The following is a 60,948-nucleotide window of genomic DNA, read 5'->3' as shown; positions in this document are numbered from 1 at the left end:
ATCATAATATGTATTTTCATAGGTCATAAAACGAATTCTACTGTCTATAATGTCTGTTGTAATCTTTTTAGTAAAAATTTCGTTTTCTCTAGATATCGTAACTTGAAATAGTGTGTCGTCCTTGTCGCTGGTTGAGAGTAATTCTATGTAAATCTCGATGTTGTCAGTATCGTCCTCTTCATCAATATAATCTTGTACTGCCACCAATCTCCATTCGGTTCTGCTACTTGCACTATTAATTGCAATTGAAGGAGAATAATATTCATTTTGTGATTCATCCCGTGTATATTTACTAAAGTAACATGGCGATGTTCGGAATTGGAACTTATATTGATAATCTGATATTTTAGTTAAAGACATTTTCGTTTAATTTAAAGAAAACAATCGGCGCGTTCCAGTAGTTATGTGTCCAATAGTTAATTGGCAAAGCCACGAAATTGAAAATTGAAGCCGACGAAAAAAATTCAGTCGATCGATTTGAGTTCACAACGCCGATCGACTGCATTAGAGAACGTTGTCAGCCGTTCGAATTGTGACGGCGAAAGTTGAAAACTTTGCCGGGTATTAGAAAAAATAACAGGCGCATGCAATTGAATTAAACACTTTTGTCAAGAAAAAGAAATTGAACAAAGAATTATCTATAAAAATAAGTAGTAAACATAAACATATGCACTTATTTAATTTTTAATTAATTTTCTGTTCCAGAACTGCAAGAATCTACTAATTTTTACTAATTTCTTCGATAACATAAAGGGAAAATTGTTATCGTAGTAAAAATTAGTAGATTCTTGCAGGTTCTGGAACAGAGCAATATAGTATCGGTCTTAAAGCTGGTTTACATTAGCTTTGTTCCTTTACCTGCCTGAGGTTACCATTTCTTACCATTTTTAACCTGCAAAGCGTTTCTTTACTTTAACAAGCATACGATTTATATGAGACCAGTTCACCACTTTTACCATTTTTTGCCACTGTTACCATTTTTTAAAGTAAAGGAACAGACCAATTACGAAATAAAGTGGATTTCAACAGTAAATTCATTTTCGTATACGTCAAATGAAAACACATCTGAACGTCATACGTCAAATGAAAACTTCTATGAAATCCATTGGATTTCATTTGACGTTTATACAATGGAATTGACAGTTGAAATCGAGTGATTTCGTAAATGTAAACTTACTATAATTCAGTGGCATGGCGCAATAAAGGTAGAAACACAATAAAATACGCCACTAGTTTCATGAAACTGAGAGTGAAAAATGCGGCGTATTTCACTGTGTTTCTACCTTAAGTAATTTTTGTTCTTTCCCTCATAAAAAAATTAAAAAGTTGTTATCGATTTCCATGGAAAAAGTTGTAATCGACAACGATTTCCATTAAAAGAGTTGTTATCGACAACTATTTCAATGAGAAAATTTTATCGACAAATATCGGTAAAACTAAAACAGAAAATTATGAATGAAAAATATGTGGTCTGTACCTTTACTTTTCAAAATAGTAACAGTGGCGAAATATGGTAAAAGTGGTGAAATGCTATCATATAAATTGTATGCTTTTAAAAAGTAAGGGAGCGCGTTGCAGGCATGGTACAAATACACAGGTAGCCGCATCGGCAATTGTTGGCAACATAATATGTCAAAATTTGACATCAATTCAATGCAATTGACACATTAGCCCTGTTCCTTTACGTTCAAGAATCTTCAAGTTTTACAACTTTTTACTCGAAAAGCGTTCCTTTACTTCAGACACAATACAATTCATATGGGAGCAGTTTTCAACTTTTACTACTTTTGCCGGTTTTACCGTTTTCAGAAGTAAAGGAACAGACCAATTATGTTACCATCAGCTGGCATGATAATGCTACCTGTAATATTGTACCATGGCTGCAGGTTAATGCCAAGTTTACACTTGCGCTCTAAAATCCACTAGATTTCACGAAATCCTGAAATACAACCCGGTGTTTACACTTATTTTTTTGTTGATTTCATACATATCACAATGATCAAGGTAGATGCATACGCGCAGCTGATCGAACATGAATTTTCAAAACAAGTTGTTGCAAATTGAATTAGTCATCAAAAATATACGACAATATAGAACTTTACAACTTTATTTCGAAAATGATCGTAAAACTATCTATATATCGTATTCATTGTGTATAGAACCCGTTGCCGTACTCCGAAGTCTAGCAAGACTTACGCTTCTCTTTAAACAAAAATAGCGCCGAATAACACCCTATTCTCCTGTTTTCTGCCATACAATTTAGGCATAGTAGAAACTAGCAACATGTTCATTATCATCTAAATACGATACCTGATACGTTGATTTGCTGCAGTTTTTGCAATTTCCGTAATTTTTTCGTTCCCGTATTTTTTAAGAAATTTGTATGGGGAAGCAATTTTAGACATTTCGCACATTTTCACCAAACATAACAGTGGTAAAAACTGGTAACCTCAGACACATAAAAGAAACACGACTGTGAAAAAAGTCGGCAACACTGTCGCTATCGGTAGAACTTAGCGACAACTTTATTTTGTTTGCTAAATTACCGACAAATTTGGTTAATTATCGAAATCATAAGGATTTTAATGTTAAAGATTTTTGTCGGTAACCAAAAATTGCGTCTGTTTTGTGTGATAGACAGTCTGGGAGTCAAAATATTTTTTATATGGACGGTTGACCCAATACGATTTGGTTACAACATATCTAAATTATACCCCGCATAAAAAAGTTAACATAGCCTCAATAGTTATATTTGGTTTTGGTTGATTTTTATGAATCATGTAATATTTATTAATACAAAACAATAAATGAGAGTTTCTAAGGGAGAATTAATATTAATTTTTCATAGTCCATTACTTATTTTAATTTTTTAGACATATGTTATCAAAAATAGTTCACGAAACAGCTTATTAATAAAAAACAAACGAATTCAGAGGATTGATATTTTTGGTTCAAATGAATAAAGATACAAAATTCAGCTTAATGTGCGATAGAACATATGGGTGAGTGCTCAGCATTAATATGCACTATGCAACCGGCAATCAAATGGCAGCGGGTTCTGACTCAGTGCTGCTATTACTATCACTACTATAATACCGCATTCTTTTCACAGTTCTTTTGGTGTTTTCCAAAACTAGGCTAGACAAGTCATTATCAGTTTGACACAGCTTTTTCCAGCCTTCCGTTTCTGTGACCGTTTCAATATTATTTGCTATAAACTCAACTGCCTCCGTTTTGAGACGTCCATTAGTGTGACGATCCGCCAACAAAAGGATATCAGCCACGGTAGCAATTTCCATTGTATTAATTAAAGAACTTTCACACATTGTTTGCAAATCCAATAGCGAGTATTTGTTAGCAGCAATAAAGAGCTCTTCTACCCATCTTTCCGATATATCGCCACTGGTGTACAGAAATTTTAACATTTCTTCAATTACTTCGGCATCCATATCATCAATCTGTATACGATTCGTTTTACTTTCTTCGAAGTTATTTCGGAACATAGCAGCAAACACTTGACTGCGGGCACATAATATCGCTTTGTGGGCTTTCACTTCAGTACCATCTTGTGCAACAAGAGTTACATCGCTAAATTCTTTACTGGCAAAAATATTGGCAAAGTCCTTCCTAAGACTGAGGCATGAGGATATGGGTTTTATATCAACCATAATATTGTGGTCCGCAGCAGCTTTACATTTATTCTCATAATGTATAAAACATATTCTAGTGAATATAATATCTGTTGTTATCTTTTTTGTACAAATTTGGTTTTCTCTAGATATCGTAACTTGAAATAGTGTATCGTCCTTGTCGCTGGTCGACAGTAATTTTATGTAAATCCAGATCTCGTCAGTTTCGTACCATTTATCTATATATTTTTCTTCTGCCACCAATCTCCAGTTAGTTCTGCCACTTGCACTATTAATTACAATAACATCGGAATAGTAATCTCTTGACATGTTCTTACATATCATGTCGTAATACTCGTTATTATTTGGTAATGTTCGGAATTGGAAATTATATTGATTATCTGCTATTTTTGATATTTTAGTTTTACGTGAAGACATTTTCGTTGAATTTATAAGAAAGACACAATGGCGCGATATCGAATAATTGATCATCAAAGAGATATTTAGATTTCTGTGACTGCTCGCTTGCGATTTCGTCTCCTCTTTGTGTTTGTCATTCTTATTATGCAGGGTTGCAAACAATTTCAGGAGGGTAATAAAGACCGTGTTTATACATTCAAACTGGAAGTAATTTTCTTCTCAATTTCTTTTAAAATTTCCTTGCAGTTTAGACACGCAAATAATTGGTCTGTTCCTTTACCTTTGAAAATGGCAATAACGGCAAAAGTAGTAGAAGTTGTAAACTGCTCCCATATGAATGGTATGGTGTCCGAAGTAAAGGAACGCGTTTCGAGTAAAAAGTGGTAAAACTTGAAGATTCTTGCACGTAAAGGAACAGAGCTAATGCTTTTGTCATTTTTCTGATTCTTCTTCATACTCAACTTCTCGTTCGATCATGCAAAGGCGATATTGATTATAGAAATTAAATTAAAGTTAATTAAAAATTAAATAAATACATATGTACATATTTGTTTACTATTAATTTTTACAGATAATTTTCTGTTCAATTTATTTTTCATTACAAAAGTTTTTCATTCAAATGTGTGCGTTATTGTTTATTTACCGGCGAAGAAAATAAAATGAAAGAAAATGCAGAACAAAACTGCGAAGAATAAAGAAACAAAACAGAATTTGCGAGTACAGGGGTGTGTGTACCCCTCTTATTCCTCTCTACTCACTCGCCCATAAACTCAATTTTCTTTCCCAGTAACTTTGAACGTCTAAACATCGACATCGACAAAATTAACGAACGGACACTTTTACGACGAATTTGTTCACTACTGAAATTTCATAAGTCCCGGTCCTTCCTAGCGTGAATTTCATTAAAAAATTTCATGAAATTAGGTGTTCTTGAAACGAATTCCCCACTACAGCAATTTTATGATTTTACTTTACTATGGAGGTCGATCTAGAGACGCATAATTTCTTGCAATTTTTTCAATGAAATCACTCTAATGTGGACCGGGACTTAAATTACTCTAATATGAAACTCGATCTAAGAACTCCTAGTTCCATGCACGAATACAAAAGCTGTGTTCCTTTACTTACCTGAGGTTGCCGTTTTTAGCTGTGTTCCAGAACTAAAAAGTTTTTACAATTTTTACGACTTTTACACATTTTACACGAACACCCGTTCCCGTACACAAAAAAGTTGTAAAATGTTCACTTCTCTTTAAACAAAAATGGCGCTGAATGACACTCTCTTTAAAAACTTTTTACTCGACAAATTTGAGCGTGTAACAAGTAAAAAAGAGTCAGTCGGCTTTGCCGACAGATATATACCCTCAGCCAATGTGAAGTGAAACTTTCACCTACGGACAGATCGAATGTATTTAAGGTCTCTTCAGAATTTTGTGACCTTTTTGCGACATTTGAACTTGCCGACAAAAATGTGGATTAGTAGTTAACTGCACTAAGACACAAATGTTGAACCTTTGTGGGGGAGGTACCTTTATGGAGGACCGATATGGGCCATTTTAGAAGTTAAATTAAATTTTGACAAAATATTAGGAGATCCAAATTTTAGACCAAATTGCCCCATTCAAGTGATATCGTCCTAGAAGTTGTGGACCCCATGAAACTAAGTTTGGATATAATATGACGAAGACCAAATGTTGGACCAAATCGGTTGAACAGTTCGAGAGTTATAGGGATTTTTGTAACCGTTCGGGCTGTTTTTCTAAGAAATATGGACATGCCCCTGAAAAAACGTTTACCGTCGTAATCGAGGAAGCGAATGCAAATCGCTTCAACAAAAATGAAAGTGAACTTATCCGAAATTGTGTGTGAGGCGTACCAGAAGGAGTAGACAAATATGGTCCATATTCGAACCTAATCTATATCTGGAAGATATATTAGGATGTGCAAAGTATGGATCACATCGGTCACTCCCTTTAAGAGTAATCGTGCGCACAATTTTTCCGAACATTTTTGAACTTTTGTGGGGGAGGTACCTGAAGGAGTGGACCGATATGGCTTATCTTCGAACTTCAACTATGTTTGGACACAATATTACGGAGGCCAAAATTTGGACCGAATTGGCACATCCGTTCGAGAGTTATCTTGCGCTCCATCCACTACACACGGTGTTATAGGGGCTTTTTGCATCTTTCAGGCTATTTTCTCAAGAAGAATGGACTTGCCCCTGATGAAACTTGTACCGCCGTATGGTGGGCAACGAATACAAGTTGTTGCAACAAAAATCAAAGCGATTCGAGAGCAGGTCCTAATCTGAACTTATCTGACATTTTGTGTGGTAGGTACCCGAAGGAGTGGACCGATTGAGTCCATTTTGGAATTTCATCTAAGTTTAGTAGAAATTTCACGATGTGCAAAGTATGGATCAAATCGGTTTCTTCCTTCAAGAGTTATCGTGCGCTCAAATTTTCCGAACATTTTCGAACTTTTGTGGGGGAGGTACCGGAAGGAGTGGACCGATATAGCCCATCTTCGAACTTAAACTAAGTTTGGACAAAATATTACGAAAGCCAAATTTTGGACCAAATCGGCAGATCCGTTCGAGAGTTATCTTGCGCTCCAACCACTAACATGGTGTCATAGGGTTTTTTGTAACTTTCAGGCCCATTTTCTCAGGAAGTATGGACTTGCCCCTAATGAAACTTACAGCGTCGTATGTTATGTTAACCTTGTATAACAACGGCGTAAGCCGCTGCGTATACGACGTCGTGATTGTGTGCAACACCACACAAACTTATCGTATGTTCCCCTTCACACATTTTCGTTCCTTTTTCTTGACAATGTGGCATCACTGTAAATAGAAATGTCAAACTTCGGGCATGACAAGAACGCCGAATACGAATGCATTCATTTCAATTTTACCCGCAAACCGGCCAGTCGTCCAATAAGGAAAAATTTGCAAATTAAGAATTTGCTGTACAAATCCGCCATTTTGAATAGCTCCCGTTCGAGAATATCATAATTCTAATCTTCGGGAATAATTATTAAATACTTTCCGTACGGAACATTAAAATAAATGCGGAATTAAAAACCAACAATAAAAGGGTGAGTTTAGTGTGGAATTTTTAGTTTTGCCAAACCGGCATACTAACATTGGCGTGTGCAATTTTTTTTTGCGTTTACCCAACAGGTTGACCAAAGGCACATAGCGGTTGGCATTAACAATTCGGTACAGCACTCCCCGCCAAATTCCACCACATTAGGCATGAGTGCAGTGCAAATAATTTCAACACCGATTTAAGGCTTTTCTCTTTGTAAAAGCCACCCGTGTTCACAAACGAATTTATTGGGGAAATTTTTTTGCCCGGCCATAACACCTGCCCACACATACATTCCCTCTCAAATATTGGACAACAGCCGTAGCCACCGTCATTGCCTAAAATTTTCCGGAAATCATTACATTTTTGTGTGACACCTTAGCCTTGCCTATCGAATCTTTGTGCAGTTCGGAAGCTAAAATCATTATCAAGAACAACAGTTACCAGCAATTTTGGCCTACAACTACAACAACTTGGGCTATAACACGACAAGTAGCCGGCCAGGATAGTACAGATAAGTACAAAAGTGAAGAGTCTGAATATGTGTGTATCCTGAACATCGTGTTGTTTTTTTTAGCATTGCATATTTTTCTGCCACAGGCAGGGAAATATGAAATCTAAATTTTGTCTTCAATCATTCGACGGTCAGCCGAACTAATTTGTTATTTTTTTTTATATAACCTTATGTATTTCCTATATACATAAGGGTATATAATATTATATATGTACATGTGTGTATCCCTATATACAAGTAGTGGATTTTGTAACGGGTCAACATCACGTGCCGTAACGGTACCCAACGAAACTTGTACAGTCATCATATTCCTTACTTGTGATCCTTTTGGAATAAGAATTTATTCAGGACATTTTTGCCCATTTTTGCAAACCATAAAAAAAAAAGGAAAAATATATGAAATGTTTTGCGGATTTAAATTCATAGAAATATTTTCGCATCAATTTTTGTTTGTCCCGTATGAAATGGGTTCATGAATAATGGCGCGTTAATGATAAATTAATTATTGTAGAAACCTTAGGTGGGACCAGACGTCTATAACCCCAAAATAAAGCCTTTATTTCGGCACAATAATATCAAAGTTATTCTTTGAATTCATTTACCATAATTTTGAAGTGTAATTTTAACAAATACATTTTAAGAACGCCGAGGACCTAAAGACAAACAGATTTGATTTTTTTCTACGAAATTATCTGGAATTTAAATCCATATTATTTTTGGTATTCCGACCCAGTAATTATACACACGTTTACAACACAATTTAGTTGAGGGTTGCTGCACGTGATTTGTCCAGTTTTGTGTACATTTTGTGTAATTATTATGAATTTTTTTTTGTGTAATTTATTTATACAAATATTTTAACCTTGTATGACCTTTAAAGTCAATTATAAATTATCTTGAAATTTCTTTATATAAAAATAATTGAACTAAAGTCAATTCCTTGTACTTAAACCTTTTGCAAATTGAAATAATTTATCTGAAATTAGCAGCGCAACACATTGTTAATGTGTATCCCATGTTTTTTATTAACCTTTTCAAAATTTTAAATCATTCTTTTAAGGAATGAATATGATCCTAATCAATTGAGCTCGATAGAATAGGACTTTTGATAGTTATAATCGAAGTGTGATTTAGCACTATTATATGTGGGATATACATCTTTTGAGTATAGCTATCTATATTCTTAGCCGTATACCTGTATGAACATTGATATACTTCTATACAACGTATATTTATATGATTTCTTAAATGAATTGGCTTCCATTTTGGAAGTAATAATTGTAATTCGATTTCCGAAACCATACCTTATCGAACCACCCTATCTTATAATTCGAATGTGCTATGAATAAATTAATGAATTCTGAATCTGAATAGTGTTGACCATTAGTCATTATGTGCTAGTTACTTGTATAAGGTAATGTAGGGGGTAATAAGGCAGCCGGTGGTTGATTTTTGGGAGTCATCATCATCGATGAGACTCATTGGGGATTTTGTAGAAAAATCCATTGGGAGGGCATGGTATCCCAACAAACACCTTGGGTACCCATATCAACAACAGCAACATCATATCATTTTTTCTTCTTTAAATAAAGCATCCTGTTTGTGATTGCGAATTAATAATGAATCAATTTTGTTTATGGCTAGTCAGGAGTGGCCACTGAGCTAGGCCGAATTTCTTCAATGGCAAGTGTATACCAGCGACATCTTGGTATGCCTCATTCCCCCTTTACACTCCCGACATAGTTACATAACACGTATAGAGGACAGCGAATCCAACTTGCGTAAACAAAAATCAAAGCGATTCGAGACCAGGTCCTAAACTGAACTTTTCCGAAATTTTGTGTGGGAGGTACCCGAAGGAGTGGACCGATTGAGTCCATATTGGAACCTCATCTAAGTTTGGTAGAAATTACACGATGTGCAAAGTATGGACCAAATCGGTTATTCCCTACAAGAGTTATCGTGCGCACAAGTTTTGCGACAATTTTTGAACATTTGTGGGGGAGGTACCTGAAGGAGTGGACCTATATGGCCCATCTTCGAACTTAAATCGAATCTGGACAAAATATTTCGATACCCAAAATTTGAACCGAATCGATTGATCCGTTCGAGAGTTATCGTGCGCACCAGCCAGCCAGACAGACAGACAGACGGACGGACATTGTAGATCTACTCAAAATTGTCTGAAACGGATATCGTACAAACATACTTGGGGTCTAAAACCATTATTTCGATGAGGCACATTTTTGTTCGTATCAAAGTGTAAATACCCTCTTTAGCCTAAAGGCTGAGGGTATAAAAAATAGTAACATGAATGCCGGCGTCTGATTGGCTGGTAAGCCGACTTTGACATTTGTTCCAGCTTTTTTTGACGTTTCTTCCATTTTTGCGTTCCCGAACTTTTTGAAAAAACGTTTGTGTGACAGCAATTTTGCTCTCTTTCTCTCTTTGACGAGTTTTACTATTAAAAAGTACGGGAACAAAGTTATTATAGCCTTATGGGCTTTTAATTCGGTACCATCCTGGGCAACAACAGTTATATCGCTAAATTCTTTACTGGTCAAAAGATTGGCAAGATTCTTTGTAAGATTAGAGCATACTATATTCTGGGGTAGGGGTTTGATATCAACCTTGACTTGGTGGTTCGTTACATTATCATAATCTATAAAAATGTTTTATGTCTGGTATTGTGTACCGGTACTTTCTGACTGAAAATTTCTTCTTCTGCAGATATCGTAATTTTGAAATGCTGTGCTGCTGTCCTTGACTCTGGCTGACACCAATTCTATGTAAATCTCTACCAAGTCATAACCTCTACCCTTACGATTCACTGCCTCCAGCTGCCATTCAGGTGTTTCACTTTCGCTATCAATTGTAAATTTGCGAGAACTATATATTCCTAAAGCTTTGTTTCTCAACCTGGGGTATTGATTATCATAAATTTTAGTCACAGACATTTTCGTTGAATTTAAAAAACACAAAATAGCCGGGCCTGGTAACAGTTTGCTGTAATTTCCAATTTCCCTATTTTACTGCTATGCCTAAATACGACCGTATTCCCAGGGCGTATGTGGTGAAAAAAGTAGAACACATGTAATCTTATCAGAACTACCGAAATACGTCGAGCGTATACTTTTTGTAAGTTGAACATTTTCAACTTTGACAGAACGTACGATATGTTATTGTATGTATGTGTTTTGTATTTTGAAAACAAAAGCCCAACAAAACATGAAATACATTTTATTGCAAAGGAAAAATTTTTGTTTTACGAATGAAAACATTTAATAAAGTCTCAGTCGCGGTTTTTGTATTTTAAATGGGATTTCGGATTCAACGTATTTGGGTAATACGGACGCTCAGTACAATACAAAAGAGCTCAATCGATTGCAAGATGTTACTGGACTTGTACAAATTATTGAGTAAACGAATACACCTAATAATTGAAAAGTGTTGAAAACAGAAGAACAGGAACAACAAAAAAAATATTTGAACGGAAAACAAAAATAAATCGATGATTTTCAATCATAATTTTACAAATGTTTTTGCATTTGTCGGGACGCCTACGTCACACAAGTTTTGGCTTTTTGACAATCAATACATGTACTCAAATGTCCTGTCATGTGTAAACGCAGGGCACCTTTGGTACTATACAAAAGTAAGTACTATGGAAATAAAGGCCTGCGTACATAAGCTGCCTTGCCTGCTTACCTTGCTTACTCTTATGTTACACGCTGAAACTTTTATACGAAACTTTCTCATTATTTTGGCGTTCTTAGGTCGAGTTCCCCATTACAGTAATTTCATAAAATTACCTTTGTGTGGAACTCGATCTATGAACGCCAAAATAATGGGAAAGTTTCGTATGAAAGTTTTAGCGTGTAACATAAGAGTTACTTCTGATAAAAGAACAAAAAAGAAAAGGGCAACCCAGTTCGAAATTTCCTCGGCCTTCTTTATTCTTTTTGTCTTATGCCAGACTATGAAAATTTTCATTGAAAACGTTTTGCGATTTTCTTCCAAATTTTCATTGACGTCTACACACATATATGAAATCATATGAAAATTTTGATATTATCATTGTTTTGCATTGGTTTGAGAGTTACGTATTTAAACACAAAGAATAAAGTTTCAACCCCTTCACACCTCTTGCCTATAAACTCATTTTCACGTACATGAAAATTTTTATTATGTCAAAAATGAAGAAGGAAAGCAAGGCAATCAGGCAGAGCAGCTTATGTACTTAACGTTAACCGATCGCCTTACAATTTCACATATAAGGTTTTTTGGTTCAAATTGGAGTTCCAAATTTTTTTTGAGTCGACCTAATGTATCCATATTAATCATATTGAAATGGATTAACTGTAACATGGTATTTCGGATTCTGGCATTCTGAATGCGTGGAAAACATCGATGTCTCATTGGTATTATAAAGCTGGGTATGACAGCTTTGTTGTTGCTTGCTAGTGTGGCCGTTCATTTTTAGGTCTGTACGATAACCTAAAAATTTGTACAAATTCGTACAAATTTTTACTGAATGCTGTTCGATAACAAAATCATCCAGCAAAAGAGAGCGAGTTTGGAGAGTTTTGTGACTGAGAACTTGCAAATTTTTGCTGGGAAAAGTTTGATCAGCTGACTTTTAATCACCTGTTCAATGTAAACAATTCGAAATGTTAACATTTTTACCAAGAAATTTTCACAATTGCACATTTTTTTAGATTCTAAAGCGTTGTGGATAGGATTAAAGCATTAAATAAATAAACTGCAATTTTAAAATTTATGTTTTTGTTCCATTTGGTTAAAAATAACAAAAACAAATTTCATACATTTTCGGAAACAGCTGATTCTATGGCAAGTTTTTGTAAAATGCTAGTCGATAATTTTCTGCAATTTTTTTTGCTTGAGAGTGTAAAATTCACTGAGAGAGGTTGCTGGAACTGACTGAGTAATTTTTGCTGGGGAAGTTATCGTACACACCTTTTGTCATTCATCATGCAACCACAAAATATTTTGTGGTTGCTGGATGGTTGGACAGTTATCGATAATTGCAAAAAATCGTCATTCAAAACTGGCATTTGCTCTGTTCCAGAACCTGCAAGAAGCTACTATTTTCTACTGCGATAACATTTTTTCCTTTATGTTATCGGAAAAAATAGGAAAAATTAGTAGATTCTTGCAGTTCTGGAACAGACCAAGAGTGTACTGTACTTAAAGCTGGGTACACATTGTCAGTTTTGAATGTCGATATTTCGCAATTATCGATAACTGTCAAACCGTCCTGCAACCACAAAATATTTTGTGGTTGCATGATGAATGACAAAAATGAACGGCCACACTGGCAAGCAACCGATTATTTGAGCAAAACTGACAGTCAAAACTGATCGTGTGTACCCCGCTTAAGGGTTTGCCTAACTTCAATACTTCGTCATTCCGAGCAAATTTGGTCAATTGCAGTGAAATAAAGTTTATTTGCTTCGAAATTGTACCTTGTTTAAAGGAAAGCATTATAACTAAGATGGCGCTGCGGAAGAGTCACGTTGTTATTGATTACATTTTTCATAGAAAAAAGTGTTATCGTTGACTTTTTGTATAGAAAATATTGCTACTCCAGAAAAAGTTGTTATGAATGACTTTCTCTACAGAAAAAAAAATTTTATCGATGACTTTTTCTGTAAAAAATATTTGTATCAATGACATTTGCTCTGTTCCAGAACCTGCAAGAAGCTACTACGTTTTACAACGACAAAATTTTTCCTTTATGTTATCGAAAGAAATAGTAAAGAGCAGTACACATTTGGTTTGTTCCTTTACTTTTGAAAATTGTAAAACCGGCAAAAGTAGCAAAAGTTATAAACTGCTCCCATATGAATTGTATGGTGTTAAAAGAAAAGGAACGCTTTTCGAGTAAAATATGGTAAAACTTGAGGATTCTTGCACGTAAAGGAACAGTATCGATAACTGTCCAACCATCCAGCAACCACAAAACATTTTGCGGTTGCATGATGAATGATAAAAATGAACGGTCACACTAGCAAGCAACAACAAAGCTGTCATTCAGAACTGACAATGTGTACCCAGCTTAAAATTAGGAGATTCTTGCAGTACTGGAACAGACCAATTTTCAAGAATAAATGTAGTTATCGATTAATTTTCTACAAAAAAAGTTGTTGTCGATGATCTTGTGTATAGAAAAATGTGTTATCGATGGCTTCTATAGAAAAATATGTTATCCTAAATAACATTATTTTCTTGTATAGTTCTTGGGAATCTACATTTCTTTACAATCTCCATACGATTTAGATGGAAACATTGTTATCGTAGTAAAAATTTGTAGCTTCTTGCAGGTACTGGAACAGACCAACATTTATCTTTCTTATTACTTCTGTGCAAAAGGAATATAGAATAAAATTTGAAATCTTCATAGAGAACGAGAAGAGTGTTTTAATAGACGATCAGCATTGTGATTCTGTAACTAGTTAACGGCAGAATTGCCGGCAAGTGGACATTTTTAAATGTCAATAAATTGTTACTTTCTGTAAGTTAGCGACAATAATAGCAACAGTGATGCAGCTTTGTTTTAAAATGTCATTCATATTTGGTCTGTTCCAGAACTGCAAGAATCTACTAATTTCTACTATTTTTTTTCGATAACATAAAGGAAAAAATGTTATCGTAGTAAAAAATTGTAGCTTCTTGCAGGTTCTGGAACAGAGCAGTTTTGTATTAATTTAGTTGGTAGCTGACAAATGAGACAAATGAGTTAGCGAATCCCACTACAGCATATCTAAATTATACACTGCATAAAAAAGTCGACAAAGCCACATATTTGGATTCGGTTAATTTTTATAATTCATGTGATATTTATTTATACAAAACAATAACACAGAGTTTTTAAGGGAAAATTAATTTTTTCTAGTCCATTACTTATTTTATTTTTTTAGACATATGCGTTGTCTATAATATTTTGTGAAACAGATAATAAAATAAAACATAAAAAAGAATTCAGAGATTGATATTTTTGTTGGTTGAAATAAATAAAGAGAAAAAATTCAGCTTAATGTGCGATAAAACATATGCGTGAGTGCTCAGCATTAATATGCACTATACAACCGGCAATCAAATGGCTGCGGGTTCTTATGTACCGGATTGACCCGATTCAATGCTGCTATTACTATCACTACTATAACGCCAATACCGCATTCTTTTCACAGTTCTTTTGGTTTTTTCCAAAACTAGCCTAGACAAGTCATGATTAGTTTCACATAGCTTTTTCCAACCTTCCGTTTCTCTGACGGTTTTAATATGGTATACTATAAACTCAACTGCCTTCGTTTTGAGACGTTCATTAGTGTGACGATCCGCCAACAAAAGGATATCAGCCACGGTAGCAATTTCCATTGTATTAATTAAAGAATTTTCACACATTGTTTGCAAATCCAATAGCGAGTATTTGTTAGCAGCAATAAAGAGCTCTTCTACCCATTTTTCCGATATATCGTTACCCGTGTACAGAAATTTTAACATTTCCTCAATTACTTCGGCATCCATATCATCAATCTGTATACGATTCGTTTTACTTTCTTCGAAGTTACTGCGAAACATAGCAGCAAATACTTCACTGTGGGCACATAATATTAATTTGTGGGCTTTCAATTCACTTCCATCTTGTGCAACAAGAGTTACATCGCTAAATTCCTTACTGGCAAAAACGTTGGTAAAATACTTCGTAAGGCTGAGGCATGGTAGAGTATTGTACAAGGGTTTTATATCAACCTCAATATCGTGGTCAGTATCGTCTTCATTATATCCATTTTCATCATCATAATTATATACAATATCATAAGCCATTAAACGTATTCTATTGTCTATAATGTCTGTTGTTATCTTTTTAGTAACAATTTTGTTTTCTCTGGATATCGTAACTTGAAATAGTTCGTCATTGTCGCTGGCCGATTCCAATTCTATGTAAATCTCGAATGCTTCAGTTCCTTCATATATATCAAAATAATCTTGTACTACCACCAATCTCCATTCGGTTCTGCTACTTGCACTATTAATTGCAATTGGAGGAGAATAATGTTTATCTAACGGTTCATTATCTCCATATTTATCAAAGTGATGTAGCGATGTTCGGAATTGGAACTTATATTGATTATCTGATATTTTAGTTAAAGACTTTTTAGACATTTTCGACGAATTTAAAAAAACAATGGGCGCGTTCTCCAATAGTTGATCAACAAAGCTACGAAATCGAAATTTGAAGCAGACGACAAACAAATCGGTCGGTCGATTTGATTTTACAACGCCGATCGACTTCATTATAAGCTCTGTTCCTTTACGTGCCTGAGGTTACCATTTCTTACCATTTTTAACCTGCAACGCGTTCCTTTACTTTAGAATGAATACAATTTATATGAGAGCAGTTCACCACTTTTACCATTTTTTGCCACTGTTACCATTTTTAAAAGTAAAGGAACAGACCAATAATCAACAAATAGAGCTGGCAAAAAATCGATGGCACTATCGATAATATCGATTATTTTTTAAAAATTAAATATTGATAGATAGTTTTTCCTATCGATATTTGGTCTGTTCCTTTACTTTTAAAAATGGTAACAGTGGCAGAAAATGGTAAAAGTGGTAAACTGCTACCATATAAATTGTATGCTATTAAAAGTAAGGGAACACTTCACAGGTTAAAAATGGTAACCTCAGGCACGTAAAGGAACAGAGCAATTATCGGAGCAAAAATCCCCAACCTAAAATTCATTGAAATAAATAGAAATTTCGCTGCTTTTCGGTTATGTGTGTGTAAGAAAGTAAGTCCGTAGTCACACGTACACATTTTTCGGTATAAATATAAAAAATAAAATATATTTTTTTACATTTTTTGTAAAATAAAAGCAATTGTTTATTTTCCTTCACATTTCTGTGAACTACCTAGAAATCATTGACATTTCCGCCATTTTCATCTCCAAATTAATGGCGATGACAACTTAACGATAATATCGATAGCAACCGATATTTTAAAACATTATATCGAAAATATCTAATGTTGGGAATATCGATGGTTTGCCAGCTCTAGTGTACACCGCTTAAGTGACATGGAGATTCTAAAGAAATGCCTAGCCATAATATAAAACTAATAAAAAATATACAACGGATGAATGTTTTCTACCACTGGAGACACATTATAGCCCTGTTCCTTTACGTTCAAGAATCTTCAAGTTTTACAACTTTTTACTCGAAAAGCGTTCCTTTACTTCAGACACAATACAATTCATATGGGAGCAGTTTTCAACTTTTACTACTTTTGCCGGTTTTACCATTTTCCGAAGTAAAGGAACAGACCATATAATAACAACTATGTACTTTGAAATACACATTTCGAGTCAAACAAATGTGAAAAGGAATTTTTAAAACTATTATGGGTACTTTACACGATATGTTATTTTACATATGTGTTGTCACTTTGCATATACATTTTGTATATAAAAAGAGACAACTCATATGTAAAGAACATATCGTGTAAAGTACCCATTACCAAGGGAATGTGTGTTTGTATTTCACTATTTTCGACCATCAGAGTTGTTTATGGCTATATTACACAATATGTTTTTTCACATGCCAAATTTTTAACGTATTATAGACAATTAAGGTCCACAGCTTTCATAAGGTCTTATTTACCCGGTATCAAAATCATAGTTCGACCAATTTTAGCGTTTTAAACTTAAAATAGCTTTTATTTGTTCCAATTTTATAGAATCGTAACAGAAGCATTCGAAATTTGCATATGTACCCAAGTTATTAAAGAATGTGCTATTCCGATGAAACACTTTAAACCGTACAAATTTTGGGATGTTTGAAAGAAATTTAAAAAAAATTATAACGGTACGTTATCGAAGCCAAACTTTTTGTTGAAAGATACTTCATAAGATTACAAACCATGATATATAAACATTCCCACGGATATCGACTAAAATAAAGTAACAAAAGGCAATTTGAAATGTGCTATAGACATGAAACGGAGTGTATATTTTTCAGACTTTCTAAGCACCTGTCCATAATATCTTTTTAACAAAATAGGAACATATTTGTGGATAAATTGCCTTTATTTAAGGTCAGACTTCACGTATACCTCGTTAAGGCGTACCCTTGCAGATTTCAGTCTGGTAGTTTATAAAACCCTAGATAATAAAGTGGGACCAATAATTTTGAGATCCTAGAGTGCATTGAAGTTGTTCTTGTGGATAATATATGCTCCTGAGCATCGCTAAATATATAAATTCCTGAGTTTTCTCATAAAGTTTGTAGTTCTCACAGCATTCCAAGGGGCAAAGTACATGCAGAAACCTTGGAATTACCTTGTAATAAGGTCTGATATAATTTTTGGACCTTAAATCAATCATTAACTTCTAAATTATTGGTCTGTTCCAGTACTGCACATTTCTACACATTTTTACTATTTTTTTCGATAACATAAAGGAAAAATCGGTTATCGGTGTAAAAATGTGTAGAAATGTGTAGTACGGGAACAGACCATATATTACAAACCAGCTCCTAAAGTTTCCAAAGCGCCGAAATAAAAGCACCACCAAAAAATGCATGAAATTTGCACTGTTAACTACTATCCTCTCGTATTATGATCGTTAGGGTCACTTAATGCGCTATAAATGTCGGATAATTTTACATTGCTGATTCAATGGATGCTCTAGGATTGTACCAGACATTATTACAAGGTCTGTTCGATAACTTCGCAAGTAAAAAGTATTTGCAAGTTCTTGCAATTACTTCTTATTTCTCTTTTATTGAGCAAGCTTGTTATCGAACAGCATTTTGTGAAAGTTTGTACAAATTTACGAAGTGCAATTTGCAAAGCGAGGTACACACGATGAGTTTTGACTGCCGATTTTTCGGAAATATCGATATGTGTCAAACTGTCCAGCAACCACAAAATATTTTGTGGTTGCCTGATGACTGACAAATATGAACGGCCACACTGGAAGCAGCCGATTATTTGAGCAAAACTAATCGTGTGTACACCACTTAATGTTAGAATCATAAAAAGTCAGGGATTTGTAAGGAATATAGAAGAGTATTTTCTCAATCAAAAACCAAGGTATTGGCAAATAAGGATACACCTATATTACCCTCCAACGTTTTTGCGACTTTTAAAAGAAGGCCCGATTGCAGGAAAACTATACGGTTTAGAGAAACAAGTTACTGTATTTTCTAGGGTTTTGTAAACTACCAGACTGAAATCTGCAAGGTTCCGCCTTAACGAGGTATACGTGAAGTCTGACCTTAAATAAAGGCAATTTATCCACAAATATGTTCCTATTTTGTTAAAAAGATATCATGGACAACCAAAGACGTTCGATAAAGCAATAAAATGTGAAATTTTTATTACTTATTCCATGGCAGAACTACCAGGTAGTATCACACCAGCTGATCGAATATGAAAAGACAAATCCCTTTATAAAAAATATTTTTGTTGTAATTTCCCCAACAACATAAAGTTTTGACATAACATATTCAAATTTTACGATGCTACTACCTGGGTAATACCCCGTTTGTATATAACCGGATTTAACAAACCGACTGGGTTTTAAATGTCAGTTCCATTGCTTATATTTCAAACAAATCCTCATAAAGAAGGTTAACCCTGCAAAAAGCTCTAATATAAACAGCATATAATTGTGCCATGGCTTATTCCATAAATTTTACGGTATTCTCAATATTTCATTGGGGTGTATGTACACTTTTCCCTATTAATTTTTATAGAATTTACCGTTATTCCTATTATGGAATATATTTTTGTTATTTAATTTTGTTCATTACGCATATGAAATAGAACTATGCACTTGGATTTTCATAAACATGTTTCCTTACCCTTAAAACTCGAGATTTATAGGGTGTATGTAGACTTTTTAGGTTGACTGTATGCCGATCGATTTATTCGTTTTCGAGATACAGTGGGCACCCCAAACTGCTTTAATAAAAACAGTGTTCATAGGCGTAACGAAAAAAAAACGAAAGTAGCTCAAGGTATGATCTTTCACATGGAACAAAAATCTCCTGAAAAAGTTTGGTAGATTTCTTTTTATGACCTCATTATGCAACCAAAAACCCTTAAGGGATCAAGAAAGATATCGTGTAATTAAATTTTTCTAATGGTTGAAAACAAATCATAGTGCAATAAATACACGCATTTCCCTGGATATAGTCGTCTTACGACACCACTTGTAGATAATCAGGAAATGTCTCCAACAATACTGAATCGAACCGCAGACCCTCTGACAACTGAATATTGGCGGCGTTAGGCGAGTCTTTATAGGCATAACGAAGGGGATATTTATAGAGGAAGAGAAGCAGCCCAGCAAAATTTATTTGAAGTTGTTCCTTGTGAAGTAGTGATTGAATAGCTTTTTTTGAAGCAGTCCACGCAGAGTCATGAAAAATGCAGTCCGTTCTTCACATTTTGACAATGTCCGATTTGAATCCATTTCATAAATTTTTCACATTTTAGAAATTTCAAAATTTTGCAAAAAAAAACTTAAAAAGACAAAGAACTTAATTTGTTTCTTGTTAATTATAATAACAGCAATATGTTTGCATCCATAAAAAGTAATTTGTATACAAAAAATAATAAAAGTGATTTCGAACTACATCTTTGTTTGTAGCCAAAGAAGTACTTGAATCATATGTTGTTGTGATTTATTCACTACAAAGAACTAATGCAAAATGTGTGCTTAAGAAGTAAATTAGACAGTATCCTCACTGCACCATGCCCTTGTAAAAATCATGACTTCTTTCACGTAAAAAGATGTAGTCCGAAATCACTTGCACTCATGATTTAACTACTTCTTTGGCTACAAACATTTTGCTGGGAGGCTATAATAGACGACCAAAAGAATGTTTTAATAGCCTACCAAAGGGGAGTAAAAAAGACAAGGAGGGATGAGTTGTTGTTTACACCATATCTAAATAATACCCTGCTTAAAAAAGTTGAAAGAGCCCCAAATGTTACTTCTCATATTTAATATTTATTTATACAAAATAATAACAGAGTTTTTAAGGGAAAATATTAATTTTTTGTAGTCCACTACTAATTTTAATACTTTTAGACATATGTATGTTTATGCTGTCTAGAATAGTTCACGAAACAGATTATTAACAGAAAGAACATAAAAAAGAATCCAGTAATTCATATTTTTGTTGGTTTAAACAAATAAAAAGAAAAAAATCAGCTTGATTGTGCGCTAGAACATATGCGTCCGTTGCTATAACCTCTTCAACTACAAACGTCTAGTTGCGGTTTTTTCCAAAACCTGACTACGCAAGTCATGATCTCTTTGACATAGCTTTTTCCAACCTTCAGTTTCTGTGACGGTTTTAATGTTGTTTACCATAAAATAAATTGCCATGGTTTTGAGACGTTTATTGGTGTGGCGATCGGCCAACAAAAGGATATCAGCAACTGTTTCAACCTCCATTGTTTCAAGTAAAATGTTTTCACACAATGTTTGCAAGTCCAATAGCGAGTATTTGTTAGCAGCAATAAAGAGCTCTTCGGCCAATTTCTTCGGTATATCACCACCTGTGTACATATATTTCAACATTTCCTCAACTACTTCGGCATCCATATCATCAATCCGTAAACGATTTGTTTTACTTTCCTCCATGTCAATGCGAAACATTACAGCAAACACTTCACTGCGGGCACATATTATAGCCTTATGGGCTTTAAATTCAGTACCATCCTGGGCAACAACAGTTACATCGCTAAATTCTTTACTGGTCAAAAGATTGGCAAGATCCTTTGTAAGATTAGAGCATACTATATTCTGGGGTAGGGGTTTGATATCAACCTTGACTTGGTGGTTCGTTACATTATCATAATCTATAAAAAGTGTTCTCTGTCCGGTATTGTGTACCGGTACCTTCTGACTGAAAATTTCATCTTCTGCAGATATCGTAACTTGAAATACTGTGCTGCTGTCCTTGACTCTGGCTGACACCAATTCTATGTAAATCTCTACCAAGTCATAACCTCTACCCTTACGATTCACTGCCTCCAGCTGCCATTCAGATGTTCCACTTTCACTATTAATTGTAAGAACGTTTTCACACGATAAGGTTTGCCTGCTCAAAAATGCGTTGTCCGTTTTGGTTCTCATTCGTAAATTGTGTCAGTGTTGAAACAAAATGTGGAAGTAAGTGAACGAAAACGTACATAAAGTACTTTTTTGATAAATTCGTTCAAGAAATACTTTTTATTTAATTTGTATTATACAAACATTACTTCAAGAAGATGTTATGATTTTTAATTAATTTCTTTTATAGTTTTCGTAATTGAGATTATTTTAAATGTTTTGAAAGAAAAATGTTCGAACAGAATTGTTTGTAGAAAAGGGGACGAAAAAATCCATCAAGAAAAATTGCCTAATGTAAATCTGATCATGGTATAGTAATTACTGTTTCCTCACATATTTTTATAAAATTAAGAATGTGTGTGTGCGAAATGTGTAAGAAAAAAAATGTAAACAAATACTCATTTTTGTGTTAAATGCTGTAAGAAGTGACAATACTCACATAAACCTTTTTGGTACATTTATGTAAAACCGTACTTCTTTTTGTTCAAAAAGTACGCTTGTATAAAATGACTTAAAAAACGCAACACTAGATGTGAAAATTACGAATGAGAGTCAAAACGGAAACCACGTTTTTGAGCAGGCAAACCTTATCGTGTGAAAACGTTCTAAATCTGCGAGAATTATATATTCCTAAGAACGTTTTCACACGATAAGGTTTGACTGCTCAAAAACGTGGTTTCCGTTTTGACTCTCATTCGTAATTTTCACATCTAGTGTTGCGCTTTTGAAGTCATTTTATGCAAGCGTACTTTTTGAACAAAAAGAAGTACGGTTTTACATAAATGTACCAAAAAGGTTTATGTGTGTATTGTATTTGAAAATTAAAAAAGTAATTCTTGTGAATCCCATAAAATTAGGTAAAATGTATGCGTTGTTAAAATTGTTGCCTCATGCGCGCATGCCATGTAAAAAATAATGTAATAATTCTTACCACCTGAAGGTAAGATGATACCTGCGTTACCAGCGTAAATTTTTCAAGAAAGATTTTTATGAAATAGGGAAATACCTTTGTTATTAACAGGTACATAGAAGAAGTTTTGAAGAACACCTTTATTTGTAAAAAATATGATGAAACAGGTAGATAATATATTACATGCTAGTGTTGTATGTATGGTACTTTATGTACGTTTTCGTTCACTTACTTCCACATTTTGTTTCAACACTGACACAATTTACGAATGAGAACCAAAACGGACAACGCATTTTTGAGCAGGCAAACCTTATCGTGTGAAAACGTTCTAAGAGTTTCTTTCCTAACTTGGGGAATTCCCAAAGGTATTGATTATCATAAATTTTAGTCACAGACATTTTCGTTGAATTTAAAAACACAAAATAGCCAAGCCGGGTAACAGTTTGCTGTAATTTCCAATTTCTTTACTTTACATGTTCCGTTTTGATTCTCATTCGCAAAGTTGGTCAGTGTTGGGAAAAAATGTAGAAGTGGGTGTACGAAAACGTAGCAAAGCCACTTGTAATGTCATGTTCACACGAGCGTTTTAATTAAGTTGTTCGCCTGTCGAACGACGTACACGAATTAACCCGTTTCCACTATACCATTCGTAATTAACAGAAACATAAACAAAATTTCCTTCATTTTTGTTCCCTGTTTTCACGAAAATTTGAACCGAAAACACATAAATGGTCTGTTCCTTTACTTTAAAAAATGGTAACAGTGGCAAAAAATGGTAAAAGTGGTGAACTGGTCTCATATAAATTGTATGCGGGCTAAAGTAAAGGAACGCTTTGCAGGTTAAAAATGGTAAGAAATGGTAACCTCAGGCAGGTAAAGGAACAGAGCTAAAATAAACAATAAATGAATAGGAAAAACGGTAGACTTTCCTTCAAATGTATCTACACACATTTCAAACATTTTTTTAATAAATTCTGAATAATTTTGTATTTTCAATATATTTTTATATGTTTTAAACACCTGCATGGATACAACTGAATATATCAGTTCCGACATTTTTCAACATTGAGTGAGTATGGATATGTAGAATGTAGTTTCAGTTACAAGTTGATACTGATACTTTTTCAAACAGGTATGATATGAGTTGGTATAGACAGAAAAAACGGAACATATTTGTTTATATCTGGTTTGTACAAACTGATATAAATGGATATTGGTGTGATACAATAAGTACTTATTGTATGTAGCACAAACAAAATAGGAATTGAAATAGAAAAATTCCCAAAGAGCTGAATTTTGGTGGAGATGTAGGAATTTTCATTAAAAATTAGGTCCTAAAAATCTCTGTCGATCCCATTCGTGCAAAGAAACTTATTCATGATCATAGATCATATTTTTGTTTTTTATACCCTCCACCATAGGATGGGGGTATATTAAGTTTGTCACTACGTTTGTAACTACTCGAAATAATCATAGTAGACCCCACAAAGTATATATATATTCTTGATCAGCGTGCAATTCTACATCGATATAGCCATGTCCGTCCGTCTGTGGAAATCACTCTAGCGTCCGAACGGATTGACGTAGGATGATGAAACTTTGAGAAAATATATTATATGTACGTAGGACTTTTGGTATCGAAAGCGGGATATGTAGGTCCACGCTTTCGTATAGCCCCCATACAAAATGACGCGTGACGCGTCGTCGTTTTAAGGAATTTTTAAGATATTTGTCCCATTTTACCACCGAATTGGTTGTAATTTGGGACTTTGTGTCTCCAGAGGCCAAAAAACATTCCTACCAAAGTTGGGTTATATAGGTCCACGTTTTGGTATAGACCCCATATAAGGCCCCATATAAAGTACGCGTCATTTTAATATACTTTGAATGTATTAGACCCATTTGACCACAGAATTGGTTGTAATTTGGTATTTTGTGTCTCCAGAGGCCAAAAAACATTCCTACCAAAGTTGGGTTATATAGGTCCAAGTTTTGGTATAGCCCCCATATCAGGCACCATATAAAGTACGCGTCATTTTAATATATTTTGAATGTATCAGACCCATTTGATCAAAGAATCAGTTGTAACTTTGTATTTGTGTTTCCAGAGGCTAAGAAACATTTCTACCATACAATATTTATATAGGTCCACGTGTTGATATAGCCCCCATAATACGACATCTCCCGATTTTCGATATTTTGAAGGTTTTACCCTCATTATCACACTGAGATGGCTGAAATTTGGTATTTAGTCTTCTTTAGGCTTATAAAACTTTCCCCCAGAAGTTTGTAGGTATAGGTCCACGCCATCATATAGCCCCCATAGAACGGTACCTTCCGAATTTCGGTTTTTTGAAGGTTGTGGTCACATTAATCCACCGAAGTGGCTGAAATTTGTGGTGGAGGGTATAAAAAGTTCGGCCCGGACGAACTTAACGCTTTTCTTACTTGTTTATATATATATATATATATATATATATATATATATATATATATATATCAAAAACTGTGAGCCTTACCAAAAAGTGACTAAAGCAAAAGACAACGAGCGTAAAATTCTCTATAAGATATCGCTTTCCTAAAAGTCACATAATAATGATATGCACATATAAAATACCTATAACTTACTTGACCCGAAAGTCAGGATACAAAATCTGGTTAGACCTGGTACTTCTCGAAATAATAACTTAATAGCTCATTTAGACTAGGCATAAATCCTCGACTGGATTTAATAAATCCAGTACAAATCTCAGTGCATTTAGATATACATTTTGGAGGATTTAAATGGCAGTCAGCTGATTTTTGTTAATAGCACAATTACCAAGGTAGATGCATCAGTCCATCTGAACGAATGTGAAACGTCAAAAGAATTTTTTTGTAAATTGAATTCGTCTTAAAAAACATGCGTCAAATTACAAATGTATTGTTTAATACTGAAAATGTTAGTACATTATGCTACTAATGCTAACTAAAGAGCAAATAAAGAATTATTTTATCGCAGTTTGCCCATCTAAAATAAATAAACGAATTATTTTATCGTTTAGACATCATAAATATCAGTCTTGGTTGATTAAAATCAACTTTGTACATCAAAACAAATTTAATTTTTCCGCCTTGCTTACAAATTTTTACATTTTAAATTATTTTAGTGTAGCAATTCACGGATGCATCTACCTTGTTTCTTGTGCCAGCTTGCAACTTTTTGTATTTTCTAGCAACATGTTGCAAAAAACAGAGTTGTATACGAGGATTTATTCCAGATTTAAAACAAATCCACTCAATAGGAGGATTTATTTTTGTATGGGAAATCTGGTAGATTTTGGCTGGATTTAGCAAATAAAACCTGATAATGCGCTAAATCCGGCTAATGGTGTCATATCTAAATGGCATATAAGATCATATAAAGTGTATATATTTTTGATCAGCGTGCTTCTACATCGATATAGCCATGTCTATCCTTCTGTGGAAATCACTTTAATGTCCGAAGTATATAGGTGTATAATACTTTGGTAAATGTATTTTAGGTCCATTCAACTTAACCAACCCCTACCTTACAAAGTGACGCGTCGTTTTAAAGGCCTGCGTACATAAGCTGCCTTGCCTGCTTACCTTGCTTACTTCTGATAAAAGAATAAAAAAGAAAAGGGCAACCCAGTTCGAAATTTCCTCGGCCTTCTTTATTCTTTTATTTTTATTATGTCAAAAATGAAGCAAAAATCAGGCAGAGCAGCTTATGTACGCAGGCCTTAAGGGCTTTTGAAGGTATTATTCTCCTAAGGTCAATCCCCGACCAGAACACCAACATTTTCGGCGGCCTGAGTATTTCAGCCATGAAAACTTATTTACATGGTACAATAATACAGGTAGCATTATCAAGCCAGCTGATGGTAACATAATGTGTCAATTGCATTGAATTGATGTCAAATTTTGACATCTTATGTTACCAACCATTGCCGATGCGGCTACCTGTGTATTTGTACCATGCTTATTTACTAGTTGTGTCGTAAGACACTCCGTTCGGACTCGGCGATAAAAGTAGGTCCCATATCATTTTGCCAATATGAATCATTGATATGGAAAAAGTATCCCATCTCCCTTCCGGGATGTTGTAGGCACATATAATATGTTTAAACAAACCATAGGAAAGCAAATATGTTACTCTCTCTATTTCCCTCTCTCTTTAATCACCACCACACCAATTTAAAAATGTAACAAGCTAACACTTCCCTGCGGGAAATAAATTGGTTTAAAGGTATTTTAAATCTAGTTCTGAAATAAACACAAAAACGCTTCAACAATTGGTTTATGCTCGTGAAAAAGTGTATAAATCAAGCTGGAGAAAGCTTTGGAATATAACAAAACTATTTGTGATAAATATTTGGAATATAATAAAACTATTTTTGATAAATTTTCGCGTTTTCATTATTAGGTCGGACATTTTTCTAGTAGCCCTCGTACACTCCACTCACTGAAACCAGAAAAACATTGAAATTGGTGCGTTCAGTTGTAACAGTTCATGTCTTTAATATTTATTTATCCCCTAAATAATAAAAATGTTGAAAAATTTTATTTTTTATGAAATTTTCCTTAGAAGTTATTCACATAAACCTGTTACACCTATACATAGTATCTGTTGGTATCTGTAGTATTTGAAAAATATCTGTTGTACAACAGATACTTGAGAACGAAAAAACAAATAAAGTTCTCACTCGTTCATATACAACCATGGCAGAACTACCAGGTAGTGGCATCGTAAAATTTTGAATATGTTATGTCAAAACTTTCTTTATGTTGTTGGGGAAATTACAACAAAAATTATTTTTTTATAAAGGGATTTGACTTTTCATATTCGATCAGCTGGTGTGATACCACTACCTGGTAGTTCTGCCATGTATACAACACAGAACTGTTTCTAACAATAACATAACTGTTACACTCATTCCCACATTTATATCATATTATATCTGTTATGTATATGATATATCTGTTTTGTTGATACAAACAGTTATACCATTGCACGTGTTTAATATGTTTCTATTTTCAAAATTAAAGAGAGCGAGACATGTCAAAACAATGTTTGTGTATACAGACTTTCAGTTATTTGTTTCCTTTTCGTTTCTGATTTTTTACGCGATTTTGAACTAATGGACAAGAAATGTGTGTGGAATTAAGAAGGAAAAAATTGCATGTAATTATGCGTCTCTAGATCGACCTCCATGGTAGAGTAAAATCATAAAATTGCTGTAGTGGGGAATTCGATTTAAGAACACTTAATTTCATGAAATTTTTTAATGAAATACATGTTAGTGTGGACCGGGACTTCTGCATCTATATAAAATGTTTAGTTCATTAAATTTCATTCATCTTTTTTCTACAAATTTCTTAATTTTGAATTTAGACATACATATAATTATTTTTTTCGATAAATTTTCTTATTTGTTAGGGATGGGACATACTTATTCGTCGTACGGAGAGGATTTCTAATCGAACAACGTAGAAAAATCGTCGTTCGTTCATAGAATTTTGTGTAGGATAATAAGCAATTTATTCGTAGTTATGGGTCGAACAACGAATAGAGAACGAACGACGTATCGTGAAACGGGCTATTATTGAAATTTTGCTCTGTTCCAGAACATACAAGAGTCTAATAAATCTGTAGTGGGATTCTCTAACTCATTTTTTTGAGTTACCGACAAAAATCGGTAAAATAAAAACGCAAAATTATGAATAAAAAATTCAAATAAAAGTCGACAACACTCTTTCTATCGCTAGAAGTGTACGACTACTTTTTATACATCGTTAACTTACCGAAAAATTTCGTTAATTATCGAAATTGTAAGCATTTTTATTCTACCGACAAATATCGATAACAGCAAAAATGAGTTACAGAATCCCACTACTGTAGTGGGATTCTGTAACTCATTTTTGCTGTTATCGATAATTGTCGGTAAAATTAAAATCCTTATAATTTCGATAATTAACGAAATTTTTCGGTAAGTTAACGATGAATAAAAAGTAGTCGCTAGCCTCTACCGACACAAACAGTGATACCAACTTTTCTTTATGTTTTTAGTCATAATTTTGCGATTTAATTTTACCGATTTTTGTCGGTAACAGCAAAAATGAGTTACAGAATCCCACTACAGGTCTATGAGCCGACACTGATTTGTAAACCGTTTAAGCTAGAAACACATACAACGTTTGGGTAAAGTTTTGTGTCGTTTTGGCCGTTTTTACACTGTTGGGCATGATGCCGAAAAATTCAAATTCATTTGAAATATATGCCGACAAACAGATAAACGCTGGACTTTGGTGTCGTCGTCGCCCTGTTGTTGTTGTTTTTTTCTCGACACCCAACGCAAAACTTTAATCAAACGTTGTATCTGTTTTCAGCTTTAAGGCCTCGACATATAAGAAGCATGGCATTCTTAAGCTGGAAACACATACAACGTTTGGGCCGTTTTTACACTGTTGGGCATGATGCCGAAAAATTCAAATTCATTTGAAATATATGCCGACAAACAGATAAACGCTGGACTTTGGTATCGTCGTCGCCCTGTTGCTGTTGTTTTTTTCTCGACGCCCAACGCAAAACTTTAATCAAACGTTGTATCTGGTTTCAGCTTTACTGAAGTCATATATTTTGTAACTTGTGCTACATTTACATTTCCGAAATCTACTCGATTTCAACTGTCAATTCCATTGCTCAAACGTCAAATGAAATCCAATCGATTTCAGATGAGTTTTCATTTGACGTATACGCAAAGGAATTGACAGATGAAATCGAGTGGATTTCGTAAATGTAAACAAAGTATAAATGACTGTTCCAGAACCTGCAAGAAGCTACTATTTTTTACTACGATAACAATTTTTCCTTTATGATATCGAAAAAATAGTAGTTCTTGCAGTACTGGAACAGTAGTGGAATTCTGTAACTTTTTTTCGAACCGAACCGACATTGTTAATTAACGAAAAAATTCGGTTGCAATAACGATTATGCTATTCTGTATTCCTACCTTACCGATTGTAAAAATCGGTAGGTATTAACGACAAATATTGGTAGAAATAGAAAATGTCAAAAAATAAATTGAGGAACATTTTGTCAAAAATTATAATGAGTTTGTAAATCAAGAAAATATCAAGAAAACCTTCTTGAATTCAAGGGAAATACGCTGTATTTTCAAGGATTTTCACAACAGATTATGCCCTTTAAATTGTGGGAATTCCCGTCATGACGATAATCATCTTTGACAGAATTAGTTAATTGCTGCAGAATGTGAGTTGCAAATCATTTATCTTATTATGTGTTTTTACTAAATTGTATTTTTTTATAGTTACGAAACAAAAAAGATTGCATATCGCCTGCACAAAAGTACGTCTTCGGGATTTCCAAAAATTAGGACTTTTTAATCCTAAAATGATGTACAACATTCTCAAAAGGGAATACAAGTTAGTGCACATACTTGTAATGATACTGCTCTTCAGTCGTAATAATGCACATTCATTGATTTTTTTCAGTCAAACTTTTGTCCGAAGGTTAATTTTTCTGGTTTGTCACGTATTTAATTAGATGGTAAACAGGTGGCCGGTTGTGTAATGTGTAACTCTTAGGATTATCCAACAATTTTGAAAACTGTGTACTGTGAAGATTAACGTTTAATACGAAATCTTGAAAATAAAATATGAATTTGTATTTTAATGCTGTGATTTATACAAAATTGGTGAAATAGGGGATGTCGTATACCAAGCGAAAATTCAGTTTAGCTTCGACATGTCAATATTCATCTAAAGTGACCTCATGTGACCCCTGTCATGTCAATAACATTAAACTTGTGCCAGCAATTTTATTGGCAGGATTAGAATGGGAAATATCTTTACTGGACAAGTTACGAGGGGTTAAACTAATATATTCCGGTAGCTCTTAGTCACTAATCGAATTTCTTATCCGAGGAGCAACCATCTTACTCCATTTCTGAGTTTGATGTCCCTGAAAACGTCAATTAAAATGACAGTGTCTAATACACGATGAAACGACCTCTCCACTCCGTCCTTATCGAGTGATCTTTGCAACTTTCGCAAGATGCTCATGTGACTGAAATTGGTGCAATATCAAGCAATGGTTAATATGTATTAGTCCGCTAATAGAGTTTTGCAACATCCTTTAGAAGATGTTTAAAAGAAGATTCATTAATACTGGTCGATACATGCTACTTTCGACAGAGAAATCTGTTCAGGGCTATCACTCATGGTGTCGATAGTGCACAGGCCATATTTTCATTATGGGCTTAAGTTAAATGTTTCGACTGGATTAGTATCAACCTTGTGATGCTGATTACGTCAATGTACATATATGTATATCATTGGGTCGAAATCCATACATCTCGAGGTATATGTAGGCCCCGAAAGTTTGGAAAAAACTTCAAGGTCTTGGCATAAATTTGGTTCGCTAGATTGCTCCAAACCACAGTCATAAATCCACCACAGTCATAAACTTATATTCAAAAAAAAATTTTTGGCGTAGCCAAGATTTGCTCATATCGATGTGAATCCAGCCCAAACATTTAGCATGCTCCAAAAAGTCAAATGGGAATAGCTATGTATCTATCATCTACTTCAGTAATTCAACACAATCCATTACATTTCGCCACATTCATATTTTCACGGTACGGAAGTTTGTGTCCATATCCTTTTTTTTTAACTATAAATGTAACATATTATTTTTCTTTCAAATATAATATTTGTTTACATTTTTTCGTTGGAAATATGAATATGTTTTCTGTCGGTAGACATAGCGACTACTTTTTTTTGGTTGTTAACTTAACGATAGTTTTCGGTAGTTAACGACATTACTTACCGAAAAAAATCGGTAAAATAAGTGTATAGAATAGCATTTACCGATAATTGTTGTTATCTATCGACATTCGTCGTTAATTCCGTCGTTAAGGAGTTACAGAATCGCACTACAGTAGTGCGATTCTGTAACTCCTTAACGACAGAATTAACGACGAATGTCGTTAGTTAACGATAATTTTCGGTAAGTGCTATTCTGTATACCAATTTTAACGATTTTTGTCGGTAAATTTTGTCGTTAATTACCGAAAATTATTGTTAAGTTAACAACCAAAAAAAGTTGTTGTTAAGTCTTAACGACAGTACATTATTGCAATATTTTGCTGATTTCTTTTAAAAACGGCGTTTTTATATGAGCATATGTTATGTTAATGAGGAGGGCACACAAGGTAAATTCTGCCTTATTGAGAAAAATCTTATTAAAGCGTTTGCAAAAGGGTTAACTATGTAAGATAACATGGGTCAGCTTCGACACTGTTGTGCTTTCGCCAGACCAGATTTTATTGAAGCTGCATAAAGACCACCAAAGAGAAAGTTGTAGAACTTCGATTAACTCATAACTTTCCCTGTCTTATTTATTATAGAGGTAAATCGTAAGCTAACGCTTCAAAAGAACACATGTGTGGTACTGTTATGTAAGATGTATATTATTTCCGTTAACACTATCTTTCTAAGATGCGTTTGTTGGCTTTAATGTCGTATTGAAGCCAAAATGCTACAAGTTCGGATTTCCGAACTATAGGCCATGAGAAGTTCCATTTAATATGGGCGTGAAATGAATAAATTACTCAAATGGCGGTAACGTGGATCCACGAACGTCACCGAAGGGGCTTAATTATGTGAAACCTCAAAGTTCATTTTTTTCCTTTTTTTGCGCTGTTCAGAATTTTCGCACAAAGCACCACAACCCAAAATATGGCCCTACCTTTGTAGTTAGAAAAAATAAAACAGCGGTTCACATACATATAGGAGGGATTTTACCAAATTTATAATTTTTAAATCATGCATGTATAAAATACAATTCACTATAATAGGAAGTGACCTTTTGACCAATGATCCTTACATAAATCTGTTAAATATTTTTTTGTCAGTAATACGTTTAATATATGAATGTGTGGTAGACATAAATAATGCAGCTTCTCTTGCTTCACCAAAGACGGTGTAGATGCACACGCATATTTTTTTGGTCTAAAAGACAATTTCTTGTCCACTTCAAAACCATAAATTGGGGATATTCTATAATTTGTCTCGCCGAACTATTACGGTGGAGGCTAATGATATATTTCTTCATATCCTGGAATAAAACCACCAAAATCTATGAGAATCATGCATTGTTCCTCCTAGAAGTACTCACATACAGACTTGACGTTTTTGAAGTTGAAGTTACTCCTGGGTTTCGCATTGTTGGGATACTTGTAGACACTTATTGTATGCACCTTCCTTCCAAAACAAGATATTTTTCCTCCTTTGCGCGTTTTATATTCTGCAGTTGCGAAGAAATAATGTTTTTAATTTAAAAATACATTAATAAATATTAAAATATATTATTTGACAATTTGTCTTTCCATCGATATTCGTCGGTATGTGCTAACGATTTCTACAATCGGTAACATAAAGTTACAGAATAGCACATTCGTTAACTCAACCGAATATTTTCGTTAACTACCGATGTCGGTTCGTTATTAAAAAAAGTTACAGAATCGCACTACAGATCATAAAAAAAATCTAATAAAAAACATTTCAGAATCACATGCTGCCATGTGATCGAGGTTATTCAAATGTGATTCTGAAATCTTTTTATTCGGTCCAACTTAGTCTTTATGCTATGTTTACATTTACGAAATCCACTCGATTTCAACTGTCAATTCCATTGCTCAAACGTCAAATGAAATCCAATCGATTTCAGATGAGTTTTCATTTGACGTATACGCAAAGGAATTGACAGTTGAAATCGAGTGGATTTCGTAAATGTAAACATAGTAGTAGTCTTTTATCAGATATGATTTCAGCAAGTATGCCATGCTTCTTATGTGTCGAGGCCTTTAAGTGCTGGGGACATAAGCTGCCTCGACTGATTGCCTTGCTTTCCTGCTTCTTTTCTGACATAATAAAAAAATAGAATAAAGACGAAATTTCGAACTGAAGACTAGACGATCTAGAGACGCACAATCTCATGTTAAAATTTCAGTGAAATTACGAGAGTATCTTGAACCCAAAATAGGAAGAGACAACATCGCAAACACAGAAAACCATGTGCAGCGGTTTCACTACCTCATACCCCTAGGTCCCGGTCCACACTAGAGTGATTTCAATGAAAAATTGCATGAAATTATGCGTCTCTAGATCGACTTCCATAGTAGAGTAAAATCGTATAATTGCTGTAGTGGGGAACTCGAGTTAAGAACGCCTAATTTCATGAAATTTTTTAATGAAATTCACGCTAGTGTGGACCGAGACTACCCTATAAAACTCGAAGTCGCCATGTTGAAACAGCTCCAGTGTGACCGTCGACAAATCGAGTGGATTTCCTGAATGTGAACCAGCTATAAGACGGCTTCCTTGTTCTCAATCATGGTACAAATACACAGGTAGTGGCATGGTAAAATTTTGTTATGTCAAAACTTTCTTTATGTTGTTGGGGAAATTACAACAGCTGGTGTGATACCACTACCTGTGTAGTTTAGTCCTTTTATTTTTATTACATTATTTTAAATCCATGATGTACATTAAATAATTGTAACATACTAAATGGTATTAATGAATTAAATGATGAGTCATGAAATTTTACAATTCATACATTTAGTAAATTTTCATTCCCTCCATCACTACTATTTTTTGCAACACCGCTAAAAAATGGTGATGCATACATCAAAAGTCGCAGGGTGTGTACTAACAGATATTTGTTTGTCTCTATTTTTACATATTTTACTGAAAAACATAAGCTCTGTTCCTTTACGTGCAAGAATCTTCAAGTTTTACCACTTTTTACTCGAAAAGCGTTCCTTTACTTCAGACACCATGCAATTCATATGGGAGCAGTTTACAACCTTTTCTACTTTTGCCGGTTTTACCACTTTCAAAACTAAAGGAACAGACCAATAATTGTACATTTGGTGCAAGAATAGTACCAACTTTAATAAAAATCTACGGGAAATGAAAACTGGAAAAAATTTCAAAAACAAAGTGGTGTTTTACATTTAAACGATTGCTCGTACGAGATTTTGTCTTCTCTTTGATCATATTCGTAAATTTCACACACAGGGTTGCATTTTTTTTGTAACATGGTACCAAGCGTACATTTTGTTAAAAATACTTAATGTAAAAAGAAGATGTTTTATACAAATTTTAAAATGCTTATAAAAAATAATCATTTTATGCGTTAAATAATTTTTTATGCCCAAATTCATTGCAAAACTACATTTTGTTTCAATTTCTCTTACTATTCATGGTATAATAAGAAAAGGTAGCAGCATTACACAGCTGACTGAACTGGGTTGTAACGTTAGTGTCAAATTTCATATGACATTTTATACATTTATTTCTATTTCGATGTACATTAGGGACATATATTTTTTGAGAAAAAAAAAATATATCATTCGGAAAAAACCATTTCCCAGAAAGACTTCTTCATATCAATGATATGTAACCTCCTCCAAATTCGAACGATAAGCCGCGCAGAAAATCCCCGCTTGTAGAGGCGATACAACGTTTGTTAATATGTGAGGTATTTTATTAAAATTTAAAAAAATAAAGCCCTAATAAACATGTGCTTCTTTGATTTCTAAAACAAAACATTGAAACAGCTTCTCCTTTTTCTATGAATTTCCAGCGACCCCAAACTTTTCTGCAAGAATTCTACTTTCTGCGAGAATTTATGCATTTAGTGGAATGATGTGGAAACATACAAATTGAAAATGTAACGAATTTTCATTTATGTTTTCCAAAATATTCAACCAAATGTGAAAAATTATTAGTTTTTTAAATTCCAATAATTTATAGACATTTCCTTGTTTTGTTTACAAATACAACTGGCAGTAACGTTACAAACAAAAACAAATTCCTTTGTGGTTGTTGTTCGAGTTGTATTTGTTGTAGTATTAACTTTACCTTGTATTTGTTCTACCATGCTTACTATTGCTCTGTTCCTTTACGTGTCTGAGGTTACCATTTCTTACCATTTTTAACCTGGAAAGTGTTCCCTTACTTTTAATAGCATACAATTTATATGATAGCCCATTGGTCTGTTCCTTTACTTTTAAAAATGGTAACAGCGGCAAAAAAAGCGGCAAATTGCGTGTTTTTTAAAGTAAAGGAACGCTTTGCAGGTTAAAAATGGTAACCTCAGGTACGTAAAGGAACAGAGCACAACTCTGCTTAACAAGTGGTATGTTCCAGTACTACACATTTCTACACATTTTTACTCCGATAACCGATTTTTCCTTTATGTTATCGAAAAAATAGTAAAAATGTGTAGAAATGTGCAGTACTGGAACAGACCAAAGAATAACCACCACAAAGAGGAGACAACATCTCGTACGAGCAATCGTCACAAAAATTCGTTTTTGTACCACGACTTTTTCCAACACTAACTTTGCGAATGAGAATCAAAGTGGAACATGTAAAATAGAGAAATTGACAATTACAGCAAACTGTGCTGTTGAGAGATACCCGGCTATTTTGTATTTTTTAAATTCAATAAATTCAACGAAAAATGTCGATCACTAAAATTTCTCATAATGAATACATTTGCAAATTCCAAATATTGGAAAATCGAATATCGAATCCAAATAATGCAATATCGAGCTATCGAATAGAATATAAATCTGATATATTTCAAATTGATACTGAAAGTGGAAAAACCGAATGGCAAATGGTCGCTGAGCATGTAGTCGGGGATGAATATGACAATGTCGAAATTAACATAGCATTGATGTCAGCCAGTGTCAACGACACAGTATTTCAAGTTGAGATATCTAGTGCAGAAGCCGAATTTAATACTACCAAAAAGATACGAACAGCCATTATAGAATATGAACATTTTTTAATCGGTTATGATAGAGATGATAAAACGGACCACGAAATCAAGGTTGTTATAAAACCTCTATATAACACTGTATTACGCTCCAGTCTTACTAAGGATCTTGCCAATATTTTAACCAGCAAGGAATTTAGCGACGTAACTCTTGTTGCACGAGATGGTACTGAATTTAAAGCCCACAAGGCACTGTTATCTGCCCGCAGTCAAGTGTTTGCTGCTATGTTTCGCATTGACATGGAAGAAAGTAAAACAAGTCGTATATCTATTGATGATATAAAACCCAAAGTAATTGAGGAGATGTTGAAATATATGTACACGGCTGCTGGTGATATACCCAAGAAATTGGCAGCAGAGCTCTTTATTGCCGCTAACAAATACTCGCTTTTGGATTTGCAAGCATTGTGTGAAGACATTTTAATTGAAACGATGGATGTTTTTACAGTCGCTGATATCCTTTTGTTGGCCGATCGTCACGCTAATGAACGTCTCAAAACCTCTGCAGTTCAATATATAACAAAGAATATTAAAGAGGTCACAACAACTAAATGTTGGAAAAAACTACGTCAAACTGATCATGAATTGTGTATGGATATTTTGAAAAAAACCATACAGGAACGTTCGTAGTTCTATAGTGTATGTTTGAATATTTTCTCTTTATTTATTTGAACCAAAAATATCAATCCCTGAATTATTTTTTATGTTTTTTTTTTTTTAATTAATAATACATTTTGTGAACTAATTTAGATAGTATAAACTAATGCTGAGCACGCATAGCGCACAAGCAAGCTGAATATTTTCTCTTTATTTATTTGAACCAAAAATATCAATCTCTGAATTATTTTTTATGTTTTTTTTTTAATTTAATAATATATTTTGTAAACTAATTTAGACAGCATTTAGATAGAATATACTAATGCGCAAGCTGAATATTATGTCTTTATTTATTTGAACCAAAAATATCAATATCTGAATTATTTTTTATGTTTTTTTTAATTAATAATCTGTTTCGTAAACTAGTTTAGACAGAGTTTGGTTTAAAAAATTAAAATAAGTAATGGACTATAAAAAATTAATATTAATTCTCCCTTAATAACAATGGTTTATTGTTTTGAATAAATAAATATTACATGATTCATAAAAATCAAACGAATCCAAATATGATCCAATATGAGAATATTTGGTGCTTTGTGAACTTTATAATTTAAATATGGGGGTTATAATTTAGATATGGTTAACTGGAATTGAGTCATCATGTCTATTCAGTATGCAACACTACATTTTATAGGTACTTTTGGTCTGTTCCAGTACTGCAAGAGTCTACTAATTTTTACTATATTTTCCGATAACATAAAGGAAAAAGTGTTATCGTAGTAGAAAGTAGTAGCTTCTTGCAGGTTCTGGAACAGAGCATTTATGTATGCCATATTTCAACTCGCACTTTAACCCAAGGCGAATTTAAGAAGGTGATGTAAAAGGCGAATCCAGGTTTCAGTCTTCAGTTCGAAATTTCGTCTTTATTCTATTATTTTTATTATGTCGGAAATGAAGCAGGAAAGCAAGACAATCAGGCGAGGCAGCTTATGTACCCAGGCCTTTATGGCCGCGTACGGAGCGTTGAGCGTTGCGTTACAACAGCCACATAAAAATTAAAAAACAAACTTCGCATCCCTTGCCCATTTTTCATGTGGTTGTTGTTTTCAACGCGTGACACGACTCAAAACGGACCGTATGTGCCGGGGCCATTGAAAACGATGTTACCGCCAGAAAGGCATATGATGACAAGCCATTTAACGGTGGAAAGACCAAGTTGAAGATGATATCACAAAGCATCGCATTCAATTTGCGAATCAAAGTAACAGATTGGTGCGTTTGGAAATACATACATATGTATGTATATTCTTATGGGTACTTTACACGATCTGTTATTTTACACATGTGCTGTCATTTTGCATATACATTTTGTATACAAAAAGTGACAACCCATTAAACGACGTTTGAATTAGAGATTTTTACCGGGAAAACAATGAAAGGTCGAGAACATGGCACAATTACCAGGTAGATGCATCAGACAACAACTACAACAAAAAACAGTTTAGTGCTGTAAAATGTCAAAAAATTTTTTCAAAAATAAATCGATTCAAGGCATATTCATATAAGGTAAATACACGAATTACCAAAACTAATGGGTACTTTACACGATATGTTATTTTACATATGTGTTGTCACTTTGCATATTCCTTTTGTATATAACAAGTGACAACCCATATGTATAAAACATATCGTGTAAAGTACCCATAACAAATTTACAAAAACAACATTGTTCTTATTGACAATTAATTGTCAAAGATAAATATTAAATAATAGGGTCCTTCCAACAATTTGTTCAGGAAAAACCATGGTAGAACAAGAAAAGGTAACAGCAATACCCAGCTGACTGAACTGGGCTGTAATGTTAGTGTCAAATTCCACACGACATTTTATATACATTGACTGTCACTAAAAATGATGAAACCTGAAATAAAAAATGTAAACGTTGATAACTTGGAAACGAGTTGAGATTTTTTTTTTGTCTTTAAGATACACAAATATTCCCTTCACAGTACCGTTATACTAAAAATGCATCGATAACAAGTTTTTCTATAGCAAAAGTAATCGTCACAACCTTTTCTATATAAGAAGTCATCGATTACATATTTTTTAGGTGGAGTACACACGACCAGTTTTGATTGTCGATTTTTCGGAAATATCGATTGTTTTTAAACTGTCCACCAACCACAAAACAGTTTATATTTGTTCCAGAACCTGCAAGGACCTATAAATTTTGACAACGATAACAATTTTTTCTTTATGACATGGGAAAAATGGTAACAATTAGTAGATTCTGGAACAGACCATATCCGATTGACTTGTGACTGGCAATACTCAACCGCAACCGATATATGAGCTAAAATTGACATTCAAAACTGATGGTGTAAACCAGCGTGGTTAAATCTTTTTTTTATAATTTGTGAGTGCCTTTTGACGGAGATCAGAAAAGTTGTCATTGATGACTATTTCTATCGAAAAAGTTGTTACCAACAACTATTTCTATAGAGAAAGTGGTTATCCACAACTATTTCCTTAGAAAAAACTATTTCTGCACAAAAAGTTGTTATCGACAATCATTCCCATGGTACAATAACTCATAGGTAGGCCAGGTATGAGAATCGCCAAAAAAATACAACCCTGTCGCTATGGCTTAAAACGTCAAAATTGTTTTGATGAATGATAACGGATGAGTATACAAAGAAGAAGAAGAACGAAATGTTGAAATGAAAACAAAACAGAGTTGAATTTTTTGATCAATAATAAATATCAACTCTGCATGTCAACACGGTTTTGACAGATTAAGCCATGACAAAAAAAAAAATTGTAATCAGCTGTGGCCTACCTAAGAATTATTGTACCATGATCATTCCCATGGAAAAAGTTGTTATCGACAATAATACCCATGGAAAAAGTTGTTATCGACAACTATTTCCATGGAAAAAGTTGTTATCGACAACTATTTCCATGGAAAAAGTTGTTATCGACAACTATTTCCATGGAAAAGTTGTTATCGACAAATACTTCCATGGAAAAGTTGTTATCGACAACTATTTCCATGGAAAAAGTTGTTATCGACAACTATTTCCATGGAAAAAGTTGTTATCGACAACTATTTCCATGGAAAAAGTTGTAATCGACAACAATTTCCATGGAAAAAGTTGTTATCGACGACAATTTCCATGGAAGAGATTGTTATCGACAACTATTTCCATGGAAAAAGTTGTTATCGACGACAATTTCCATGGAAAATATTGTTATCGACAACTATTTCCATGGAAAAAGTTGCTATTGACAACTATTTCCATGAAAAGAGTAGTTATCGACAACTATTTCCATGGAAAAAGTTGTTATTGATAACTATTTCCATGGAAAAAGTTGCTATTGACAACTATTTCTATGAAAAGAGTTGTAATCGACAGTTATTTCCATGGAAAAAGTTGTTATCGACAACTATTTCCATGGAAAATGTTGTTAACAACAACTATTTCCATGGAAAAAGTTGTTATCGACAAATATTTCCATGGAAAAAGTTGTTATCGAGAACTAATCACATGGAAAAAGTTGCTATTGACAACTATTTCCATGAAAAGAGGTGTTATCGACAACTATTTCCATGGAAAAAGTTGTTATCGACAACGATTTCCATGGAAAAAGTTGTTATCGACAACTATTTCCATGGAAAAAGTTGTTATCAACAGCTATTCCCATTGAGAAAGTTGTTATCGACAACTATTTCCATGGAAAAAGTTGTTATTGACAACTATTTCCATGGAAAAAGTTGTTATCGACAACTATTTTCCTAGAAAAAGTTGTTATCGAGATCTATTTCCATGGAAAAAGTTGTTATCGAAAACTATTTCCATGGAAAAAGTTGTTATCGACGACAATTTGCATGAAAAGTTTGTTATCGGCAATAGAAAAATTTGTTATCGAATATTATTGCTATAGCAGAATATATTATCGACCACTATTTCCATGTAAAAAGTTGTTATCGATAACTATTTTCATGGAAAAAATTGTTAACGACAACTTCTGCATTTGAAAAAGTTGTTAGCGACAACGATTTCCATGGCAAAAGTTGTTATCGACAACCATTTCCATGGAAAAAGCTGTTATCGACAAGCATTTCCATGGAAAAAGTTGTTATCAACAACTATTTCCATTGAGAAAGTTGTTATCGACAACTATTTCAATGGAAAAATTTGTTATAGACAACTATATGCATGGAAAAACTTGTTATCGACAACTATTTCCATGGAAAAAGTTGTTATCGACCACTATTTCAATGGAAAAAGTTGTTATCGACAACTATTTGCATGGAAAAATTGTTATCGACAACTGCTTCCATGGAAAATTGTTATCGACATATATTTTCATGGAAAAATTTGTTATCGACAAATATTTCTATAGAAAAAGTTGTTATCGACAACTATTTCTATAGTAAAAGTTGTTATCGACAAAAGAGTTGTTATCGACAGTTATTTCCATGGAAAAAGTTGCTATTGACAACTATTTCCATGAAAAGAGTTGTTATCGACAACTATTTCCATGGAAAAAGTTGTTATCGACAGTTATTTCCATGGAAAAAGTTGTTATCGACAACTATTTCCATGGAAAAAGTTGTTATCAACAACTATTTCCATTGAGAAAGTTGTTATCGACAACTATTTCCATGGAAAAGTTGTTATCAACAACAATTTCTGTACGAAAAGTTGTTATCGACAACTATTTCCATGGAAAAAGTTGTTATCGACAACTATTTCCATGCAAAACATTTTTATCGACAACTATCCACATGGAAAAATTTGTTATCGACAACTATTTCCATTAAAAACGTTGTTATCGACGATAATTACCATAGAAAAAAGTTGTTATCGAGGACTATTTCCATAGAAAAAGTTGTTATCGACGACAATTTCCATGGAAAAAGTTGTTATCGATAACTATTTCCATGAAAAGGTTGTTTTTGACAATAGAAACATTTGTTATCGAATATTATTGCTACACAAGAATATATTATCGACAACAATTCCCATGGAAAAAGTTGTTATCGACAACTATTTCTATGGAAAAGGTTGTTATTGACAAATATTTCCATGGAAAAAGTTGTATCGACAACTATTTCCATAGAAAAAGTTGTTATCGACAACTATTTCCATGGCAAAAGTTGTTATTGACAACTATTTCTCTGGAAAATGTAGTTATCGACAACTATTTCCATGCAAAAAGTTGTTATCGACAACTATTTCCATGGCAAAAGTTGTTATTGACAACTATTTCTCTGGAAAATGTAGTTATCGACAACTATTTCCATGCAAAATGTTGTTATTGACAACTATTTCCATGGAAAAAGTTGTAATCGAGATCTATTTCCATGGAAAAAGTTGTTATCGACAACTATTTCCATGGCAAAAGTTGTTATCGACAATTATTTCTCTGTAAAATGTAGTTATCGACAACTATTTCCATGGAAAAAGTTGTTATCGACAACTATTTCAATGGAAAAAGTTGTTATCAACAACTATGTCCGTGAAAAAGTTGTTATCGAAAACTATTACCATTGAAAATGTTGTTATCGACAACTATCTCCATGGAAAAAGTTTATATCGACAACTACTTCTATGGAAAAAGTTGTTATCGACAACTATTTAGATGAAAAAAATGTTGTTATCGATAATTTCCATAGAAAAAATTGTTATCGACAACAATTTCCATGGAAAAAGTTGTTATTGACAAATATTCCCATAGAAAAAGTTGTTATCGACAACTATTTCCATGGAAAAAGTTGTTATGGACAACTATTTCAATGGAAAAAGTTGTTATCGACAACCATTTCCACGGAAAAAGTTGTTATGGACATTTATTTTTCTAGAAAAATTTGCTATCGAAAGAAAAAATATTTTTTTGCAGATTTTTTCTTTAGAAAATGTTGTTATGGTCAATGTGATGAAATAAAACACATTCCTGTTTATATTCTGCTAACATTTTATTTTCGATTTTGTTCTTTATTGTTTGTATGTTCGTATGCATAATTATTGTTATAATATGATATATTATTTAATTTTTACAATAGAGTCGAATATTGTTTTTCTTTTGTCACAAAAAGATCAAGTGTGATGTGTTTTTTTTCTGTTTAACTTTGTTTTTCATAATTTTTCTCTATATTAGAAACATACACACTCACATACATAGAATAGTTGATAGTCTTAAAAACACTACTTATGTTCACTTTGTATTGTGACATATAATAAGAATTACAATAACAATTATAATAATAATAAAAAACTTAATCTATGCGAAAAAAGAAGTTCAAACAATATTTATTTTAGTAATAATAATTTAGTATAAAAAATAGTTGTTTTGTGTTATTATTTATTTTATAAATATTTATTTATTTTTTAATAAAAAAATAGACAACTTTCGATAAATGTTACAAGTTTATTTTTGTATTTGTTGTTCTTGTAGTTCTTGTGCTTATTTAAGCTTGCCTTCATTCATTCTTTGAGAGAGGTGGGTAGTATTTGGAGGTTAGTTAGTAGCTCAGAAAAGTTTTTTTTAAGAACAAAAAAATATTCTTTGAGGTATATCTTGAGAGAAAGTTTGTGTTAGAGGGGGGAGGTGGAGGATAAATTATAAAAATATGCATTCAAAACAACACTATAAAAAGTAAATTGAGAAATAATCTTAACACAATTGTAACTTAAAACGATAACATTTAACAATATTAAATTAACATATTTTTTTTTTGTTTCATCATTGCATTTTTTCTTGGTTTTGTGTTTCTTTTTCGTTTTTTTGCCTAATAAAATAACAAAATAACATTAACATTTAATTTTCCCTTAATAAGCAACATAAACAGTTAGGAGATACCTAAGGCGGTGGCTAATTGGGCAGGGTGGAAACAAAAGAGCCTCAGTAAACAATGAGCATTTTGGGCAATTTGACGTTGAAAACTTTCCTCGCCACTCTTCAAAAAGACAAGTGCCACACATTGGCGTTTGCATTTTGAATAATCCACTTAACTATCTGCCGTAATTATTAACAAAACTGCTGATATTTAAAAGTGGGTAACAAGAATTTTGCTGGAGAAATTAATCTTTAACGGAAAGTTTTTTTCTTGATATTTCTTGCTCTGTTCCAGAACATCAAGAATCTACTGTATTTTACTATTTTTTCGATATCATAAAGGAAAAATTTGGTCTGTTTCAGAACTGCAAGAATCTACTATTTTTTTTCTCCGATAACATAAAGGAAAAAATTTTATCGTAGTAATAAATAGTAGCTTCTTGCAGGTTCTGGAACAGAGCTATTGTTATTCGTAGTAAGAACAAAGACATAAAATATAACAAGATGGGACATTTACATTGCTACCATACATCGGCAGATGGTGCTGAAGGTCTAACATAATGTTATGTTCCAATATGGTGTCATAAAATTATATTATACTTGTTTTTGTTGCCGTCGTGTTCTGTTATTTGTATGTTATACACCAACACCCTCTATGCTTTAATAGCAAAATTGAACTGCATTATGCACTATGTCCAATCTTTACAGTTCTATGTCTTTGGTAAGAATGTGTATATTCTTGCAGTTTCTGGAAAAATGTATTTATATCGAAACAAATTTTAAGAGCAGTACACATTGTCAGTTTTGAATGTCGATATTTCGCAGTTATCGATAACTGTCCAACCGTCCAGCAACCACAAAACATTTTTTGGTTGCATGATGAATGACAAAAATGAACGGCCACACTAGCAAGCACCAACAAAGCTGTCATTCAAAACTGGCAATGTGTACTCAGCTTTAGGGATGATTTTTTTGGTCTGTTCCAGTACTGCAAGAATGCACTTTTTTTTTGGATAACATAAAGGAAAAAATGTTATCGTAGTAAAAAATAGTAGCTTCTTGCAGGATCTGGAACAGAGCAATTATATAGACTTTTCCATAAAAAATATGTAATCGAAGACTTTTTATATAAAGAAAAGGTTGTTATCGATTACTTTTGCTTATAGAAAAATTTGTTATCGATACCTTTTTATACAGAAAAAATTGTTATCATAAAATGTTGCTATAGTAAAATGTGTTATCGATAACTTTTTATTAGAAAAGTTAGTGGTGGTTATTCTGAATGAAATTCCCCATGAATTTTGTTTTTCCGCCGTTTAAACTTAAGGGAAAAAGTGAAAAAACTCACGGGGGAATTTTTGTTCAGAATAACCCCCATTATCGATGGCATTTTCTTCAGAAAATGCATTTCTATAGAAAAATTTGTTATCGATGAATGTATTTATAGAAAATGTTGCCATCTATGACTTGCTGTTATCGATTTTTTTCTATGGAAAAATTTGTTATCGATTGCTTTTTTCTTAAGAAAAAATTGCTATCGATTACTTTTTCTATAGAAAAGGGTGTTATCGAAAACTCTTTTTATAGAAAAAATGGTATCGATTATTTTTTCTATGGTAGCTGTCAATGATTTTTTTCTACATGCAAGTTTACTATCGATGACATTTCTTACAGAAAAAATTTTTATCGATAACTTTCTCTATAGAAAAAATTCTTATGGATAACTGTTTCTATAGAAAAAGTTGTTAGACTTTTTCTACAGAAAAAGTTCTTATCGATAACTTTTCTTATAAAAATTGTTATCGAAAACTATTTCTATAGAGAAGTTATTGTCGATGATTTTTTCTTCAGAAAAAATTGTTATTGATGATCGTTTCCCTATAGTCGCCGATAACTACTTTTTCTATAGGAAAAGTCATCGTTAATAGCTGTTTGTATAGAAAAAGTCATCATTAAAAGCTTTAATATAGGAAAAATCATCGATAAAAACTTTTTCTATAGAAAATGTCATCGATAAATTTTTTTTTCATATTTGTTATAGATTTTTCTATAGATGTTATCGACGAACTTTTATATGGAAAATGTTGTTACTAATGACCCTTTCAATAGGAAAATGTGTCTGCGACGATTATTTCTGTAAATAAAGTTGATATCGATGTCTTTTTTAAATTGGAAAAGATCTTATCGATAATATACTGTATAAAAAAGTTTGTTGTCGATTTTTTCTGTAGACAAATTGTTATCGATGACTTTTTCTGTAAGAAAATTTTAATCGATGATTTTTTGCTAGATAAGTTCTTAGAATTGAGATAATTATTATCGATGAAAAGTTGTTATCGGTGAATTTTTTGATACAAAAATATAGAAAAAGAATTAATCGATGACTTTTTTATAGCAAAATTTGTTATCGATGACGTTTTCTATAGAAAAAAGTTGTTATCTATGACTTTTTCTTTAGAAAAAAATGTTATCGATTATTTTTTTTAGAAAAACGTTTATCGATAACTCTTTCAGTAGGGAAAGTTGCTATCAATGACTCTTTCTATAAATAAATTTGTTATCGATGTCCTTTTCAATTGGTAAGCTTATTATTGATGACCTATGGTATGGAAAAAATTGTTATCGATTACTTTTTCTATAGAAGATTTAACTATGGATGAGTTTTTCTACAAATAATTTTATTATTGATGACTGTGCTCATAGAAAAAGTTATTATAGATTACTTTTGGAAAATGTGGTTATCGGTGAATTTTTCTATAGAAAAAGTTGTTATCGATGATTTTTTATATAGGAAAGTTGTTATTGGTGATTCTTTCTATAGATAAACATTTTATCGATGCCCTTTCAAAATTGAAAAAGTTATTATCGATTACGTGTTGTATGGAAAAGGTTGGAGAAAGTTGTTATCGATGACTTTTTCTATAGAAAAAGTTGTTACTCCATAGAAAAAGTTGTTATCGATGACTTTTGCTATATAAAAAGTTGTTACTTCATAGAAAAAATTGTTATCGATGACTTTTTTTATAAGAAGAGTAGCTGTCAATGAACTTTGCTATAGGAGAAGTTGTTATCAGTGACTTCTTCTAAAGAAAAATTTGTTATCGATGACTTTTTCTTTAGCAAATGTTGTTATCGACGACTTTTTCTTTAGAAAATGTTGTTATCGATTACTTTTTTATAGAAGATGATGTTATCTATGGATTTTCTATGAAAACGTTGTTTTCGATAAAGTTTTTTTTATCGAAAAAGTTGTTATCGATTACTTTTTCTATAGAAATGGTTGTTATCGATGAAATTCTATAGAAAAATTTGTTATTGATGATTTTTTATAGAAAGAGTTGCTGTCAATGAATTTTTCTGCTGCAAAATTTGTTATCAATGACTTTTTCTAAAGAAAACGTTGTTATCGATTACTGCTTCTATAGAAAAGGTTTAATCGATTACTCTTTCAGAGAGAAAAGTTTAAAGGGTTGTTATGGATGATTTCTTCGTTAGCTATTTTTATAGAAAAGCCTTTTATCGATGACTGTTTGTATAGGAAAAGTTGTTATCGATGTCTTTTCTATAGAAAAAATCGTTATCGATGATTTTTTCTGTAACAAAAGTTATTTTAGATGACTTTACTCCATAGAAAATTTTGTTACCGATAACTTTTTCTATGGAAAAAGTTGTTATCGATGATTTTTGTGATAGAAAAAGTTGTCATAGATGACTTTTTCTATGGAAGAAATGGTTATCGATGGCTTTTTCTATGGAAAAAGTTGTTATCAATGACTTTCTTTCTAGCAAAAGTCTTTAACGATACATTTTTTAATGAAAACGTTGTTATCGATCACATTTCTTCTATAGAAAAAGTTGTTTTCGATTGGAAAAAGTTATTATCGATGAGTTTTTCTATAGAAAAGGTTGTTATCGAGGGCTTTTGATACATAAAAAGTTGTTATCGTTGACGTTTTCTTTGGAAGAAGTTGTTACCGATGACATTTTCTGTAAAAAAAGTTTTTATCGATGTCATTTTCTGTAGAAAATATTTTTATCGATGATTTTTTCTATAAACAATTTAGCTATCGATTACTTTTTCTATTGAAAATTTTGTTATCGATTACTTTTTTATAGAAGATGATGTTATCGATGTATTTTCTATGAAAACGTTGTTTTCGGTAAAATTTTTTTTTATCGAAAAAGTTGTTATCGACTACTTTCTTCTATAAAAAAAGGTTGTTATCGATGAGTTTTTCTATAGAAAAATGTGTTATTGATGACTTTTTATAGAAAGGGTTGCTGTCAATGAACTTTTCTACTGGAAAATTTGTTATCAATGACTTTTCTAAAGAAAACGTTGTTATCGAGGACTTTTGCTATATAAAAAGTTGTTATCGATGACGTTTTCTATGGAAGAAGTTGTTATCGATGATATTTTCCGTAGAAAAAGTTGTTATCAATGTCATTTTCTGTAGAAAATATCTTTATCGATAATTTTTTTATAGACAATTTAGTTATCGCTTACTTTTTCTATTGAAAATTTTTTGTCGATGACGTTTTGTACAGAAAATGTTGTTATCGATGACCTTATCTGTAGAAAATGTTTGCTATCGATAACCTTTTCTGTGGAAGATGTCGTTATCAATGATCTTTTCTATTAAAAATTGTATTATCGATTACTTTGTCTATAGAATAATTTATTATCGATGATTATTTCTATACAAAATGTTGTTAGCGATGATCTTTTCTATAGAAAAGTAGTTATAGGTGGCTTTGCCCGTAGAAAAAGTTGTTATCGATTAATTTTTCTGTAGAAAAAGTTGTTATCGATAACATTTTATATAGAAAAAGTTGTTATCGATGACTTTTTCTATAGAAAAAGTTGTTATCCATGACCTTTTCTATAGAAAATTTTTTTATCGATGACCTCTTCTATAGAAAAATTTGCTATCGATGACTTTTTCTTTACAAAAAGTTGTTATCGATGTCTTTTTTCATAGAAAATGTTCTTATCGTTGACTGTTTTACAGAAAAAATATCGATGTTTATTTCTATACAAAAGTTGTTATGGATTTGTCCATAGAAAAAGTTATCGATGACTTTTGCTATAGAAAAAATTTTATCGATGACCTTTTCTATAGAAAAATTTGTTACCGATGACTTGTTCTATAGAAAAGGTTGTTATCGATGACTTTTTCTATAGAAAAAGTTGTTATCGATGACTTTTTCAATAGAAAAAGTTGTTAGCGATGTAATTTTCTGTAGAAAAAAATTCTAAACGATGATTTTTTCTATAAAAATTTTAGTTATTGATTACTTTTTCTATAGAAAATTTATTGTCGATGACCTGTTGTATAGAAAATGTTGTTATCGATAATCTTTTCTATTAAAAATGTAATTATCGATAATTACTGTTTCAATAGAAAAAAGTTGTTGTCGATTATTTTTCAGTGGAAAAGTCGTTATCGATTATTTTTTCTGTAGAAAAAGTAGTTATCGATGACTTTTTCTATAGATGAAGTAGTTATCGATTATTTTCTTTTAGAAAAAATTTGTTATCGATAACATTTTCTATAGAAAAAGTTGTTATCGATAACATTTTCTATAAAAAAAAGTTGTTATCGATAACATTTTCTATAAAAAATGTTATTATCGATGACATTTTCTAATGAAAAATTTGTTATCGATGACTTTTGCCATAGAAAATGTAGTTATCGGTGAATTTTTCAATAGAAAAAGTTGTTATCGATTACTTTTTTCTGTAGAAAAAGTTGTTATCTATGTTTTTTTCTATAGAAACATTTGTTATCGATGTCATTTTCCATGGAAAAAGTGGGAATTGTTTTCAATTACCTTATTTACAAAAAAATCTCATTATCTGTCAGCAGCTCTGCTCCTTTATTACTGGACTCCCTTATTTTCTCAATTTATTTTAAAAAATTGTTATTTTTTTGTAACTCGATTAATTGTTTCGTTTGCTTTTTTTTGTTGTTTCTATGTAAAAAAATACATTTATGTATGTTTGTATATATGTATGTGTGTGTATATAAATTAAATGCTTTGGATAATTGAAATATGACTGAGTGTTGGATGAAAAATGGCGGTGTTCTAGCGAGAGTGTTGAGGTTCATCATGGTTCGGGGGGAGGTGGTAGGTAGGAGGAAGTAAGGTTAATTTGTTTTCGTTAACTTTTATTTGCATCAGCTTTTTATTATCGTTCTTTTTATAGCTTAAATGGAACATTTAAATGTTCATTTTAATGAGCAGTTAATTATGCCTGGGAGGATGCAGGACGTGTGGAGTTGGCGGGTGGGACGTGAGGAGTTGGGGGGTTGTAATAAATATATTGTATTTTCTAAATGATGATGTTGTTGTTTTTTTTGTAATTACTTTCACTAATTTGCATAATTTTCCCTTAGTTGTAATTCTTTGAAATAATGTGATGTTATTGTGTTGTTAATTTTTGTTGTTGTTTTTATAAAACGCGTAAATTATTAATAATAAAAAAAATATTTAAAACTAAAACAAAAAAACAAAGGATGATTTACAATTTTCCATCGAATGGTGTCTTTACAAAATAAGTGACTAGATTTCCCTTGCCTTTGACATAGGTCAAACCGCGGCATTCACATTCATAGCCGGCTGCCATTAGAATCTTGGCTGTGTGTTCGGTAGTCTGTAAGAAGAAGGAAAGAAAGAAGAAGGAAAACAAAACAACATTAACCACTTGAAGACATTTTGTCTGTACTTTTTCTTCTTCTCAATAACCCACCTGTAATCTACCCATGACACCACACGAATCCATGCGTGATGCCACATTAACGGTATTACTCCAAATGTCATATTGCGGCTTTTGAGCTCCAATCACACCGGCAATGACAGGACCATGATTGAGGCCAATGCGTAGCCGAAAGCGTTGAAACGATTCACGATTTATGGAATCTAAAATTGACATCAATGCTATGGCAAATTCCACCAGTATGACAACATTATGTTCCTCGGTACGTTTCTCATCCTGTGCGAAGAAGACGGGTGGTTGGGCGGGTGTGGGACGTGTTACGGTAGATTCAATTTCCAAGCATATGGATGTTGACAAAAGTAAATAACATTAAACATTGACATGTTATTAAGCCGTGGGCGAATATGATATGGGGAAGAGCAAGAAAGAAGGAAAGAGAAATAAGAAAATTGATTAATCTCGTTATAAAGTAGAATCTTTAAATTGATAACTGAAATCCAATTAAATGGCAAATAAAATTATTATTTTGATCCATCAATGGATAATATAGTTAGAGGGCATGATAACTAAGGAGTAAGTTATTATCGACAACTGGTGCTGTGGTAAAATTGAACGATAGATATTTATAGAAAAAGTTTGTATCGAATACTTTTTCTATAGAAAAACAACTATTTCTATGACTTTTTCTATTGGAAAAATTGTTATCGATGATTTTTTCTATAGTAAAAGTTACTGACGATGACTTTTTCTATAAAAATGTTACTGTCCATGACTTTTTCTATAGAAAAAGTTACTAACGATGACTTTTTCTATAGAAAAAGTTACTAACGATGACCTTTTCTATAGAAAAAGTTACTAACGATGACTTTTTCTATAGAAAAAGTTACTAACGATGACTTTTTCTATAGAAAAAGTTACTAACGATGACTTTTTCTATAGAAAAAGTTACTAACGATGACTTTTTCTATAGAAAAAGTTACTAACGATGACTTTTTCTATAGAAAAAGTTACTAACGATGACTTTTTCTATAGAAAAAGTTACTAGCGATGACCTTTTCTATAGAAAAAGTTACTTACGATGACTTTTTCTATAGAAAAAGTTACTAACGATGACTTTTTCTATAGAAAAAGTTACTAACGATGACTTTTTCTATAGAAAAAGTTACTAACGATGACTTTTTCTATAGAAAAAGTTACTAACGATGACTTTTTCTATAGAAAAAGTTACTAACGATGACTTTTTCTATAGAAAAAGTTACTAACGATGACTTTTTCTATAGAAAAAGTTACTAACGATGACTTTTTCTATAGAAAAAGTTACTAACGATGACTTTTTCTATAGAAAAAGTTACTAACGATGACTTTTTCTATAGAAAAAGTTACTAACGATGACTTTTTCTACAGAACAAGTTACTAACGATGACTTTTTCTACAGAAAAAGTTACTAACGATGACTTTTTCTACAGAAAAAGTTACTAACGATGACTTTTTCTATAGAAAAAGTTACTAGCGATGACTTTTTCTACAGAACAAGTTACTAGCGATGACTTTTTCTACAGAAAAAGTTACTAACGATGACTTTTTCTACAGAAAAATTACTAACGATGACTTTTTCTACAGAAAAAGTTACTAACGATGACTTTTTCTATAGAAAAAGTTACTAACGATGACTTTTTCTATAGAAAAAGTTACTAGCGATGACCTTTTCTATAGAAAAAGTTACTTACGATGACTTTTTCTATAGAAAAAGTTACTAACGATGACTTTCTCTATAGAAAAAGTTACTAACGATGACTTTTTCTATAGAAAAGGTTACTAACGATGACTTTTTCTATAGAAAAAGTTACTAACGATGACTTTTTCTATAGAAAAAGTTACTAACGATGACTTTTTCTATAGAAAATGTTACTAACGGTGACTTTTTCTATAGAAAGAGTTACTAACGGTGACTTTTTCTATAGAAAAAGTTACTAACGATAACTTTTTCTATAGAAAAATTGACTAACGATGACTTTTTCTATAGAAAAAGTTACTAACTATGACTTTTGCTATAGAAAAAGTTACTAACGATGACTTTTTCTATAGAAAAAGTTACTAACGATGACTTTTTCTATAGAAAAAGTTACTAGCGATGACCTTTTCTATAGAAAAAGTTACTTACGATGACTTTTTCTGTAGAAAAAGTTACTAACGATGACTTTTTCTATAGAAAAAGTTACTAACCATGACTTTTTCTATAGAAAAAACTACTAACGATGACTTTTTCTATAGAAAAAGTTACTGCCGATGACTTTTTCTATAGAAAAATTTGTTGTCGCTGACTTTTTCTATAGAAAAAGTTGTTGTCGCTGACTTTTTCTATAGAAAAAGTTACTGTCGATGACGTTTTCTATAGAAAAAGTTGTTGTCGATGACTTTTTATATAGAAAAAGTTACTGTCGACGAAAAAGTTACTGTCGACGACTTTTTCTATAGAAAAGGTTACTGTCGACGACTTTTTCTATAGAAAAAGTTACTGTCGACGACTTTTTCTATAGAAAAAGTTACTGTCGACGACTTTTTCTATAGAAAAAGTTATTGTCGACGACTTTTTCTATAGAAAAAGTTACTGTCGACGACTTTTTCTATAGAAAAAGTTACTGTCGACGACTTTTTCTATAGAAAAAGTTACTGTCGACGACTTTTTCTATAGAAAAAGTTATTGTCGACGACTTTTTCTATAGAAAAAGTTACTGTCGACGACTTTTTCTATAGAAAAAGTTACTGTCGATGACTTTTTCTATAGAAAAAGTTACTAACGATGACTTTTTCTATAGAAAAAGTTGTTTTCGATGACTTTTTCTACAGAAAAAGTTACTAACGATGACTTTTTCTATAAAAAAGGTACTAACGATGCCTTTTTCTACAGAAAAAGTTACTAACGATGACTTTTTCTATAGAAAAAGTTACTAACGATGACTTTTGCTATAGAAAAAGTTACTAACGATGACTTTTTCTATAGAAAAAGATGTTTTCGATTACTTTTTCTATAGAAAAAGTTGTTTTCGATTACTTTTTCTATAGAAAAAGTTACTAACGGTGACTTTTTCTATAGAAAAAGTTACTAACGATGACTTTTTCTATAAAAAAAGTTGTTTTCGATGACTTTTTCTATAGAAAAAGTTACTAACGATGACTTTTTCTATAGAAAAAGTTACTAACGATGACTTTTTCTATAAAAAAAGTTACTGTCGATGACCTTTTCTATAGAAAAAGTTACTGTCGATGACTTTTTCTATAGAAAAAGTTACTGTCGATGACTTTTTCTATAGAAAAAGTTACTGTCGATGACTTTTTCTATAGAAAAAGTTAATGTCGATGACTTTTTCTATAGAAAAAGTTATTGTCGACGACTTTTTCTATAGAAAAAGTTATTGTCGACGACTTTTTCTATAGAAAAAGTTGTTGTGGACGACTTTTTCTATAGAACAAATTACTGTCGATGACTTTTTCTACAGAAAAAAATTACTGTCGGTGACTATTTCTATAGAAAAAGTTTCTGTTGATGACTTTTTCTATAGAAAAAGTTGCTGTCGATGACTTTTTCTATAAAAAAAGTTACTGTCGATGACTTTTTCTATAGATAAAGTTACTGTCGATGACTTTTTCTATGGAAAAAGTTACTGTCGATGACTTTTTCTATAGAAAAAGCTACTGTCGATGAATTTTCCATAGAAAATGTTACTAACGTTGACTTTTTCTATAGAAAAAGTTACTAACGATGACTTTCTCTATAGAAAAAGTTACTAACGATGACTTTCTCTATAGAAAAAGTTACTAGCGATGACTTTCTCTATAGGAAAAGTTACTAACGATGACTTTTTCTATAGAAAAAGTTACTAACGATGACTTTTTCTATAGAAAAAGTTACTAACGATGACTTTTTCTATAGAAAAAGTTGCTAACGAGGACTTTTTCTATCGAAAAAGTTACTGTCGATGACATTTTCTATAGAAAAAGTTACTGTCGATGACATTTTCTATAGAAAAAGTTGTTATCGATGACATTTTCTATAGAAAAAGTTGTTATCGATGACTTTTTCTATAGAAAAAGTTACTGCCGATGACTTTTTCTATAGAAAAAGTTACTAAAGATGACCTTTTCTATAAAAAAAGTTACTAACGATGAGTTTTTCTATAGAAAAAGTTACTAACGATGACTTTTTCTATAGAAAAAGTTACTGTCGATGACTTTTTCTATAAAAAAAGTTTCTAACAATGACTTTTTCTATAGAAAAAATTACTTTTTCTATAGAAAAAGTTACTAACGATGACTTTTTCTATAGAAAAAGTTACTAACGATGACTTTTTCTATAGAAAAAGTTACTAACGATGACTTTTTCTACAGAAAAAGTTACTGTCGATGATTTTTTCTATAGAAAAAGTTATTGTCGACGATTTTTTCTATAGAAAAAGTTACTTTCGATGACTTTTTCTACAGAAAAAGTTACTAACGATGACTTTTTCTTTGGAAAAAGGTGTTGTCCCTGACTTTCTCTTTGGAAAAAGTTGTTGTCGCTGACTTTTTCCAGGGAAAAGTTGTTGTCGCTGAATTTTTCTATAGAAAAAGTTGTTGTCGTTGACTTTTTCTATGGAAAAGTTGTTATCGATGACGTTTTTCTATAGAAAAAGTTGTTGTCGATGACTTTTTCTATAGAAAAAGATGTTATCGATAAATTGTTCCACAGAAAAAATTGTTTTCGATGACCTTTTCTATAGAAAAAGTTGTTATCGATGACTTTTTTATAGAAAAAGTTGTTATTGATGACTTTTTCTATAGAAAAAGTTGTTATCGATGACTTTTTCTATAGAAAAAGTTGTTATCGATGACTTTTTCTATAGAAAAAGTTGTTATCGATGACATTTTCTATAGAAAAAGTTGTTATCGATGACATTTTCTATAGAAAAAGTTGTTATCGATGACTTTTTTTATAGAAAAAGTTACTGTCGATGACTTTTTCTATAGAAAAAAGTTACTAACGATGACGTTTTCTATAGAAAAAGTTACTGTCGATGACTTTTTCTATAGAAAAAGTTACTAACGATGACTTTTTCTATAGAAAAAGTTACTAACGATGACTTTTTCTATAGAAAGAGTTACTAACGATGACATTTTCTATAAAAAAAGTTACTAACGATGACTTTTTCTATAGAAAAAGTTACTAACGATGACTTTTTCTATAGAAAAAGTTACTAACGATGACTTTTTCTATAGAAAAAGTTACTGTCGATGACTTTTTCTATGGAAAAAGTTACTGTCGATGACTTTTTCTATGGAAAAAGTTACTAACGATGACTTTTTCTATAGAAAGTCGATGACTTTTTCTATAGAAAAAATTACTGTCGATGACTTTTTCTAAAAAAAGTTACTATCGATGACTTTTTCTATAGATAAAGGTACTGAAAATGTTACTGTCGACTACTAACGTCGACAGTTACTAACGATAACTTTTTCTATAGAAAAAGTTACTGTCGATGAATTTTACTATAGAAAAACTTGTAGTCTATGACTTTTTCTAAAAAAAAGTTACTGTCGATGACTTTTTCTATAGAAAAAGTTACTGTCGATGACTTTTTCTATAGAAAAGGTTACTGTCGATGACTTTTTCTATAGAAAAAGTTACTGTCGATGACTTTTTCTATAGAAAAAGTTACTGTCGATGACTTTTTCTATAGAAAAAGTTACTGTCGATGACTTTTTCTATAGAAAAAGTTACTGTCAATGACTTTTTCTATAGAAAACGTTACTGTCGATGACTTTTTCTATAGAAAAAATTATTGTCGTTGACTTTTTCTATCGAAAAAGTTACTGTCTATGACATTTTCTATAGAAAATGCTACTGTCGATGACTTTTTCTGTAGAAAAAGCTACTGTCGATGACTTTTTCTATAGAAGAAGTTACTGTCGATGACTTTTTCTATAGAAAAAGTTAGTGTCGATGACTTTTTCTATAGAAAAAGTTGTTATCGATGACGTTTTCTATAGAAAAATTTGTTATCGATGACTTGTTCTGTAGAAAAAGTTGTTATCGATGACTTTTTCTATAGAAAAATTGTTATCGATTACTTTTTCCATAGAAAAAGTTGTTATCGTTGATTTTTTCTATAGAAAAAGTTGTTATCGATGACTTTTGCCGTAGAAGAATTTGTTATCGATGACTTTTTCTGTAGAAAAAGTTGTTATCGATGACTTGTGGTTTTCGATTTCGATATTAAATGCTAACTTACCGCAAAATTACGCATCAGCTGCATGCGCAAACAATATTTTAGGTATTATTTCAAGAAAATTCGGAAAGCCTTACTTTTAAATTCGTTGGACTTACCTTGGCTCCCTCCTCCTTGCCCGGCCTTAGACCGGATGCACACATATAGGTACTTGCGATGGTTTTAATTTTTTCGATGCCACTAAATTTGGGTTTTAATAGTAACTGAAAAGATAAATAAAAACAATGGAAGTCGGTTCCTATTAAGCATCGGTTCTATTAGCGAAAGGCTCCTTCATCTCATACCTTATCAAAATCGCATATAATTTCGTTCAGCAATCTTAAACATTCTAGGCCCTGCTTATTTACATCGGTCTCGTCATAGAACTCCTTATAGTTGGGGATGGAGGCAAACATTACGGCAACACAGGAATAACTTTCATGATACAGCTCTGAGGGATTCTGTTGGCTTAAGAAGTGGGTGGCAACGTGGGCGGGTAAAATGTTTTCCAAAAGGATCTAAAGAGTGGGAGAGAGAAAGGAAGTGCTATATAGCTTGGTCTTTTGTTTGGGTTATCTTGCCCTACCTTATTAATACCCCTCATGGTTTCGACTTCTTCCTGTTCCACTTTTAGCTTGGCCTTCCACAGGAAATCTGTGCGGGCCACATATTCTCCCTGGCGATCCAGGGTGTGTAAAACAGCAACCACAAGCAGTAACAATAGGAAACTTTTAACTTCGATGGGCAAGCTGGAATTGGAGAGAAGTTAGTTAGTAGACGGAAAGAAGTATTGTAAGAATCCTTGGACTTACTAATCCATGCGATAGCGAGCATTGTAGAGTTCAAACAAGTTACTGAAATGCAGCACCACAATTTGACACACCGCTGCCACAACCATGGCGAAAAATTTCAAAATAAATCCGGATCTTAGGAAAGCCGAAACTGCAGCCAAACTTATGGCACAACAGAACAGATATATCGGTGCAATTTGTAGATCGGGAAAGGGTGATATTGTGTCGATATCAGGTATTGATGAGTCATTGGATATATTCGAGATGCCGGTGAGATTGAGATTTGAGGCCGCCGAGTCGCCATAGTCTTCATAGGCGAAGTTGATCTGAAAGAAATTAGGAATGATTATAGAGGGTAACGCGGTATTCTGGGAGGAGGGTGATCTTACCACACTAAACACCGCACAGGCCGATATTAAAATATTCACAATAATAAATATGGCCATGCGCAGAAAACGACTACTGGCCACCACCTGTCCAGGGCCATTGCGATCCGGTGTTGTCGAATTGATATCGGGGACATGCATATTACTCAGATATAGGAACAGACTCAAAGAGATAAATGTTGCTATCAGGGATCCCAACAAGGCAAGATTGCTGAAAGAAAACCAATTTTTAATACTTTCAATAGGAAAGGCTGTTATCGACATCTATATCTATAGGAAAAGTTACTATCAATGGAAAAAGTAGTTATCGATAACTATTTCCACGGAAAGAGTTTTTATCGATGATTTTTTCTTTAGAAAAATTTTCCTGTAGAAAAAGTTGTTATCGATAACTTTTTCTATAGAAAATGTTGTTATCGATGACTTTTCTATAGCAAAAGTTATTATCGATGACATTTTCTATAGAAAATGTTGTTATCGATGTCTTTTCATGAAGAAAAAGTTGTAATCGAGGACTTTTTCTATAAAAAAGTTGTTATCGAGGACCTTTTCTATAGAAAAAGTTGTTATCGTCAACTATTTCTATAGAAACAGTTGTTATCGACAACTATTTCTATAGAAACAGTTGTTATCGACAACTATTTCTATAGAAACAGTTTTTATCGACAACTATTTCTACAGAAAAATTTGTTATCGACAACTATTTCTACAGAAAAATTTGTTATCGACAACTATTTCTATAGAAAAAGTTGTTATCGACAACTATTTCTATAGAAACAGTTGTTATCGACAACTATTTCTATAGAAACAGTTGTTATCGACAACTATTTCTATAGAAACAGTTGTTATCGACAACTATTTCTATAGAAACAGTTGTCATCGACAACTATTTCTACAGAAAAAGTTGTTATCGACAACTATTTCTACAGAAAAATTTGTTATCGACAACTATTTCTATAGAAAAAGTTGTTATCGACAACTATTTTTATAGAAAAAATTGTTATCGACAAATTATTCTATAGAAAAAGTTGTTATCGACAAATATTTCTATAGAAAAAGTTGTTATCGACAACTATTTCTACAGAAAAATTTGTTATCGACAACTATTTCTATAGAAAAAGTTGTTATCGACAACTATTTTTATAGAAAAAATTGTTATCGACAAATTATTCTATAGAAAAAGTTGTTATCGACAACTATTTCTATAGAAACAGTTGTTATCGACAACTATTTCTATAGAAACAGTTGTCATCGACAACTATTTCTACAGAAAAAGTTGTTATCGACAACTATTTTTACAGAAAAATTTGTTATCGACAACTATTTCTATAGAAAAAGTTGTTATCGACAACTATTTTTATAGAAAAAATTGTTATCGACAAATTATTCTATAGAAAAAGTTGTTATCGACAAATATTTCTATAGAAAAAGTTGTTATCGACAACTATTTCTATAGAAAAAGTAGTTATCGACAAATATTTCTATAGAAAAATTTGTTATCGACAACTATTTCTATAGAAAAATTTGTTATCGACAACTATTTCTATAGAAAAGTTGTTATCGACAACTATTTCTATAGAAAAAGTTGTTATCGAAAACTATTTCTATAGAAAAAGTTGTTATCGGCAACTATTTCTATAGAAAAAGTTGTTATCGACAACTATTTCCATAGAAAAAAGTTGTTATCGGCAACTATTTATATAGAAGAAGTTGTTATCGACAACTAGTTCTATAGAAAAAGTTGTTATCGACAACTAGTTCTATAGAAAAAGTTGTTATCGACAACTATTTCTATAGAAAAAGTTGATATCGACAACTAGTTCTATAGAAAAAGTTGATATCGACAACTAGTTCTATAGAAAAAGTTGTTATCGACAACTATTTCTATAGAAAAAGTTGTTATCGACAACTATTTCTATAGAAAAATTGTTATCGACAACTATTTCTATAGAAAAATTGTTATCGACAACTATTTCTATAGAAAAAGTTGTTATCGACAACTATTTCTATAGAAAAAGTTGTTATCGACAACTATTTCTATAGAAAAAGTTGTTATCGACAACTATTTCTATAGAAAAAGTTGTTATCGACAACTATTTCGCAGAAAAAGGTTTTCATCGATAACTATTTCTATAGAAAAATTGTTATCGACAACTATTTCTATAGAAAAATTGTTATCGACAACTATTTCTATAGAAAAAATTGTTATCGACAACTATTTCTATAGAAAAAGTTGTTTTCGACAACTATTTCTATAGAAAAAGTTGATATCGACAACTAGTTCTATAGAAAAAGTTGTTATCGACAACTATTTCTATAGAAAAAGTTGTTATCGACAACTAGTTCTATAGAAAAAGTTGTTATCGACAACTATTTCTATAGAAAAAGTTGATATCGACAACTAGTTCTATAGAAAAAGTTGTTATCGACAACTATTTCTATAGAAAAAGTTGTTATCGACAACTATTTCTATAGAAAAAGTTGTTATCGACAACTATTTCTATAGAAAAAGTTGTTATCGACAACTATTTCTATAGAAAAATTGTTATCGACAACTATTTCTATAGAAAAAGTTGTTATCGACAACTATTTATACAGAAAAAGTTGTTATCGACAACTATTTCTATAGAAAAAGTTGTTATCGACAACTATTTCTATAGAAAAAGTTGTTATCGACAACTATTTCTATAGAAAAAGTTGTTATCGACAACTATTTCTATAGAAAAAGTTGTTATCGACAACTATTTCTATAGAAAAAGTTG

General features: G+C 32.3%; 4 protein-coding genes and 2 long non-coding RNA genes across 10 annotated transcripts in view; 3 read left to right on the top strand and 3 right to left on the bottom strand.

The window, feature by feature from the left end:
* Positions 1-2,757: 2,757 nt before the first annotated feature.
* On the bottom strand, positions 2,758-4,178 carry LOC141401638 (TD and POZ domain-containing protein 4-like). Its single transcript, XM_073981970.1, has one exon. It carries the CDS (start codon positions 4,119-4,121, stop codon positions 3,042-3,044), a length of 1,080 nt encoding a protein of 359 aa, XP_073838071.1. The 5' UTR covers positions 4,122-4,178; the 3' UTR covers positions 2,758-3,041.
* Positions 4,179-6,911: 2,733 nt separating this feature from the next.
* On the top strand, positions 6,912-9,026 carry LOC141401301 (uncharacterized). Its single transcript, XR_012412308.1, has 2 exons — positions 6,912-7,151; positions 7,237-9,026. It is a non-coding gene; the product is annotated as an uncharacterized lncRNA (long non-coding RNA).
* An 11,703-nt stretch (positions 9,027-20,729) lies between these two features.
* LOC141401465 (protein roadkill-like) lies at positions 20,730-23,355 on the bottom strand. Its single transcript, XM_073981727.1, has 2 exons — positions 23,034-23,355; positions 20,730-21,764 (listed from the first exon to the last, which is right to left on the bottom strand). The coding sequence occupies exons 1-2, from the start codon at positions 23,120-23,122 to the stop codon at positions 20,957-20,959; spliced, it is 897 nt and encodes a 298-aa protein (XP_073837828.1). The 5' UTR covers positions 23,123-23,355; the 3' UTR covers positions 20,730-20,956.
* Positions 23,356-29,507: 6,152 nt separating this feature from the next.
* Positions 29,508-30,452, top strand: LOC141403957 (uncharacterized). The gene is made up of 3 exons (XR_012412926.1): positions 29,508-30,000; positions 30,059-30,173; positions 30,243-30,452. It is a non-coding gene; the product is annotated as an uncharacterized lncRNA (long non-coding RNA).
* Positions 30,453-36,444: 5,992 nt separating this feature from the next.
* LOC141403242 (speckle-type POZ protein-like) lies at positions 36,445-37,236 on the top strand. Its single transcript, XM_073985427.1, has one exon. It carries the CDS (start codon positions 36,445-36,447, stop codon positions 37,234-37,236), a length of 792 nt encoding a protein of 263 aa, XP_073841528.1.
* Positions 37,237-43,637: 6,401 nt separating this feature from the next.
* Positions 43,638-60,948, bottom strand: part of LOC141403902 (adenylate cyclase type 2-like) — a 184,970-nt gene continuing 167,659 nt past the window's right edge. For 3 of the 5 annotated variants that reach the window (XM_073986992.1, XM_073986988.1, XM_073986990.1), the window contains 8 exons: positions 58,190-58,397; positions 57,822-58,126; positions 57,596-57,758; positions 57,315-57,527; positions 57,129-57,233; positions 57,034-57,051; positions 50,801-51,043; positions 43,638-50,704 (listed from right to left, as the gene is read on the bottom strand). In XM_073986992.1, the coding sequence (XP_073843093.1) occupies positions 50,573-50,704; positions 50,801-51,043; positions 57,034-57,051; positions 57,129-57,233; positions 57,315-57,527; positions 57,596-57,758; positions 57,822-58,126; positions 58,190-58,397 (1,387 nt within the window). In that variant the 3' untranslated portion in view covers positions 43,638-50,572. The remainder of the gene's footprint in view (positions 50,705-50,800; positions 51,044-57,033; positions 57,052-57,128; positions 57,234-57,314; positions 57,528-57,595; positions 57,759-57,821; positions 58,127-58,189; positions 58,398-60,948) is intronic. The other 2 variants (XM_073986989.1, XM_073986991.1) reach the window with 1 other exon arrangement.

The sequence above is a fragment of the Musca autumnalis genome, unplaced genomic scaffold (genome assembly GCF_047663935.1).
Source record: "Musca autumnalis isolate F117 unplaced genomic scaffold, ASM4766393v1 scaffold_4, whole genome shotgun sequence".
Lineage (NCBI taxonomy): Eukaryota > Metazoa > Arthropoda > Insecta > Diptera > Muscidae > Musca > Musca autumnalis.
Note: the sequence above shows the minus strand (reverse complement) of the source record. Positions and strands in the feature narration are given on the sequence as shown.

Coding starts and splice junctions, on each gene's coding strand:
- LOC141401638 (XM_073981970.1), bottom strand. CDS start 4,121: ATGATCAATTATTCGATATCGCGCCATTGTGTCTTTCTTATAAATTCA.
- LOC141401465 (XM_073981727.1), bottom strand. CDS start 23,122: ATGTCTGTGACTAAAATTTATGATAATCAATACCTTTGGGAATTCCCC. Junction 21,765..23,033: donor GAACGTTTTCACACGATAAG/GTTTGCCTGCTC, acceptor TACAATTAATAG/TGAAAGTGGAACATCTGAAT.
- LOC141403242 (XM_073985427.1), top strand. CDS start 36,445: ATGGTCGCTGAGCATGTAGTCGGGGATGAATATGACAATGTCGAAATT.